Consider the following 72,089-nt stretch of genomic DNA (forward strand, 5'->3'; position numbering starts at 1 on the left):
ACACAGTGTCAAAAGGGCGCAGTGTTTCGGTAAACGGTCTGACAGTTATAGTCTCTGGACTTAACTACGCGCAGTCTGAAATTTTCTGACGAAAAGGTATTCGTCATCATTTTCTTCTAAAATAGATTATCGACTCAAGGAAGTTAAACATGGGGATGCAAATATGATATGAAAAACGAAAGATAGAAATACAGACTCAGTGGGTTGCCTCCCATTTAGCGCTTAGTTTAACGTCTTTAGCCCGACTTGCACGACGAATTCCCCATACACCAATAATCAGAAAAGTTGGGGATCCACCCATAGCACCTGTTTTACAAACTGTTCTAGATTTCTGCTATGTTATTCATGTTATTTGTGTTTCTCTTGAATGCTTAAACTGTTCTAGCATAATCTTAGTGCTTTAATACTTTGCTCTCACAGTGTATGTCAGGCATCCATTGTAGTTAGGATAACACTGTGCTGATTGTGTTGCATCTCATGCCTTAGAGACTGTTGTTAATCCCTTGACTAGTTGTGCTTAATTGGACAGTAGTGCTCAGGATTGATACTTTAGTTGCGATTGAACTATCCATTGGTGAAACACCTTAGGTAAGTGGCAGACTTGAATCTTACCCTTATCTGTCATAAGGACAAGAGTAGTATAATTAGCTGAATATATAGTGTGAGTTAGTGGTTGATTTGACAATCATAGTACCTTTATTTTCAGTGTTAACATCTTTGTTATTGCATCTTTATTTTGTTGTTATAATCTTCACCAACATCTTGTCGCATCGACACAACAAAACCCCTTTTTGTTACTTCTTATTGAATCAGTATAGGAAGACTTTAGACTCAACTCAACATCTCCCTAGTCTTTGTGGGATCGACTTGTATTTGCTCTGTCTACAATAGACGTTGTGTACTTGCAGTTAGACATAATCGTAGGACAGCGGTTAGAGCTGGTAAACGGGCGGGCCGGGGCTGGCTTGTTACGGGTTACACGGGTTCGGGTTAACACGGGCCAAAACCTGCGGGTCGATATCCTTACGGGTGGTCATTTCTTCAACCCGCGCTCGTAACGGGTAAAGCTTGCGGGTTCACGGGTTTTCCCAGCTTGTTTAATTAATGTTAAGGGAAAATTAGGCTAAGGCCCAACCCATGGATAACCCATAAAATGAGACCCCTAGGTAAAAGAGTTTTAAAACCAAGCTCCGAATTAAAAATAAATTTAATTAAAGTTGAAATAACCAGATTAACCTTCACTATAATTATCTAACCTAGATTTTCTCTCACACGTGCACAATTATTTTCATTTTAGGAGAGAGAAAACGGATCTCATCTGAAAAAATTTGCAGAGAATTTTTTTTCCAGATTCAACAAACGAAAACCAAAACACAGGTAGGTTTTCGATCAAATCTTCTTCTCCCTGTTTAATATTTTCTTCTTCTTCTTCTTCCTATTTAATCTTCTCGACGAATTTGTTGATTGATTTAATCTTTTCTTCTTCTTCTTCCCTGTTTAATCTTCCTCTTCTTCTTCCTGTTTAAATCTTCTAGCCGAAAAACCAGAAGAACAAACCTATAAGTAGTTTTGTGATATGTTTGCTGAGAAAAAAGAAGAAGAAGCGAAGAAAGGTCAGTTTTCTCTCTTCTCCTTTTCCTCTCTGGTTTTAGGTTTCGATTTCTTCTTTCACATGTTTCGTTTCATCATGATTGATGTTTTGATTTCATTTGTCTGTTGATTTTATGGTTGCTTTTGAAATTAGGGTTTCGCAACTAATTTTGACTTATTTAGGTTTCATGATTTAAAATCAACTAATTTATATTCTTACAATTTCCACTACAAATTCAGATTCAGGAGATAATCAAATGGCGAGAGGAAGAAGGAATCCACCTGAAGAAGATCCTGCATTAACAGGTATTATGATTCTTTCACTTCAAGATGTCATTTATTGTTGGGGTATATGTTTTTTGATGTTTCTTTTGTGATAAAGCCTGTGTAACTACATAAATATAACATGTGTAACTGCAGAAATAGAGTTACACAATAGAAATTGGGTAACTATAGAAATAGATCTTGTGTAACTATAACTTACACATTCAAAATCTCACCACTGACTGTATTGTGGTTTGCATACTGATTGTGTAACTTATAGTTACACATACAAATGAGCCTATGTAACTGTAAGTTACACCACATATTAAAAATCTCACCACTGACTTTCCTTAGGTTATGTTTAACTTGTGTAACTAATAGTTACACATAAAAGTTGGTTGTGTAAATTAAAGTTACACCTTCATAAGCATGTGTAAGTTAAAGTTACACCTTGTATAATGTCTAAGATTAAGTTGCACAACAAATTATAACATGATTTCAGTTTGTGTACTTGGCAGATACATATTCTTTGTACCATGATTTTGATTTTGCAATTAAAAAAAAGTGTATTTGATAAGTACACAACTTACTGATTCTTGTTGTTTTGTTGTGTAATGTGTACAGGAAAGTTAAGACACTCATTCAATGCAGTTCAAGATTTGGTGAAAGAAATAAAGCCAATAGGACTATCTGACAGAGCTAAAACGTATCTTAGGAAAGCGCCTTATGGTGATCTTGTAATGTTGTATTACAATGAATTTGATGTTGCTTCTCCAAAGAACATGAAACAAATAACAACTAACAAGCATGGGGTTGTGAAGCTTTTAAACTGCTTTGATAGAGATTGTGAGGCACCATGTGCATTTAAATTTGGAGAAAACTTTATAGAGTCTACACCAGCGAAGTTTGCTGGTATAACTGGAATGAAAAGGGTTGGAAGTATAAGAGGTCAAAAGTTGATAAAAAGGTTTAATTTAAAGAAGGTGGATGAAAACGTATTATACAACAAATATTTTTCTGATATCAAAGAAACACAACATTCAACGGCAGTGACCAAGAAGAAGATTACGGAGACAATAATAGAAGTTATGAAGAAGAAAAAGAGAAGAACAAAACTTGATGATAAGCATGTAGTTTGTTTGATAGGGTTTTATTTGTGTTGTGTACTTTTTTTTGGAGATAAAAATTCTAGCTCAGTAAATGTTAAATATCTTGCACTCGTCGAAACTCATGAAATTGTTCTCGAGGTCTCCTGGCCAGATTTGGTACACGAGCATTTGTTCTAGGAAATACTAAAAAATGCAGACTGTCCTTCAAACGTGAAGGGTTGTGTGCAATACATACTGGTAGGGATAATCTTTTTACTTGATTGTAGTTCAAGTAGTTTTACTACTGAGTTTTAGATATTTTTCGCTGATCGACTAATTAAATTGATTGATTGTTTATATGTTGCAGATCTTGTTTGTTGAGCACACACCAGCAGGATTGATACAAAAAGTTCAAAACATCAACAACAAAAAAATCCCGAGGGTTGACAGGTAGGACATGCAAGTGATATCAGATTTCATAGCTGGTGCAAACATGACAGAGTTTACCGTAAGTGTTTGCTATTACTTGCTTAATATTTTGTTTACTATTACTTGCAAAAGAGATTGTGTAGCTGATATTTACACATGCAAAATATCAGTTATATTTTGTATATGACATGTGTAACTTAAAGTTACACATATAAATGAGCTTGTGTAACCTTAAGTTATACTTGCAGATCTCACCACTAGATTGTGTAACTTTAAGTTACACATGCATTATTGCCATCTCTTTTTTACCTCTCCGTCTGTTAAATGCAGCCAACTGCTAGCTTTATGGAAGAGCTTTCACAGATTGAAAAGGAGCTTGGTATATAAACAGTGGAACCAACCAAGGGTGATCTGTAAAGGTGGCTACGACAGAGAACAATTGAGAACGGAAAACTAAAAGAGCAACTACAAGCAAACCAACAAGTATTTTATGCAGTGCATAAAATTGCCAGAGAAGGGATATCAGAAGGGAACCTTACAAGAACACCAGAATACAAGATTCATATTTTTAGTTGCGACATTATGAAAGCAATGGGTATTGAACCTTACGAAGTGACCCAGGAAGAGGCTATGCAACAAGAAGATGGTATGGAAGCACATGCAGCAACTGAGCATCAAGCAACTGGTGTCGATCCTACTAAAGAGTCCGAGGAACAGAGGGAGCAAGAAGAAAATGACGGGGAAACTTCATTCCAACATGAGTGTAAGTGGTTGTTCTTATTTCATTTTTTTAACAATTTAACATCATCATCATTCTAAATTAAAACATCTATTATATTATTTATACGTTGAATCCTTGTGAAATTCCATATATAAGTCTTGCACCTGGAAATACGCCAACAATTCTGCAAGCTCAAAAAACCAGAGAGAAGGTCAAAGCACCTTCCAGTACCAATGTTGTTGATGAGGCGCATATTGAAGCCGCAGAAGCTGGTGTTGTGGATGAGCTGCAGAAGAAAGCCGCGGGTGAAGAGAACAAACCGGCAGGTGGAGATGTAACTACAAATGTTGATGACTCGTTTCCAGAGAAACCCACGGATGAAGAGACACCTGCAACTTTTGATGACAGTTTGCAGATGACTGCTTCAACTCAGCCAACACAGTTTGATGAATCTTTGGTGGTAACTGCTACAACTCAGCAAACTCAGGGTGAAAATCCTGAGACCTACAGGTTGGTGCAATTAGGACCTAACCTAGGTGATATGATGGATGTTGAGGTAAATGAAGTAGTAGATGCGGTCGTCAGCGACATCAACCAAGGTGTAGAAAATTCTGATCATGGACCTGTAAAGATGGAGAATGCAGAACCTACCTCCACTGGTAACCCATCTTCCTTAAGTAATTTCTTATAAATTTTGTGTCCCTTACTGATTCCATGTTTCTTTGTTGTTTACAATACAAGTGTAACTTGAAGTTACATATTGTAGGGCTTGTGTAACTTTAAGTTACATGCAATACATGATTTATAATACAATTGTAACTTGAAGTTACATATTATTTAGGCTTGTGTAACTTTAAGTTACATACTTGGCCACCAAGTGTAGCTTTCTGTTATACATGTGAAACTTTTTTTGACTCTGCCTATTTTTGTTTGCACAGCTAAAACACAGGAAAACATTGGTAGTGATCCATTGAATTTTAGCCTTGGCATAGATAAAACTCCAAAACCTGTAGGAGAACTACTCAAGGAACTTTCGAATAGACTAAGAGAAAGCCAACCAGGATTCATACACCAACGCGTGCTGAGGAATAGAAAAATTCAAACACAAGATCTGAAACAGTTTGAAAGTAGGCAAAGAAGATTAAGAAGACTTCTAATTAAGAAACAATAGCCGCAGTCCAAGAAGTAGAAGAAGAAAGAATGGTCGCAGTTCCAGAAGTAGAAGAAGAAATAATGGCTGAGGTTGCTGGAGAAGATGATGGGACAATGAGAAAGAATGTGAAAGGTTCCCCAGTGATCGAAAGTCTGGATGGCGAGCAAAAGAAGAAAGTGCTTGAATATTTCAGTACTCATCCCACAACGTAAGTAGCTATAACCAAAACTCATGCTTGATTCTGTCATGGTATTTAAATGTAGATTTTAATATTGAACATTGTATTTTACTACTTAATTTTGTTATGTTTTTTAATTATTTTCTTCTTTCTAATGTAGAGACATTGCTTGGATGGAATTCAAAGACGATGGTAGACCGCTCTTTGATATAAGCGGAGAACTAATGCTCCAGCTTACCAAGAAAGAAGCCTACTTGGAGTCGGAATTCCTTGATTTCTACATTAGCAGGTTGAGGACAAAGATGAACTCAAACCCCAAATATGAGAAAGCGATATTCCTCTCCCCAAAAGCATATGTAAGTACTTCGAAAAATTTAAAATCTTCTTGCATTTATAATGTGTAATTGGTGTTGTAAGATTATTATAACATGCTCGGATTTTTCAATGTTGGCAAAGTGTGATATGTAACCTGAGGTTACATATGCATTTATAATGTGTAATCTGAAGTTACACATCCATTTATAATGCGTAATCTGAAGTTACACTTCCATATTTTTCAAGTGTAAAACCCGAGAACTTATGTGTAACTTCTGGTTACATAATCACTTGTGTATTTGTAACTTTTGGTTTAAAATGTGTGTTTGATATTCCAAATGGTTTTTGCAGAAATCTTACTTGGAAAATGACGGTGATTTCCAGAAATTTTGGATTCCTAGGCTTGTTAAGGACTATTACAAGCACAAGAACAATGCAGTCAGACTTTTTGCCCCAATGTGCAACACAAACACACACCACACACTGCTGGAGTATGACTTGATGAGCACTAATCCTTGGTCCCACATGAACTCGTCAGACGTTAAGAAACTCAGAGAAGAACACTTTATGCAAGCCAAGAAATATGCATTTGCAATAACTAGAGAACTGATACTCCGCTGTCCTCTTGGGTTGAATGAAAGAGCCATAAATCTCGCTTCGCCCAAACAAGGTTCATTTCCCGACTGTCTTTTATTTGTATGCACTTACATGAAGATCGGGATGAAGAATAAACCACTTGACAAAAAACCAACAACACATATGGTGAGATGGTTGGATGACAAGGTGAACCACATGAGAGGAAGCATGCTTTACAAAATTCTTTCAGATCCATCCAGAGATGTGTAAAGCAGTCATTTGGATTAAAAAAAACTTTATACTTGCAAATATGTTGTTGGCTTAGACCTGCAAATATGTTGTTAATTTCGCAAGTTACTAGATTTTACCAGTTCTTGAATTTGCAAACTTCTATACTTTTGGATTGAAATTCCTTGAATTTAAAACTTTTGTATTTTTGTTAACTACAAGCTATTATTAGACTTGCAAAAATATCTTGCTAGAACTTTTATGCCGTTTGCACATGTTTCAAAAGTATGCAACAGGTTAAGTAACTTAAAGTTACACATCAAATTAAGATGTGTAACTTGAAGTTACATATGTTAAAAAATAACTGTTAAGTAACACATAGTTACTTAACAGGTAAAGACAGGATAGCAGAATATATTAGGGTAAAATGCTGAAAAAAAAAAGTTAAGTAACTCATAGTTACACATACCATTAAGACAACCTAAATCAAAAAATGTAAAAATAACAATGTGTAAGTAATAGTTACACATCCATATTTCATAACTGTAAACCAAAGTTACACATGCATTTCCCCTATGTGTTCAGAAGGCACACACTGGGAATAGAAACACATTTCACCTGTGAACTCAAAAAATATAAAATCTGAATAAATGATCCTTGCACATAATCAACGTTGCAGAAAAATAAAAAAGTTTGGTCCATGCAAACCAAAATGAAGAAAACTAAAAAACAAATAATCCAAGACAAATAAGAAACCACACATAAAATCAATACTTACAATGGAGCTAGGATTCAAAGTGGCATTGTTAGGGATCTGTGGCTGGTAGCAAATTTGGTTGTGCGATCTGAACTTTGGTTCACTAGAAATAAGAAGGTATATGAGAAGAAAGTTCCTTGCTGGTTTTTTTCCAAAAACGAGTGTTCAATTTGATGCATGAATACTCAGTTAGAATGAAGAGTTTTATGTTCAATACGGTTGAAGATTTGAGGATATTGGATTTCTTTCGGGTTAAGCATAGGAAAGTAAAGATTTAAGATCCAAATGAGTGTTATTGGACGCCTCCTAATAACAATGAATTGCTGTTGTGTACTGATGGTGCCTCAAGAGGAAACCCGGGAGTGGCAGGGGCTGGTATTGTGGATAGAAATGCGAGTTCGGAAGTGGTAGGGGCTATGTGTATTGGCTTAGGAATTGCGACTAACTATATGGCTGAGTTATATGGTAGTTGGTCTTGAATGGGAAATTCAATGGGGTTATGATCGTTTGTTGATCAGATCAGACTCTTCTTCGGTGCTTAAGGCTTTGGAGGAGGATAATGTTCCATGGTTTGCTACAAAGATGGCTGAATGCTAAGGGTTTATATGGTGCTATTCGGTTTGAACACACTTTTCGTGAAGCAAATTTTGCTGCGGATGGAATGGCTAAGCGTGGTTGTTTGTTAGAAGAAGGAGTAGGTATTCACTTTGAAGGAAGACCAGATTTCTTAAGTTCAATTGAGTTTCCAAATGTAATTTACTATCGTTTTAAATAGTTTGTGTGAGTTTTTTGGGGTTTCTCTGACCTCTTTTCTCCTAAACTATCTTGTAAATATCGTTTATTGCAATCTAATTTTTTGACTTATCAAAAAAAAAAAACATAAAATCAATACTTGCAGAAATGAACTTCTTCAGCTTAAAGCTAAAGGGTGTGTACTTCGGAGGATTCTTACAACCTGTTTTGTTGTGACCTGCTTCCTTGCAATTGCTGCAACGAACTTTCCTCTTTACCTTCTTTTCATGTTTACTAATAATCATTTTTCCTGGGGGTCTACCTGGTTGTTTCTTTACAATATGAGGGTAGATGGTGTTGTCTTCATCAATATCAACAGGCCTGTTGTAGTTGGGAATCGGCTGGATGCACTGCATATAAGTCTTCCTAAAATATTCACTCGTAAAATACGGTGAAATGAAATCAATAGCCTCACGTTTAATCTTCCGTATGGCTTCAAGAGCATGAGCAAAAGGGAAACCGTATACGCGCCACCTTCAAAAAAACAAAAACAAGAATATAAATAGTCAACTATGAAAATGTGGGGGTACAACAACATATTTCGATTAGCAATATGTATGGACCAACACTATTATATTTTTAATAGAATCAACTAGACAGTCAGACTCAATCTTAATAAAAAATATATCAAAGAGTTAATATCTCTATCTCTAGATTTGATCTATACTCAAACCAATAGAAATCTGTGAGTCTTTATCAAATACAAGAGATATAAACTTGGATGGTACAAAAGACCAATATCCAAGGATCAATCAATTTCCAATCAACAACCAAAGGTTGGATTTCACAATTGATCGATACAACGCACAACCTGTGATATTTCAATTATATAAAAAAATAACACAGACACCAGAAATTTTGTTAACGAGGAAACCGCAAATGCAGAAAAACCCCGGGACCTAGTCCAGATTGAACACCACACTGTATTAAGCCGCTACAGACACTAGCCTACTACAAACTAACTTCGGTCTGGACTGTAGTTGAACCCTAATCAATCTCACACTGATTCAAGGTATAGTTGCGCTCCTTACGTCTCTGATCCCAGCAGGATACTACGCATTTGATTCCCTTAGCTGATCTCACCCACAACTAAGAGTTGCTACGACCTAAAGTCGAAGACTTTAATAAACAAATTTGTATCACATAGAAAAGTCTATGATGATAGATAAATATGACTCCCACAGATAAACCTATGATTTTTTGTTTCTTATTTTGATAAATCAAGGTGAACAAGAACTAATTGATAGCCCAGACTTAAATTCCCGAAGAACAACCTAGTATTATCAATCACCTCATAATAATCTAAATCGTATGCTAGCGAAACTAGATATTGCGGAATCACAAACGATGAGACGAAGATGTTTGTGATTTCTTTTTATCTTTCCCTATCGGAGATATAATCTCAAGTCAATTATTCGATTGAACTCGTACCATAGAAAATGGCAAGATCAGATCGCTCAACTACAAGAGAAGTAGTTTCGTCTGGCTTCACAATCCCAATGAATTCTTTCAGTCGTTAACCTATAGGTTCTCGAGAAGAAACCTAAGGTTAAAGGAGAATCGACTATAGAAAAACCAACTAGTATCACACATGAGGTGTAGGGATTAGTTTTTCCAGTTGCTAGATGTCTCCTTTATATAGTTTTCAAATCAGGGTTTGCAATCTAAGTTACCTTGATAACAAAGTATTCAATATTCACCGTTACATGAAAAACCTGATTCAACGAAGCTAATATCTTTCAACCGTTAGATCGAAACTTAGCTTGTCACACACAAATGAAATGTATTCATTTAGGTTTGAGTAACCGTACCTAAACGTGTACACTTAGTTGGTTCATAAATAGTTAACCAATGGTTAGCCATATGAGCACTTTCATATTAACCGTATTCATCTTTCTCATAACTAGTTCAAATGCCTCATAAGAACTAGTTGAAGAGTTGTTCAATTGCTTAGGTCTTTATTCATAGACACAATTGAAAAAAAATAGGTTTGATCCATTTGAATCAATTCATGAAAAATATACCCACAGTTTGCAAAGATTGCATTCCTTATAATTTATTGTTTTAAGTTCATGAACTACCGATTTGAGAAATAACCAGCCTGGGTGCGCGTATGCGTATGCGTACCTTAGCTACCGGATTTGAGTTTACAAGCTAAGCAGAAATTTTTGGTTCTAAAACTTCTGTGGGTAAGCGTACGGGTATGCGTACCTAAGGTGAATGGTTTACTAGTTTGCAAACTACAAACTTGGCAGAAATTCTTGGTTGGAAAACTTCCGCTAGTACGCGTACGGGTACGCGTACTCAACCTGTCTCCTTCACGAATACCGTGTGCACACATATACACACACTTGGTTTCCGGCACATGGATTTATACACTAATGTGCGAACACACTATATATGCTTATATCCATAGTTGGTAATCTCACCTCTACATTTCAATCATTGAAACATTCTTCTATAATGTTATAACAATCATTATTCACGACTATCGTCTTCAAAGCTATTTTGAAGATTGAAACGTCATCATGACTTTCCTCACGGGTAAAGATGAAATTGGTTAAAGCAAAATCTTAGCAATACATATTTCGAGAAAAAGATAGGCGAGTAAACTCGGCTCGAAATAGCAAATGTGTATGTATGAAAACTATCATACTTATACGACTATTATCTCAAGAGTAGGAGATAGAGTAGATTTTTGAGTGATGGATAAGTTCAAGTCTCCACATACCTTTTTAGTCGGATGAAGTTTCACTGGTTCCTCGAGTCGTCTTCGTAAGATGATCGCCATGGAGTCTGGAGCTCAATTACACTTAACTATCCTAGACCGAGACTTAGTCATAAGTAAACTAGAAATCAAGACATATAGTTTTGATCACTAATATTGACAAACATGCTTGAGATAGCAACGCATGCGAGTTCGACCGAGCAATGCTCTAACAATCTCCCCCTTTGTCAATTTTAGTGACAAAACTATGAATACATATGGATTACAAAATAGATAAAACTTTGTAGCTTCTCGTCCACATTCTTGATCTCCTTGGTGCTTCAACATTAATCGAAAACTTCGTCTTTTCCAAGTACTCCCATGATTCCATAGATGTTCAGTCCAACATCATTGTTTTTGAAGTTCCGTAGCCATAACAATGAGAAAACAAAAGCTCTCGATCATTGTTATACAGTGTCATAGTATTATTACACAACATCAAAGATCTTATATCACAAATTCGACAACAATACTATGGTGATATGTATCACTCCCCCTTAGTTAATACTTCGTCTCAACACGAAAACCACTCCCCCTTACATAATGATCCGAAAACCATATGTATTTGTAGTGTGAACTACATATTAATTCTCCTCCTTTTTGTCAATAAAATTGGCAAAGGTACGAAAACGGGATCCTAATGAAATTTTCATGGAGACACTTCAAGACCAAAGAAAAGTACATATCCACTTTGTTTAGATGTAATCATAAAGCCGAAGCTAAATGCATTCATCACGGAGTTTATAAAGATACAAGATAACTCATCAAATATTCCACAACCGCACTCCCCACAAAGATATGGAAATTAAACGCAAGTTCAAAAGAACTCTCCCCCATTTGATGTCATTCCCGAAAGAACAACAAGAGCGACCTTACTTTTACGAGAAAAGAAGGATTTCTTTGGACACCAAAAACCACAAAATTATTTTGTATCCAAAAATCTCAATTAAACTAACCACAAGAGAACCCATGATTAATTTAATCGGAATACACAACCAAAATAACCACAAACGAATCTATGATTATTCTAGTTGGAAATGCTCACACAAGAATACTTATGGAGCCGCACAATATATACATAAAATATGGATCAGGGAAGATCAATACTGCGGAATGTACAAGGATTCATTCTATTTTCCATCACTATTTGCACAATGACATATAATAGACATAGCCCTCGTAAACAAAAGATTTTAACCTATCTTCCATCAATAAATGACATAATAGGCTTAACTTTTGTTTGTCAAAAGTCCATCGATCTTGTATCAATACATGCATATCGACATATAAACGAGATAACTTTTGACATCGTATGTGACAATAATAGTTCACGGACTCAAACACATATATCCCATAATATATTGCAATATATAAAACCATAAAGATTAATACTGCAAAAATTATCTTCCCAAACAACTTTAGAATTTAAATAAATAAATCTAAAAACATGAAGATGAAACCGTTAGACATAGCTATGTGTACTCACAATAATGCTATTCCAAACCCAAATTATCCTTCTTAACCAAAAACAAGAATAAAATTCTTTTAAGAAGTTTTACTAGAGATTAAGATCTTTGAAAAATTCCTTGTCGTCCCCGAACTCCTTGTCGTCAACAGCCATTGGAACATATGGTTCATGGAGGAAGGAGTCAATACCAATAAACCTTCTTGGCTGATGATGTCGAACGAGGGCCTTCTGAATTTCCAATGATCTTAAAACGCAAGCCTTTATTTGCCGAATCTCTTTTGTTGCCAGCTTCAACTCTTCAAGAACATCAGAAAACTTCTGAGAGTTTGAAGGAACATCTCTTGGCTTCCTCACATTCCTTCTTTTTCTTTTTAAAATTGGAGACAATTGATATTTCTCTTTTTCCTTAGTGATTGATGGATTAACAATCATATTGATATCTTTCCCATCAGAAGACATGGTGCTTGAAGTATCCATGAAAGCACGGTTTTGTGAGAGAAGTTCACAATCAAACCTCAACAAGCAGTCTTAAGATGTAAAGAGTATCAGAGAAGGAAAAAGGAATGTAGGGTTTCGAAACCTTTAAATAGGTTCGTACACGTCCAACTCACAACCCTATAAAGAGTAGCATTGTCGATAATAACCCTCTTCTTTTGGCAAACTGGTCCCTTCTGCAATCAACAGTGATATGGAGGGATTCCAAAAAACCAAACAACACAAAGCTAAAAAACAAAACTAAAATAAATTTTTATTTTTAAATCCTGAGGTGTGCAAGATCTTGTCTCTTTTGAACAAGTACATGAGACTAGATGCACATGACAACACAATCCATACCGAGGTGTGCAAGATCTTGTCTCTCATGTGCTGTGGTAAACAACAATTTGTCCACCATGATCCTTTTCGTTGGAATTCATGGAGCCCCGCCTTTCCGTATGTTTAGACCATGTTTTCTTATCTAATGGCTTATATCTATCTTTGGAAACTAATATCTTCGAGGAAAATAAGATCTTACATACCTCAGTTGTTTTCTTCACGAGTTAAAGCTTGGTGGCTAGACGATCTGCTCTTTGTTGAAGCTTGTTGGCATATCTCATTTTGTGTTTGTATTTGAAACACTTTGAAAACTCATGACCCTTGAGAGAACAATAGGAGCATGTCAACGTATAAGATGGTTCAGGTGCCCGAGATGTGCAGGCTGCTAGGCACATAGTTGATCCTGAAACATTAAACAAAGGGGTCAAATGATTCTTCCATCTTGATTGGGTTCTGTTCTAAAAGATTATCAAGATTGATGTATGTATTGCTACAATTATCAAAATCAATATTTTCACATAGAAGAGCAACACTTGATTTTTTGTCTTCATCAGAATCATAATTGTCAGACATCTCATCAAGTGTCGCAGCAAGACCTTTGTTCCCAGTGTATTTTCTACGATTTGGGCATTCGTTTGCAAAATGACCAAAACCCTTACACTTAAAGCACTGAGGCATATCCTCGTCATCAGTTTCATCAGCTCCCTGTTTTTAGGAGGAATATGATTATGAGGTTTGATTGATGCCTTTGGCTTATCTCTGGAGAACCGTTTACTTCTCTTCAACAGAAGATCCCTAAACTGTCTTGTGATTATCGAGACCGATTTGTCAAGATCTTCATCTGATGAATCCGTCTTAGAGTGATCATCTTCAGAGATATACACATTTTTATTCTTATCAAGTAATTTTGTGTCTTTTAGTGCTTTGAACGCCACATCCTTGGATTTGGTCGAGTGTTCATGATCAAAGATCTTTAGCTTCCTAACCAGAGTATTCCTGGAGAGAGTATCAAGGTTATTTCCTTCAACGATGGCATGCTTCTTAGAATCACAATGTCCTTTTCAGGAATAGTTTTACCCAATGCAAAAGATGCATTAACAATTCCAGACACTTTGTGATTAAACTCATCAAATGAATCTTCATCTGCCATACGAAGGTTTTCCCAATCCAAATTAAGGTTTTGAATCCTAGCTTCTTTTTCGTTGGTATTACCTTCGAATACGGTTTCTAAGATATCCCACGCATCTTTAGACCTAGTGCAATTTGACACATGGTGCTGAAGATTTGGGGTAATGGCATGTATGATGGCATTCAAATCGTCGGAGTTTTGCTTTGCAACAAGTATCTCAGCAGCATCGTATTCGCCAATATTCTTTGGAACAGTAATGTTACCTATTGCAACAACGGGAGCATCATAGCCATTAAAAACATATACCCATAATTGAAAATCACGCGCTTGAAGAAAAGCTCGCATAGCAATTTTCCATCATAAGTAATTAGAGCCATCGAAGATTGGTGGTACGTTAATAGAGATAGCACCTCTGTCCATAGAGTCAGATCGCTACAAACACAGACTTGTAAGGTCTTTAAACGTGTTTGCCTGCTTTGATACCAATTGAAAATGCGGGGGGTACAACAACCTCATCCAATATTTCGAATATCAATCTGTGTGGACTAACTCTAATATACTTTTAAGAGAATCAACCAGACAGTCAGACTCAATCTTAATAAAAAATATATCAAGGAGTTAATATCTCTATCTCTCGATTTGATCTATACTCAAACAAATAGAAATCTGTGAGTCTTTATCAAATACAAGAGATATAAAATTGGATGGTACCAAAGACCAATATCCAAGGATCAATCAATTTCCAATCAACAACCAAAGGTTGGATTTCACAATTGATCGATACAACGCACAACCTGTGATATTTCAATTATATAACAAAATATAATGCGGAATAGAAATAACACAGACACCAGAAATTTTGTTAACGAGGAAACCGCAAATGCAGAAAAACCCCGGGACCTAGTCCATATTGAACACCACACTGTAGTAAGCCGCTACAAACACTAGCCTACTACAAACTAACTTCGGTTTGGACTGTTGTTGAAGCCTAATCAATCTCACACTGATTCAAGGTCTCTGATCCCAGCATGATACTACGCACTTGATTTCCTTAGCTGATCTCACCCACAACTAAGAGTTGCTACGACCTAAAGTCGAAGACTTTAATAAACAAATATGTATCACACGGAAAAGTCTATGATGATAGATAAATCTGTCTCCCACATAAAAATCTATGAGTTTTTGTCCCGTCTTTTGATAAATCAAGGTGAACAAGAACTAATTGATAACCCAGACTTATATTCCCGAAAAACATCCTAGTATTATCAATCACCTCGCAATAATCTAAATCGTATTGTAGCGAAACTAGATATTTCGGAATCACAAACGATGAGACGAAGATGTTTGTGATTTCTTTTTATCTTAACCTATCGGAGATATAATCTCAAGTCAATTATTCAATTGAATTCGTACGATATAAAATGGAAAGATCAGATCGCTCAACTACAAGAGAAGTAGTTTCGTATGGCTTCACAATCCCAATGAAGTCTTTCAGTCATTAACCTACAGGGTCTCGAGAAGAAACCTAAGGTAAAAGGAGAATCGACTCTAGCAAAACCAACTAGTATCATACAGGAGGTGTGGGGATTAGTTTTTCTAGTTGGCAAATGTCTTCTTTATATAGTTTTCAAATCAGGGTTTGCAATGTAAGTTACCTTGGTAACAAAGCATTCAATATTCACCGTTAGATGAAAAACCAGATTCAACCAAGCTAATATCTTTCAACCGTTAGATCGAAACTTAGCATGTCACACATAAATGAAACGCATTCATGTAGGTTTGAGTAACCGTACCTAAACGTGTACACTTAGTTGGTTCACAAATAATTAACCAAGGAAAGGTGCGGTTGGCTTGGCATGGTGGGGCTAAGGCAAGGTGCGGTTGGCTTGGCATGGTGGGGCCAAGGGTTTGGCATGCCATTGGCGCATGGTGCGGATAGCATGGTTGGGGCTAAGGAAAGGTGTGGTTGGCTTGGCATGGTGCGGATAGCATGGTTGGGGCTAAGGAAAGGTGTGGTTGGCTTGGCATGGTGGGGCTAAGGGTTTGGCATGCCATTGGCGCATGGTGCGGCTAGCATGGTTGGCATGCCTTGGCGCGGTAGACGTGGCTGGCATGGTTTTCTATTGGCACAGTGGTGCGGCTGGCATGTTTGGCATGCCTTGGCGCGGAGATGTGGCTGGCATAGTTTTTCATTGGCACGGTGGTGTGGCTGGCATGGTCGGCATGCCTTGGCGCGGAGACGTGGCTGGAATGGAATGCCATTGGCACAGTGGTGCGGCTGGCATGGTTGGCATGCCTTGGCACGGAGACGTGGCTGGCATGGCATGCCATTGGCATAGTAGTGCGGATGGCATGGTTGGCATGCCTTGGAGCGAAGACGTGGCTGGAATGGCATGCTATTGGCACAGTGGTGCGGCTGGCATGGTTGGAATGCCTTGACGCGAAGACGTGGCTGGCATGGCATGCCATTGGCACAGTGGTGTGGATGGCATGGTTGGCATGCCTTGGCGCGGTAGCATGAAAATTAGGGTTTGGCATAGATGATGTCAGTCAATGTTAAGGGTTCTGCCGTTGAACAAGATCCATGTAAAAAAAAAGGTACCCAAGTAATTCTTACGTAGGCATGCTGATCGATTCAATAAATGTGCTAATGGTCATAGTGACGTCATGTCAGATGTGCGGTTTTACGGTTTTAACCCTAAGCTAAAAACCACCATCAACATTAAGTCCCCTGCTTAGCTCGGAACAGGAGCTTTGTTGTGAGGTAAGCATAAGATGGTGACGGGCAAGGAAAAAATCGAAATGATAAGGCGTGGAAAGACGGTCAAGAAGGTCTGACTAACCTTTTTCGATAGGTAGGGAGAGTTCATGGTCCTCGTGTTTGGCGGCCTTGCATAGATCTTATTTGCGGTGTAGACCGTGAAGTGGTGAGATGAAAATCGTCGGCTTAGTCTGGTCGTGCCTCATCTTGGCTGAGTTAGGGAATACCGAGATGCTGGCTTGGCAAGTTCTTGGTATTGGTGCAACTTGGAAGGGGAGCCGCAGGCATTGCGTTGGCTTGGACTTGGTACGACGCGAGTGTGGGAATGGGCTTGGTCGATGGTTGTTCATGGACGTTGGTTGGGCGTGCACGTTGGCTCGGCGTGGACGTTGGCTCGGTACTGGCGTGGTGCGTACTCTTGGAACGGTGCTAACTCGGCATGGCATGGTATGGCGCAGACTGTTAGGGCACCGTGAGGCAAGGAATGACATGGATTATTGGGCACCAGATCGGCTTGGAATGAAGCCGTTAGTGTTGGATTGGTTTGGAATGGAGTTGCATGCGTTTTACTGGCTAGGAATGGAGCCGCAGGCATAGACTTGGCGCGGGCGCTGGCTCGGTGTGGCGTGTCCGTTGGCGTCATGTGGTTTGCCATTGCGGTCCCGGTTATCTCTTTTCGTTCGTGGCTAAAACGGGAAATCCCTTCCTTAATCAAATTCCAAAAGTGTCACACCTATGAAAGGGTTTGCTCTCCTTTTTTATTTTGTATCTTTGTTCTCACGTCCTTGGGCTAGCAACAGAGCGGTAAAGCGGGCAAGCATATTCTAGGTACGTACTCCAGCGCTTCTCTTTCGATCTCTTCTCTCTCTTTTTTTTGTATCGTCGCAAACCCTAGCCATAGGTGTACCTTTCATGAACTTGTAGAAATATTGTTCTTCTATGTTGGTGTAAACCCTAGACGTAGGCGTACCTTCCATAAATTTGTAGAAATAACTTAGAGTGAACACCGCGATAATGTTAGCCACCTCAATTATTATGCCAAGTAGGTATGCACGGGCAGGTGACCGACACTAATTCATGTCCAGCGAAAACCTAGTTTTTAGGGTTTCCTCCTTTTCCTAGGTGTGGCCGTGTGCATTGTCTCCACGGTGGGGGCGCGCCTTCTTAGCCGGGTGCGTACTTTCTGCTACAAGGTACGGCTTTGGTAAGAGGCGAGTTTTTCGTGGCGACGTAGGATTTGTTGGCCTCCATTTCTTCGGTAGTGCATGTTATAACTTGCGATTTAAAAACAAAGTTGGCTCGCGCCTGAAATGGATTCTTCATTGCCGACAAAATAGTTGTCGTGCCCCTTGTAGTAACTTCTCTTCGTTTTGTTTTTCAGTGTAGTCACTTCGATAGAGAAAGAAGCGTAGGAAACTTTGTTAGGATGTCACCTGAGGAAAGCCCTGCCGTACCAAAGGACGTTGGAAACTCCAAGCCAAACGTGGATGATGAATTCTTCACGATATTTTCTGCCAGGAGAAATCGTCCCAAGCATGTGCCAATTCTTCTGACTGGTCTAGAGAGTGAAGGAGGGGCTCGGTCGGTTCCGCTAGGGGACGTAATACGGTTTTTCCTTCAGAGGAAAGAGTATTCCGCTTCTCTCGTTGACTTTAAAACCCCCGTGAGTCCATTGCGTTCCTTTGAAAAGTGGATGCAATTCATGATAAGCCAAGACTGCGTAAGAGCTAGCTTGACCAAGGCACAAATCATTGATGCTGTCGCGGCTTCTGCAGCACTCCAAATTAGGAAAGATATCCCGGGTTTGGTTGCTTTCATCTCCAAATGGTGTCCAGATACCCATACGTCCATATGAAGGTGGGGTGAAATGACTATCTCCTTAGAAAGTGCGGTCGTTCTGCTGAATCTTCTAATAACAGGAAACCTCAATATCAAGTTGTCAGAAGATGAAGAAGAATCGCGTGCCGCCCTGGTTGCAAAGTCGAAAGGGTTCGTTCGGAAAGAAAACGATACAAGGTGTTTCTGCAGCTGGTGAGTATCTCAATGGTTTCCTGATGAGTTGGAACCGGATCAAAAGAATATATGCTTCATGTCGCTGCATTCTTGGCTCTTTGGTTATCCAGAGATATTTTCGATGATGGCTCTGGTAAGAAGGAGATAAGGCCAGAACTTATCAAATTTGCCATAAAATTAGCGAAAGGCGTCGTTCTCCCTATTGGCGGCTTGTTTCTCGGTTCTCTGTACACACACTTGGGTCATCTGGTTGCGTACATGCGCGCTTCAAATGGTTACATGAAAGTGGACTCGTATGTTCATGCCGCTTTCCTCCAGGCATGGTTATGGGAGCATTTCGAGAGATATGCTCCTAAACCGTTGGCCTCACTTCCCGAGTCTTGTGGTGGTTCGAGGATACTTCACTGGTCGAATAGGCGCCCAAAATCCGGTTCAAACCTGGTTGATTTCCTCGACAATTCGTACGCGGTCAACTTTCGTCTGTAGGCTCCGGTGCATGACTCCATAGTTCAGGTTAACACTTTTGCTCCTGCTCCGACATGTCTTTTCTCTCTGACGAAAAGAATATGAGTGCTGGAGAGGTTGTATTCATGCGAAGTTGTACGTCTGGTTATGTACCGTCTTTCTTTCGAGGATCGTGTCAGGCAGTCTCTTACAATATTGATCGAGCAGCTCGGCATATGGGTTTCTACCAAGGGGTCCCTCTTGTTCGTCAGCTGGTAGCTCCAGAGGACTCGTTACCATCCGTTCTTGATGCTAGTGTTCTCATGCCGGGTAAAAGTCTCCCCTTCCCATTTTCAGAAAGAAATCCTTCGACTACCTCCAAGTATAACGCATTCTGGCAGAGTGAGTTCCTTGTCATCCAGAAATTTGTGAAAGCTGCAGTGGAGAATACCCGTGGTAAGCCTACTCCTGCGATTTTGGAGAGGCATCCGTTGTCGAGGGATCCTTCTTTAACTAAATGAAAGTCGCCCAGTACGGGTACGGACAACCCCCAAGCGAGGGAGCGGCGATCAAAAAATCGTGCAGGTGGTTTTCCGTCGATTTCTGCAGATCCGGCGGCCCTCGTGACTTTCAATTCTCCCAACATCCGGGTAGGCATCACCTTCTCGCTAGCTTAACTGAATTGTGTAAATCTTTATTTTATTCCTGAACAACCATCTTGGCGCTTTATTAAGGGTCTCAGCAGTGTGAACGCCTTCGCCAAACTTGCAAGTAGTCATAAAACAACGCTTCTCGAGACGAAGGGCGGTGATGTTGAACCTATCCATGGTGAAGGGGAATCCGAGAAGGAAGAAAGTTCGGAGTCCAGTGGCGGCGAGAATAGTTCTTCCGACAGCAGTGCTGAATATTCTTTTAGTCAGTCTGAAAGCGAATCAGTGAGTTTCATACACGTTTTCCCTTCTTCCCTCTCTCTCTTCTTTCTGGAAAATATCTAATCCATGATATCACAGGGGGAGTCGTTTCTGAAGATGGTCCCGAGACAGAGACTTGCAGAGATACGGCTTTGTCTTCAATCGTGGCAGCTGCACCTGGTGACCTTGAAACAGAGGTTGATCGAAATGAAAGTATTGTCGCGACTCAGACAATGGAGAGTACTCCAGTGTCCGTTGGCGCAATTGTAGTTAGGAATCCCTTGCTGGTTGCTGATTCAGTTCCAGGTGCTACCTTTGCTCCTCCATTCCTGGTTCCTTATCCATATCATGTGCTGGTCGGTGGCTTCAGCGTGCCATCCAAACACGAGTCGTTATATACCAAGATATGAGAAAGGTATGGACACATCGCCACAACCAAAAGGGTCACTAGTCGTTTTGCGCTGGTCAAGCGTGTGGAGGAAGCTTTATCTTCGATCGACGACATGTGCAAGGTGACTGGCCATACCGTTCTTAGGACGTGGTCGCAAGCTGGAAGTTCCATCGTGATGTGTGCGTATACCATGGTTCAACGTTCCCTGGTTTGTTGAAGGTTTCTATGAGATCGAAAAGTTGCAGGCTACGGCGGTTGAAGGTCCTTCAGTGGATGAGGTCGCACAACAGGAGGCGGAGATCAAGAGGTTGTCCAGGGAGATGAAGCTGAAACGGGCGGCTCTCGAAAGTACGAAGGAGGCTTTCTCCAAGAAGAGCAGGCCGTTGTTGGGTGATTTTCCTTAGCGTTTTATTTTTCTGAACCTCCTTTCCTTAGTTTTTTTTTTTAATTGAAAGGCAAAAAAACGCCTAGTTTATGGTTCGACTTTTTCTGGTTTTTGGATTGATAGACAAGTGTTACCTATGAGGGTTTTGGATTATTACTTGGGATGAACTGTTTTAGGATGATGCCGTTTTTGGTTATGATTGTAACTGACACAAACATCCCAGGGAAGATATGGAACCGTGAACGTTGCGTGTCGGTAGATGACATGGGATGAAGCATAACATGGCTATCGGTTTTATCATTCCCGTGAAAACTTGAAATAGTAAACCATGTATTTTGTCTAGGCAATACCTACTCGGTTTTTTGGATCTACTAACGAAAAATGAGTCAGGTGCAAGTACGAGTTTTGTGGGAAGCACCGCGATTGTGGAAAGTACCCAGTCGCCCTTGAGTCACTTGATAATCGAGTCTCCGATCCCTGGGAAGATCGTTTGCTTTTAACCTCTGGGAAGTCCCCAGTCGCCCCTTGCGATGTCATGACTGGTAATCGGGTCGTCTGGTAACTGAGTCGTCAATCCCTGAGCGGATCGTATCGGGCCATCTGGTAGCTGAGTCGTCGATCCCTGAGCGGATCGTTTGCCGCTACCGTCCTGACGTCCTGGTCGAAGTATGAGATCGATGATTGAAAATTGACATTGTAACCGAAAGATCAATCTCCCACTGTGGTCACCAATTGTTTGAGAGTGAAAACGGTTTCTGCTGATTTTGGTAATTTCGGGTGTGTGGGTGAGAAACGAGTTTAAACCCTAAACAATGTACTGCAAGGGAGTACTTTAGATTCGAGAGATCAATCTGTACAAATCCGGCCTAAACCAAGAAATGGTTGTTCCACACTTGCTTCGGTCACAAAATGAAGGAGAAGGGTTGGTTTTGGGGAGGGAAGCGAAGAGAGTGTTGAGACCAGAAAGTTGATTCTGGAAGAGTAGTTGTTCCACGACTTGTATCAGAAAGTGGGAAGCTAACAGATGGAAAGCTAGCAAATGTTTTCTGAGTGTTGTATGCTCCTGACCTGAACTTGTTGTTTGGTGGAAATAGGTAATGTTTATTTATACAAGTCGAAGTGAAGCGTACTCTGGTCTCATTAAGAAATGGAAAACGGGTGAGTAAATGGGAGGAGGTGGTAACCGGTAACGCCTGGAATTGATGTTCCATAAAAGAAAGCGTTTCACCATTACTCCCTGTATTTACTAACCGCCTCATCCTTATGACACTATCTTATAACGGGCGTAGTGTACGTCGCACGCTGTAAACCGCCAAACCAATTTAACTGACCTATTTTTGATGATGAGAGAGAAACTCTGGCGCTCACTCTAGGGTTTTGAGTTTTCAAAAAAATTCACGTGAATTAAACTTTGTTTGATTCACAATTGAATCTGATCGTGTTTTATTTATTGGTGATTCAAGTGGGAATCGTTCTTTTGCGGATGCTTTCAAACAAAAGAAAACTTTGCAGTCTACAAAAGTTGATATTTCTTCTTTTCCAAACCCTAAGTTAATTGAGGGTGAACCTTCCCTGGATATTCCAACGGAATTTTTTCAAGAGGGTTGCGCTCCTTTACAACACAGCTTCACTGCTCGAATTGATCACACTGGTCTAAAGTTCAATGAGCTTAAGCAAAACCTAGAGAAACAATGGGGATATTCAGCCAAGTTTATACCTATGAAGAAAGATTTTTTCATTATTATGTGCAACTCCAAGGAGGATAAGGAGAAGATACGTAAAAAGAAGTGGTTCATTGATCAACATCTCTTCGGTTGATCGATTGGTACCCAAGCTTCAACCCTGATAAGCAAGCTACGTCCCATGCAACTGTTTGGGTGCAATTTTCGGGGCTGCCAGTCGAACATTGGACTGAAAAAACTTTATTATCTATGGGTAAAGTTCTGGGAACTCCTATTGTGGTTGATCAGAAAACCCTAGATTTGGATTTCGGTAATTATGCTGCTGTTTTGGTGGATATAAATTTTGGGAAACACATTCCTTCTAGAATTCGTCTTAATTCTGAAGGCAACAGGTTTTGGCAATACTTGTCAATTCCTAAATGTCCAAAGTTTTCTTTGCATTGCAACATTATTGGTCACAATGAAAAGGAATGTAAAAAGAAGCAATCTCCTAAGAATGCTTCAAACCAACCTGCTAACCAGACTACTGGTCAATCTGTTGAGCAATCTTCTTGGCAGAATGTACCAAAGAGGAAAAATGGTTGTGGCAAGAAAAACAATGCAGCAAACCAGGGTTCGCATGAGGGGAATGCTGGTGATGTGGAGAAAATCACTCAGCTTGAGGCGTCTGTTGATCGTTCTGAAGTTATTTATCGTGCAGCCACTGCTGAGCTTGAAAAAGCCAAGCAAGCTGCAATTGATGAATTAGCATTGGAGAAAGGAACTGTGTTAGAGGGAACCGGCGCCTTAGTATCCAAGTCAGACAACTCTGTTGAATTGGCAAGAACTAGACAGAATTTGACGGATAGGAATGTTGTCAACTCGTCTTCTACCCCTTTGCAGATAGTAGTGCATGAGACTTCGCACGATCCTGTGCATGAAGTGCATGCCAACACTACAAACACTCCTTTATATAATGTTATTTCTGAGACTGAGGTGGTTCTTTCACCTAACAGATTTGGTGTTCTCAGTGATGAATTTGGATTAACTGAAGAGGCTATTAATGCTGAAGTTTTACGTGAAGAGGAGAATTTGGGGGAACAGATGACACCGGAACAAGCTGCTTCTGGAGTTAAGGGTTCGAAATGGGGTAACTTGGATGTGGAGAAACGTCAGGCTAGGAGAATTCTAAAGCCCACAGACTCTCTAGATACGTCTTCCTCAACGGAGTTGGAATCCAACTCTGGTTCTGATTCTGAAGTTAATGCCTTAGGAATTAAGGTTAAGAAGGGTCGTTCACTAGGTATTGCTAAGAATGGTACTGCCAATGCAGGGAAAGGTTTGGCTTCTACAAACAAGTTAAATAACACTCAAAAATCAGGTTTTTAATGCGTGTACTCTTCTGGAACATTAATGGGGTTGCGAAGTTGGATGAATGTGTTAAATTACGTGAGTTAGTTAAAGATCATAAGCCTGAGGTTTTATGCATAGCTTAACCAAAGATTGCTTATTCTGATAATCTGTTGTTGAGGTTAAATTTGCCGGGTTTTAAAATTTCGGCTGTTCATAATTCTACAGTTGCTCGGGTTGGGAATTTATGGATTCTTTGGCTAGATGTTTTCAATGATCCGGAGATGATTAATTCTATTCGTCAAGCTATTACTATTAAGATTGATGGGGTTTTTATTTAATTTGTCCATGCTAGTTACATACAGGTGATACGCAGAGGACTTTGGCAGCAACTTAACTTGTTTGAAACTAGTCCTTGGCTAATTATTGGGGACTTCAACTGCGTTCTTCGTAATGATGAAAATAAAGGAGGTAATGAACCAAGGACTTCTTGTATTAATGAATTCTCGGACTGGATGGAGGACAATAATCTGTTTGAAGCTGATTCTTTGGGTAGTCGTCTTACTTGGTCTAATGGCCAATCCGGTATCCATAGAATTATAAGTAAATTGGATCGTGTTGTTATTAATGATGCATGGCTAACGAAGTATATGAATTGGCGGTTTAAATCTCTTCCTAGGGAAGTTTCTGACCATTCAGTTCTTATTGGTCATTCTTTTGTTACTCAAAGACCAAGGCGCGCTCCTTTTAGAATTTAAAAGATGTGGTTTACACATCCGGATTTTTTACGTATGGTTCAGGAAAGTTGGAGTGCACCAGTTACTGGCTCTCCTGATTTTATTTATCCTTTCAAGCTGATACGTTTAAAGGAAGCTATTAAGTTATGGAATCAATCTGTTTTTTGAAATGTTAATAATAGGTTGAAACAAGCTCAATTGCATATGGAGGTATCTTTGAGAAATTCTGATGAAGATCCTTCGGATGTGGAAAAATTCAATATGGTGAAGGATGCAACTATCAAGGTTCAAGATATTCGGATGCAGCAAAATATTATGTTAAAACAAAAGTCTCGTAATAAATGGTTGTTGGAGGGTTCTAGTAATTCTTCTTTTTTCCATAATAGCATTCAGACTAGGAGGAGTCACAATACTATTTCTGAGCTTGTTGCGGAGGATGGTACTATTATTTCTGAGGCTGTCCAACTTAGAGATCACGTAGTTTCATACTATGAATCTAAGTTTAATGGTGATGATTTTCCTATTGAGGATGCGCTGTTTAATTATGATCACACGTCCATTACTGCTGAGGAGAGTGTGCGTATGGATTTAGTGCCTTCTTTTGAATAAATCAAACAAGTTGTGTTTGATTTGGATGCGGATAGTCCTCCTAGACCTGATGGATTTTCGGGTTGCTTTTATAGGCATTGTTGGGATATAATTCATCAAGACTTGGTGAATGCCATTATTTATTGCTGGCAGTCTGGGGTTATTCCGAATGGAAATAATTCTAGCTTGATTATTCTTCTGGCCAAAGAAAGAGGTGCAAACACTCTTCGTAAGTTTAGACCAATTGGGTTGAGCAATTTTTTCTTCAAAATCTTAACTCAAATCTTGGCAACAAGGTTGGTACTGTTTTGGATAAATTGGTTTCTGAGGAACAAGTTGCTTTTATGAAGGGGAGAAATATTCATGAGAACACCATTTTGGCGTAGGAAATGGTTAATGAACTTCATATTAAGCGAAAGGATGGGAATTTGGGCCTTAAACTCGATATTTCTCAGGCGTTTGATACAGTTAGTTGGTTCTTTGTTTTGGAGGTTTTTCGGAGATATGGTTTCTCGGAAAATTGGTGTTCTTGGATTCTTCATATTCTTCAATATGCTCGTATTTGTATTTTATTCAATGGTAATCCAGAAGGTTATTTCAAGATCAATAGAGGTTTGCGTCAGGGCGATCCTCTTTCTCCTCTGATTTTTGTTTTGATTGAAGATGTCTTAAGTCGGAATATCACTAAACAGACAGGACAAATGTCTTATATGGTTTCGCGTAAAGGTATTTCACCAACCCATTTATTCTTTGCTGGCGATATTATGATCTTTTGCAAGGGTAATATGAAGAGTGTGAAAAATCTGGTGGATTTGTTGGGTTCTTATCAACGTTCTGCTGGCCAGACCGTGTGTAGACAAAAGAGCAAGATTTACTATGGAGGCGGGTCGCTCAATAGGAGAAGGACTATCACTGATTTTCTTGGTATGAGTTTAACCACTTTTCCAGATAGATATTTGGGAGTTCAAGTCATGCCGTGTGCTGTGCGTTATGGGCATATCAGTCCTATCATTGACAAAATTAAAGATCAACTCTCTATTTATAAAGGTAATATTTTATCCTTTCAAGATAAAGTTGTGCTTATTAAGTCTGTAATTGCAAGTTACTCCATTCATAATATGGCGGTTTATAAATGGCCGAGAAGGTTTATTCAACAATGTGAAAGGGTGATTAGGAATTTCCTTTGGTCTGGTGATTCGAATTTGTCAAGAGCCTTTGTGGTTGGTTTTGACAAGATGTGCAGTCCTTATAGTGAAGGGGGCCTTGGTCTTGTGAAGATGGAAGTTATGAATAAAGCTTTACTCATGAAGCTGTGGTGGAATATCAAAAATTCTTCTAAGAAATGGGCTCGTTTTCTTGAGGCCAAATTCACCACGAAGGAAGGGGCTATCAAAGATTATTATGTAAAATCCTCTATTTTTCCAGGGATCAAGTGGGTGCATAAGGAAGTTGATGCTAACTCTAAATATTTGTTAGGAGATGGTAGAGCTACTTCCCTATATTTCGACATTTGGTATGGGAATGAATGTATTGCAGATATTATTGGTGCTGATAGCTTGGACAGGTCTGCTAGGGTAAGTGATTTAATTCAAGATAGTGTTTAGGTTCTGCCGGACATTCATATGCAAACTTTGACGCAAGCTGGAATGGTTTATGATAACTTGCCTAGTTTGAGTAACGGACCTGACAGGAGGGTGCGGATGCCTGATTTGAAATGGAGATTTTCTGTCTCTTCAGCAAGGGAAATTGTTCGTACAAAATACCCAACTATGGATGGTGCGAAAGTAATTTGGAGAGGAGATGTTCATCCTTCATTAGCGGCGCAAAACTGGAAATTTATACGTGGTGCTTGTGCTACTCTAAACAAAGTACGGAGCAGGTTCAAAATTCAACTTCCTAACAGATGTTGTGTGTGTAAAAACACGGAGGAATCCCTTGATCATGTGTTGTGGTCGTGCGAACTTGCTGTCAGAATTTGGAATTGGGTTTCAAGCATTTTTGCTTTAAAACCTGATGCTAATCCCATCATTTCTTATAAGGCTGCGTCAGGTAAGAGTCAGATGGTGAAGGACCTTTGGTTGGTTGCGAATTTGGTGATCAGGGCTGAATTGTGGTATAATCGAAACAAAAATAACTTTTGAGAAGAAAGTTATAAGCTGGAACTTGTTTATGCAGCGTATTTTTAAGAAAATAAGTGACTATTCTTGTCGCTTGAAGGGAGATATGCATAATACAGTTGATGATGTCCGTGTGCTTGATTTCTTTCGAGTGTGACATAGGAAGGTGAAGCATGCTAAACCAATAGCTTGTTTCTGGTCTCCTCCGGATTCAACTGAATTGCTCATTTGTTGTGATGGTGCGTCGCAAGGTAACCCCGGTTCAGTTGGAGCAGGTGTGATCGCAAGAGATGCAAATTGTGGTGTAGTTGGTGCTATGAGTGTCGGTCTTGGCTTTGTTTCTAACTACTTGGCGGAGTTATATGCTATTCTTTTGGGTCTTGAATGGGATGTGCAATGGGGTTACTCTAAAATCCTTGTTCGTACAGATTCGGCTAGTGTTGTCCGGGATTTAGAAGATTTTTCTTTGCCATGGTTTGCGCAACAGAGGTGGATGGCAGTTCGGAGTATGTTTGATTCAATTAGGTTTGTTCACACCTATCGTAAAGCAAACTTTTCTGCAGATAAGTTGGCGAAACATGGTTGTCTTTTGGCTAAGGGAGTGAGAATTACCTATGTTGGAAGACCTGTTTTTTTGAGAACAATTGAGTTACCAAATGTATCTTATTTTCATTTTAAATAGTTTTTTTGAGTTTTTGGGGTTGTTGTGACCTCTTTTCTCAAAAGCTATCTTGTAAATATCTTTTTTCATCTATATAATTTTTGGATTTAACAAAAAGAAAAAGCCAAACCAATATCCAATGAGCATCCCCCAGTTTGTGACATGCGTTGATGTCTCGAGTGTTTTCATGGAAAACATGTAGCACGTTGTTGTTGTCTGGCAAGTTGAGCTTGGGAGACTTGCCGGCTCGATGGTGACCTTCGACGGTCGAGATTTTGTATCTTAAGAGGAAAGGTAACCGTTGATTATTGCAACCCTTCGTTTGGTAACAAGTGGCATGAAAGCATGATCTGTATGGATTTTAATATGGCCTAGTTTAGGCGCGTCCAAAAGTTAGGGTTATGGCTTTGTTTAGGCGCGACCAAACTAGGGCCAAAGGTTGTCATGCGTTAGATGAAAGAGTGGTCGTTGATTGTTGCAGGCCTTCGTTTTGGTAGCCGCATAGGGAAGGCCGAAATAGTATGGCGCGACAAGGTGGTTGGCATGTCATTGGCACATGTGGCATGGCATGCCTTGGCGCGGTTTGGCGTGGCCAAAACTAGGGTTTTGGGCCAAAGGTTACCATCCGTTGTTTGGCGACCTTGGACGGCTAGGATTTGCATCTAGGATTGAAGGGTGGTCGTTGATCGTCGCACTCCTTCGTTTTGGTAGCCGCATAGGGAAGGCCGGCATGGTATGGCGCGGCAAGGTGGTTAGCATGCCATTGGCACATGTGGCATGCCGGCATGCCTTGGAACGGTTTGCGCGTGGCAAAAACTAGGGTTTTGGCGTTGGGACAAAGGTTACCATGCGTTGGTTAGCGACCTTGGACGGCTAAGATTTGCATCTAAGATGGAAGGGTGGCCGTTGATCGTCGCACGCCTTCGTTTTGGTATCCGCATAGGGAAGGCCGGCATGGTATGGCGCGGCAAGGTGGTTGGCATGCCATTGGCACATGTGGCATGTCTTGCCTTGGCGTGGCCAAAACTAGGGTTTTGGGCCTAAGGTTACCATGCATTGTTTGGCGACCTTGGACGGTTAGGATTCGCATCTAGGATTGAAGGGTGGTCTTTGATCGTCGCACGCCTTCGTTTTGGTAGCCGCATAGGGAAGGCCGGCATGGTGGGGCCAAGGAAAATGGTGCAGACGGCTTGGCATAGTAGGGCCAAGGGTTTGGCACGGACGGCTTGGCATGGTGGGGCCAAGACAAGGTGCGGTTGGCTTGGCATTGTGGGGCCAAGGCAAGGTGCGGTTGGCTTGGCATGGTGGGGCTAATGGTTTGGCATGCCATTGGCGCATGGTGCGGCTAGCATGGTTGGGGCCAAAGCAAGGTACGGTTGGCTTGGCATGGTGGGGCCAAGGGTTTGTCATGCCATTGGCGCATGTTGCAGCTAGCATGGTTGGCATGCCTTGGCGCGGTAGACGTGGCTAGCATGGTTTGCTATTGGCACAGTGGTGCGGCTAGAATGTTTGGCATGCCTTGGCGTGGAGATGTGGCTGGCATGGTTTGCCATTGGCACGGTGGTGCGGATGGCATGGTCGGCATGCCTTGGCGCGAAGATGTTGATGGCATGGCATGTCATTGGCACAGTGGTGCGGCTGGCATGGTATGGCGCGGCAAGGTGGTTAGCATGCCATTGGCACATGTGGCATGCCGGCATGCCTTGGCACGGTTTGCGCGTGGCAAAAACTAGGGTTTTGGCGTTGGGACAAAGGTTACCATGCGTTGGTTAGCGACCTTGGACGGCTAAGATTTGCATCTAAGATGGAAGGGTGGCCGTTTATCGTCGCACGCCTTCGTTTTGGTATCCGCATAGGGAAGGCCGGCATGGGTATGGCGCGGCAAGGTGGTTGGCATGCCATTGGCACATGTGGCATGGCCGGCATGCCTTGGCGCGGTTTGGGCGTGGCCAAAACTAGGGTTTTGGCGTTGGGCCAAAGGTTACCATGCGTTGGTTGGCGACCGTGGACGGCTAAGATTTGCATCTAAGATGGAAGGGTGGCCGTTGATCATCGCACGCCTTCGTTTTGGTAGCCCCATAGGGAAGGCCGGCATGGTATGGCGCGGCAAGGTGGTTTGCATGCCATTGGCACATGTGGCATGGCATGCCTTGGCATGGTTTGGCGTGGCCAAAACTAGGGTTTTGGGCCAAAGGTTACCATGCGTTGTTTGGCGACCTTGGACGACTAGGATTTGCATCTAGGATTGAAGGGTGGTCGCCGATCGTCGCACGCCTTCGTTTCGGTAGCCGCATAGGGAAGGCCGGCATGTTGGGGCCAAGACAAATGGCACGGACGGCTTGGCATAGTGGGGCCAAGGGTTTGACACGGACGGCTTGGCATGGTAGGGCCAAGGCAAGGTGCGATTGGCTTGGAATGGTGGGGCCAAGGCAAGGTGCGGTTGGCTTGGCATGGTGGGGCTAAGGGTTTGACATGCCATTGGCGCATGGTGCGGCTAGCATGGTTGGGGACAAGGCAAGGTGTGGTTGGCTTGGCATGGTGGGGCCAAGGGTTTGGCATGCCATTGGCGCATGGTGCGTCTAGCATGGTTGGCATGCCTTGGCGCGAAGACGTGGCTGGCATGGCATGCCATTGGCACATTGGTACGGCTGGCATGGTTGGCATGCCTTGGCACGAAGACGTGGCTGGCATGGTATACCATTAGCACAGTGGTGCGGCTGGCATGGTTGGCATGCCTTGGCGCGAAGACGTGCATGGCATTGCATGCCATTGGCACAGTGGTGCGGCTGGCATGGTTGGCATGCCTTGGCGCGGTAGACGTGGCTGGCATGGTTTTCTATTGGCACAGTGGTGCGGCTGGCATGTTTGGCATGCCTTGGCGCGGAGATGTGGCTGGCATGGTTTGCCATTGACACGGTGGTGCGGCTGGCATGGTCGGCATGCCTTGGCGCGAAGATGTGGATGGCATGGCATGCCATTGGCACAGTAATGCGGCGCGCATGGTTGGCATGCCTTGGCGCTGAGACGTGGCTGGCATGGCATGCCATTGGCTCAGTGGTGCGGCTGGCATGGTTGGCATGCCTTGGCGCGGTAGCATGAGAATTAGGGTTTGGCATAGATGATGTCAGTCAATGTTAAGGGTTCTGCCGTGAACATGGCCCATGTAAAAAAAAGATACCCCAGTAATTCTTACGTAAGCATGCTGATCGATTCAATAAATGTGCTAATGGTCATAGTGACGATTTTAACCCTAAGCTAAAAACCACCATCAACACTAGCTGCCGGATTTGAGTTTACAAACTCAGCAGAAATTTTCGGTTCGAAAACTTTTGTCGGTACGCGTACGGGTATGCGTACCTAAGGTGAATGGTTTACTAGTTTGCAAACTACAAACTCAGCAGAAATTTTCGGTTGGAAAACTTCCGTTGGTACGCGTACTCAACCTGTCTCCTTCACCAATACCGTATGCACACATATACACACACTTGGTTTTCGGCACATGGATTTATACACTAATGTGCGAACACACTATATATGCTTATATCCATAGTTGGTAATCTCAACTCTACATTTCAATCATTGAAACATTCTTCTATAATGTTATAAAAATCATTATTCACGACTATCGTCATCAAAGCTATTTTCAAGATTGAAACGTCATCATGACTTTCGGCACGGGTAAAGATGAAATTGGTTAAAGAAAAATCTTACCAACACATATTTCGAGAAAAAGATAGGCGAGTAAACTCGGCTCGAAATAGCAAATGTGTATGTATGAAAATTATCATACTTATACGACTATTGTCTCAAGAGTAGGAGATAGAGTAGACTTTTGAGAAATAGATAAGTTCAAGTCTCCACATAACTTTTTAGCCGGATGATGTTCCACTGGGGCCTAGAGTCGTCTTCGTAAGATGATCGCCATGGAGTCTGGAGCTCAAATACACTTAACTATCCTAGACCGAGACTTAGTCATAAGTAATCTAGAAATCAAGACATATAGTTTTGATCACTAATATTGACAAACATGCTTGAGATAGAAACGCATGCGAGTTCGACCGAGCAATGCTCTAACAATCTCCCCCTTTGTCAATTTTAGTGACAAAACAATCAACACATATGGATTACAAAATAGATAAAACTTTGTAGCTTCTCGTCCACATGCTTGATCTCCTTGGTGCTTCAACATTACTCGAAAACTTCTTCTTTTCCAAGTACTCCCATGATTCCATAGATGTTCAGTCCAGCATCATAGTTGTTAAAGTTCTGTAGCCATAACAATGAGAAAACAAAAGCTCTCGATCATTGTTATACAGGGTCATAGTATTATTACACAACATCAAAGATCTTATATCACAACTTCAACAACAATACTATGGTGATATGTATCACTCCCCCTTAGTCAATATTTCGTCTCAACACGAAAACCACTCCCCCTTACATAATGATATGAAAACCATATGTATTTGTAGTGTGAACTCATATTAATTCTCCCCCTTTTTGTCAATAAAATTGGCAAAGGTACGAAAACGGGATCCTAATGAAATTTTCATGGAGACACTTCAAGACCAAAGAAAAGTACATATTAACTTTGTTTAGATGCAATCATAAAGCCGAAGCTAAATGCATTCATCACGGAGTTAATAAAGATATAAGATAACTCTTCAAATATTCCACAGCCGCACTCCCCACAAAGATATGGAAATTAAGCGCAAGTTCAAAAGAACTCTCCCCCATTTGATGTCATTCCCGAAAGAACAACAAGAGCGACCTTACTTTTACGAGAAAAAAAGGATTTCTTAGGACACCAAAAACCACAAAATGATTTTGTATCCAAAAATCTCAATTAAACTAACCACAAGAGAACCCATGATTAATTTAATCGGAATACACAACCAAAATAACCACAAACGAATCTATGATTAGTCTAGTTGGAAATGCTCACACAAGAATACTTATGGAGCCGCACAGTATATACATAAAATATGGATCAGGGAAGATCAGTACTACGGAATGTACAAGGATTCATTCTATTTTCCATCACTATTTGCACAATGACATATAATAGACATAGTCCTCGTAAACAAAAGATTTTAACCTATCTTCCATCAATAAATGACATAATAGGCTTAACTTTTGTTTGTCAAAATTTTATCGATCTTGTATCAATACATGCATATCGACATATAAACGAGATAACTTTTGACATCGTATGGGACAATAATAGTTCACGGACGCAAACACACATATCCCATAACATATTGCAATATATAAAACCATAAAGATCAATACTGCAAAAATCATCTTCCCAAACAACTTTAGAATTTAAATAAATAAATCTAAAAACATGAAGATGAAACCGTTGGACATAGCTATGTGTACTCACAATAATGGCTACTCCAAACCCTAGTTATCCTTCTTAACCAAAAACAAGAATAAAATTATTTTAAGAAGTTTTACTAGACATTAAGATCTTTCAAAAATTCCTTGTCGTCCCCGAACTCCTTGTCGTCAACAGCCATTGGAACATATGGTTGATGGAAGAAGGAGTCAATACCAATAAACCTTCTTGGTTGATGATGTCGAACGAGGGCCTTCTGAATTTTCAATGATCTTAAAACGCAAGACTTTATTTGTTGAATCTCTTTTCTTGTCAGCTTCAACTCTTCAAGAACATCAGAAAACTTCTGAGAGTTTGAAGGAACAACTCTTGGCTTCCTCACATTCCTTCTTTTTCTTTTTAAAGTTGGAGACAATTGAGCTTTCTCTTTTTCCTTAGTGATTGATGGCTTGACAATCATATTGATATCTTTCCCATCAGAAGACATGGTGCTTGGAGTATCCATGAAAGCATGGTTTTGTGAGAGGAGTTCACAATCAAACCTCAACAAGCAGTCTTAAGATGTAAAGAGTATCAGAGAAGAAAAAAGGAATGTAGGGTTTGGAAACCTTTAAATAGGTTCGTACACGTCCAACTCACAATCCTAAAAAGAGTAGAATTGTCGATAATAACCCTCTTCTTTTGGCAAACTGGTCCCTTCTGCAATCAACAGTGATATGGAGGAATTCCAAAAAACCAAACAACACAAAGCTAAAAAAACAAAACTAAAACAAATTTATTTTTTAAAGCCTGAGGTGTGCAAGATCTTGTCTCTTTTGAACAGGTACATGAGACAAGATGCACATGACAACACAATCAAGTTGTGCTGTGGTGAACAACAATTTTTCCACCATGATCCTTTTGGTTGGAATTCATGGAGCCCTGCCTTTCCGTATGTTTAGACCATGTTTTCTTCTCTAATGGCCTATATCTATCTTTGGAAACTAATTTGTTCGAGGAAGATAAGATCTTACATACCTCAGATGTTTTCTTCGCGAGTTTAAGCTTGGTGGCTAGACGATCTGCTCTTTGTTGAAGCTTGTTGACATATCTCATCTTGTGTTTGTATTTAGAACACTTTGAAAACTCATGACCCTTGAGAGAACAATAAGAGCATGTCAACGTATAATATGGTTCAGGTAGCCGAGATGTGCAGGCTGCTAGGCACATAGTTGATCCTGAAACATTAAACATAAAGTTTCCAACAGAGGGGTCAAATGATTCTTCCATCTTGATTGGGTTCTCTTCTATAAGATTATCATGATTGATGTGTGTATTGATACAATTATCAAAATCAATATTTTCACATAGAAGGGAAACACTTGATTTATTGTCTTCATCAGAATCATAATTGTCAGACATCTCATCAAGTGTCGCAGCAAGACCTTTGTTCCCAGTGTATTTTCTACGATTTGGGCATTCGTTTGCAAAATAACCAAAACCCTTACACTTAAAGCACTGAGGCATATCCTCGTCATCAGTTTCATCAGCGTCCCTGTTTTTAGGATGAATACGATTATGAGGTTTGATTGATTCCTTTGGATTATCTCTGAAGAAACATTTACTTCTCTTCAACAGAAGATCCATAAACTGTCTTGTGATCATCGAGATTGATTTGTCAAGATCTTCATGTGATGAATACGTCTCAGAGTGATCATCTTTAGAGATATACACATTTTTACTCTTATCAAGTAATTTTGTGTCTTTTAGTGCATTGAACGCCACATCCTTGGATTTGGACGAGTGTTCATGATCAAAGATCTTTAGCTTCCCAACCAGAGTATTTCTGGAGAGAGTATCAAGGTTATTTCCTTCAACGATGGCATGCTTCTGAGAATCGTATCTAGATGGCAGTGATCTGAGAATTTTCATCACAATGTCCTTTTCAAGTATAGTCTTACCCAATGCAAAAGATGCATTAACAATTTCAGACACTTTGTGATTAAACTCATCAAATGAATCTTCATCTGCCATACGAAGGTTTTCCCAATCGGAATTAAGGTTTTGAAGCCTAGCTTCTTTTTCACTGGTATTACATTCGAATACGGTTTCTAAGATATCCTACGCATCTTTAGACCTAGTGCAATTTGACACATGGTGCTGAAGATTTGGGGTAATGGCATGTACGATGGCATTCAAACCGTCGGAGTTTTGCTTTGCAGCAAGTATCTGAGCAGCATCGTAATCGCCAATATTCTTTGGAACAGTAGTGTTACATATTGCCACAACGGGAGCATCATAGCCATTAACAACATATACTCATGATTGAAAATCACGCGCTTGAAGAAAATCTCGCATAGCAATTTTCCACCATAAGTAATTAGATTCATCGAAGACTGGTGGTACGTTAATAGAGATAGCACCTCTGTCCATAGAGTCGGATCGCTACAAACACAGAATTGTAAGGTCTTTAAACGTGTTTGCCTGCTCTGATACCAATTGAAAATGCGGGGGTACAACAACCTCAAACAATATTTCGATTAGCAATCTGTATGGACTAAATCTAATATACTTTTAAGAGAATCAACTAGACAGTCAGACTCAATCTTAATAAAAAAGTATATCAAGAAGTTAATATCTCTATCTCTCGATTTGATCTATACTCAAACAAATAGAAATTTGTGAGTCTTTATCAAATACAAGAGATGTAAACTTGGATGGTACCAAAGACCAATATCCAAGGATCAATTAATTTCTAATCAACAAACAAAGGTTGGATTTCACAATTGATCGATACAACGCACAACTTGTGATATTTCTACTATATAACAAAATATAATGTGGAATAGAAATAACACAGACACCAGAAATTTTGTTAACGAGGAAACCGCAAATGCAGAAAAACCCTGGGACCTAGTCCAGATTGAACACCACACTGTATTAAGCCACTACAGACACTAGCCTACTACAAACTATCTTCGGTCTGGATTGTAGTTGAACCCTAATCAATATGAAACTGATTCAAGGTATCTGATCCCAGCAGGATACTACGCACTTGATTCCCTTAGCTGATCTCGCCCACAACTAAGAGTTGCTACGACCCAAAGTCGGAGACTTTAATAAACAAATCTGTATCGCATAGAAAATTCTATGATGATAGATAAATTTGTCTCCCACAGATAAACCTATGAGTTTTTGTTCCGTCTTTTGTTAAATCAAGGTGAACATGAACTAATTGATAACCCAGACTTATATTCCCGAAGAACAGCCTAGTATTATCAACCACCTCGCAATAATCTAAATCATATGGTACCGAAACTAGATATTGCGGAATCACAAACGATGGGACGAATATGTTTGTGATTTATTTTTGTCTTGCCCTATCGGAGATATAATCTCAAGTCAATTATTCAATCGAACTCGTACGATAGAAAGTGGCAAGATCAGATTGCTCAACTACAAGAAGTAGTTTCGTCTGGATTCACAATCCCAATGAAGTCTTTCAGTCGTTAACCTACAGGGTCTCGAGAAGAAACCTAAGGTTAAAGGAGAATCGACTCTATCAAACCAACTAGTATCACACAGGAGGTGTGGGGATTAGTTATTCCAGTTGCTAGATGTCTTCTTTATATAGTTTTCAAATCAGGGTTTGCAATCTAAGTTACCTTCGTAACAAAGCATTCAATATTCACCGTTAGATGAAAAACCTGATTCAACCAAGCTAATATCTTCCAACCGTTAGATCGAAACTTAGCTTGTCACACTCAAAATGAAATGTATTCATTAGGTTTGAGTAATCGTACCTAAACGTGTACACTTAGTTGGTTCACAAGTAGTTAACCAATGGTTATCCATATGGGCACTTTCATATTAACCGTATTCATCTTTCTCATAACTAGTTCAAATGACTCATAAGAACTAGTTGAAGAGTTGTTCAATTGCTTAGGTCTTTATTCATAGACACAATTGAAACAAAATCGGTTTGATCCATTTGAATCAATTCATGAACAATATACCCATGGTTTGCAAAGATTGCATTCCTTATAATTTATTGTTTTAAGTTCATGAACTATCAATTTGAGAAATAACCAGCCTGGGTACGCGTACGGGTATGCGTACCTTAGCTACCAGATTTGAGTTTACAAACTCAGCAGAAATTTTTGGTTCAAAAACTTTCGTGGGTACGCGTACGGGTATGCGTACCTAAGGTGACTGGTTTACTAGTTTGCAAACTACAAACTCAGCAGAAATTTTCGGTTGGAAAACTTGCGCTGGTACGCGTACGAGTACGCGTATTCAACCTGTCTCCTTGACCAATACCGTATGCACATATATACACACACTTGGTTTCCGACACATGAATTTATACACTAATGTGAAAACACACTATATATGCTTATATCCATAGTTGGTAATCTCAACTCTACATTTCAATCATTGAAACATTCTTCTATAATGTTATAACAATCGTTATTCACGACTATCGTCATTAAAGCTATTTTAAAGATTGAAACGTCATCATGACTTTCGTCACGGGTAAAGATGAAATTGGTTAAAGCAAAAGCTTACCAACACATATTTCGAGAAAAAGATAGGCGAGTAAACTCGGCTCGAAATAGCAAATGTGTATGTACGAAAACAATCATACTTACACGACTATTGTCTCAAGAGTAGGACATAGAGTAGACTTTTGAGTGATAGATAAGTTCAAGTCTCCACATACCTTTTTAGTCGGATGAAGTTCCACTGGTTCCTCGAGTCGTCTTCGTAAGATGATCGCCATGGATTCTGGAGCTTAACTACACTTAATTATCCTAGACCGAGACTTAATCATAAGTAAACTAGAAATCAAGACATATAGTTTTGATCACTAATATTGACAAACATGCTTGAGATAGCAACGCATGCGTGTTCGACCGAGCAATGCTCTAACAATCTAGTTACATAAGCAAATCATAAAACACACAATAATCAGCTAGTAACACATGCATATACAGGATGTGTATCTTCCAGTTATGGCATGCAAAATAAGATGTGTAACTAGTAGTTACATATCCATATATCTAGTGTAACTAGAAGTTACACATCCTGTAAACTTTTATAAAAATTAACATACAAAAAGGAAAAAAAAGGCATAAGAAACAAAACCTTTGACAGGTGCAAGTCTGGTACTCGAGGTCCACCATGTGAGTGTTTTCGCTAAAAACTTCAAACACGGTAGGACTAGCCACCAATAATTCCCAATCCAAACCTTCACCTTGAAGAGCCTCAAGGTTTTCCTCATACTCTGGGGTTAATGGAGTCATCATATTAGCGCCAATTTCACGACGGTCTGCCATCATTACCATTATTTTCCTCCTAATATGAAAAGGAAAAATACTTATGAATATAAAAAGTGACAAAACAAGAAATAAAAGACAAAAAAAAAACACTCTATTAACCTGATCAAGAAGAGCAGATGCAGGAATCTTCTTGTGAACCAGAATCCAGTTATTGAGCGCTTCTGCTAGATTACTAGATGTGCGTCCATACCGAGAACCTTTGAAATAGGTATTCGCATATAATTCAAGTGGGATGGTCTCGATGTAATCAGCCACCCAATCGCAGTTCAAATCTCTAATTTTCTGTATGGCCTTAGCATGGTTTTCAGGTGAGAGTGCGTATGTCGCTCTTGGAAAAGGTCCAGCACAAGCGTGTACCTAGGATCTGAGCCATTGATGGGCAGATTAGTCTTCAAATGATAGTAGCAGAAGTTGTGGAACGAATCTGGATAGACAAGTGGAACACCCTGTAAGAGTCCTTAATGGCGATCCGAAAGGAAGGTTATTGGCCTCCCATCATTAACAACTTCAGTCAAATTCCTTAAAAACCACTCCCAATTGTTGAATTCTCAGAATCGACTAGTGCCACAGCAAGTGGGAAAAATCCTACAAAAAAAGTGTGCAGAATTGAAAAATTAATAAGTTTCACAAAAACAGAAAACAATGTGTAAATACAACTTACACATCCTAACACAAATGTATACCTTAAAGTTACATATGCTATTCCCTTTGTTACACACTGAGTAAACCAATGTGTAACTGAGATTTACACATGTGTAACTCTCAGTTATTTGTCAACTAAAGTTGTTCAAAAAAAAAAACATAAAAATACATACCTTTACCACCATTGATCCCAGTAGATGCCATCAAGCAACCTCTGAATCTACCAGTAAGGAAAGTAGCATCCAGGTATACCATTGGCCGACAAAACCGATACCCTTTGATGCATGCATCAAACACGATGAAAATCCGTTGGAACTGTTTCTTTGCATAATCAAATTCAAACTTTATAACACTACCAGGGTTGGTTTCCCTTATAACATCAATATACCATACCAAGTGCAAGTATGACTTCACATCGTCACCATAAATGGTCTCATAAAATTTTTCCCTACCATTATAGGCCTAATAATACTCCATGGTAATCCCATAGTTGGTCTGGAAATCAGCTGAAATTTTCTTAGGCTTCTTGTGAGGATTTTTTCGAACTTCTTCCTCAATCAAACTAGACGTGAAGCTGGTGGAGTATTTTTGATTCAAGTTGCGCCCACCAGCACCACAAATGTGCTCAGGGTTATAAAACCTGACCTGAAGAAGTTCATACAAATATAAACAAATCAACCAAAAACAATATGGTGCAAAAAACATCATGTGTAACCCAAAGTTACACATACTGTAACAAAACATAACATATGCTAAGAATAAGATGACAGAACACATAAAACCTACTTGAAACATTTTGTTCCTTTCATCAATAGAAGTTGCATGAAATTTCCAGCCGCATTCTTTTACTGCACACTTAGCCGTGAACCTAGAACGCTCATTGTGTGTTACAACCATGTTGAAACGAGTGTGAAGACGATACTTGGTGTATGCAATCCTGACTTAACCAACTGGCATTAGACCAGTTGGCCAGGGGTTGGACTCCCAACCTATAGGTTGCGGGTTCAATTCTCGCTGCTGATCGATCAAAAAAAGTAAGCAATCCTGACTTGCTTAACTCCTTCAACAAACACATGACCAATCTCACCAAGGACTTTGGGACAACCATCCGATAACAAAGGTTTTGCAGGCTTGCTTTTATCTTCCAAATACATTGCAACAGAACGATTGTTTCTTGATGAAGACGTACTAGAACCATTAGAAATAGAAGAATCTGCCCTAGAGCTAGATGAAGAGGTTACATGAGTAACATTTTGCAAGAAAATATCAATATTGGTATTCTTTTTGCTATGTGAGATGGATGCAAGAGACTGAAGCGAATAATCATAGTCAACCGGAAATTCTTTCCCACCTTCTCGGAAGAAGAAACAAATACCAAGTGGAGTAAATTGCTTCCATTCCTTGCAAACTTGTTCCTTAAACTCATCAAGCTTAGTTTCAACGTTAACATGGATGGTAATGAAATCTAAAAAGTAGCGAACAACAACAATGCAACTAACAGCATCCATGACAACCTGGAACCTACAAACATACAATAAAAATATTAAAATAAAAAAACGAACACAATTCACTCGGGGGCGTTCCCCCCTTTTGAGAAGTATATTCTATGCGGCATGCTAAATAATACAATGAGCAATCAACAAACTCAACAATAGAAATATGAGTAAAAGATACAAATGATACAATTGTTTACAAATAAACATGCTACAGGACATATATATGTAACTTCAAGTTACACATGCTTAAAATACAACAAGATATATATATATATATATATATATGTGTAAACTAAAGTTACACATGCTGTAACTAAAAAACATCATCTCTATATCAATTGTTTTCTTTCTGAAACAAAATTGTTGTTCTTCTGAAACAAAATTGTATCTGCATCCTCCTTACTTACACATGCTTAAAATACAACAGGATATATATGTGTAACCTCAAGTTACACATACTGTAACAAAAAAAAACATCTCTACATCAATTTGAAGTTGTTCTTCTGAAACAAAATTGTTTCTTCATACTCCTTTCAGTATCAACAAAAAGTAAACAACAAATTCTCAGATCGGACATGCAAGAATAACAAATAATTAAAAAAAAATTGAAAAAAGATTTGAAATCAAACCAAAATAAAATTCTTACCTAGATTTGTTGTTTTCTTTCTTCTGAAATAATGTTTTTTCAATTCCTCTTCTCAGTATCAACCAATCTTGTTGTAAGTATTAACCAAATCATGCTCAGTATCAACCAAATTAAAAAGTGAAAAAACTAGATCCAAATCATAAAATTCGAAATCAATGGAATTGAAAACTAGATCGATAACACACCTATGTTGATTTCTCTATTCCAACTTGTCTTCTTCCTCTTCTCAGACTCAACAAAATCGAAAGAAAACAAAAATCGAAAATCAGTAGAAGATCGAAATCAAACAATCGATCAGAAAAAACTAATGAAACAAACTTATTTGATACAAACAAAAAAGATAAATTGATACAAACCTATTTGTTGTTCTGAAATCAAGTCGTTTTATAAATGCATTGTCTCAATCTCATCAGATCTGAAATCCAGTTAATAACATCAACAAATTGAGAAAAATAATAACGAATCCTTCTTCTTCCTCTCGTCTTCAACACAACAGCAAACTAACGAATCCTTGGTCTTCAATGCAACGATTCGTGTAAAGAAAAAAATCTATGTTTCTGAAGAAAAAATTAACGAGAGAAGAGAGAAGAGAGAGCTAAAAAACTGATTTGATTTTCTGTTTCTGTTATAAAACGACTATAAATACTGGAGGTTAATTTTGGTATTTTTAAATTTATTTAAAAAGGTGCTGACGTAAGCAATCCGGAAGAATTGAAAACCTGGCCCCAAAAATAAAATTTCCGAGCCTAGAAATATTAAAAAGTGAAAGTATGGAGTTGATAGTGAAGGATCCATTTAGCGGGGCTTCTATATATTGAACCCATATAGTAGGGGGTTCTAGTATTTTTCACTAATTTTAAACTTAAAAACTTAATTAAGTTAATTTGTGGTCTCGTTTAAGCTTTGAGCATCTTCAATCTCTATTCAACACAAAAATCAAACATAAATCATTCAATTTCAACACAAAAATCAAACACAGATGACAGACCCTTTACAAATCTAACAGATATCCTCATAAGCACCATTCAATCAAACCACCACAACTAATTTTACAGCTTGATTACCAGGGGGAACATGATTTTCAAACCATCAAATGACTTGAAATATTGAACTCATATGTTTGCTGAAATAAACAAGTTTGTATGTCATCAAATCAACAACAGGGCTCGTCAAGCCAATCTATCCTAAATGTAACTCAAAAATCAAAGTCACCGACATTGGAAAAGCAAGATGTAGATTACATACCAACAACCCATTCTAGATATCTTCTTTGCACAATGATTTTCATAGGGAGACTGGGGACAAAGTTTTTCTTTGGTTCTACCAAGCCATGTTCTTCTTCCTACCAAATAATAATAAGCAACTATTTGTTCCTTGTTTTTGTATTACATCTTTGAACTTGAATAACTGAAATAACCATACCATAAAATTAATTGCAAATATAGGTAAAAAATTACAGGTCTTGCGCATCCAAATAATAGCAATTACGAGACCACGAGCTCCTTAAGGTACAAATTATGATTAATTAAGAAACAAGCAATGCCATCTTCAAATTTGAGCAATTTCAGTCCATTCTCAACCCCAAATTCAAAACCCTAAATTTATTAACAACAATAGCATCTATAATTCTCAGAAACCCTAATCTCTTCATGAATCGATCAAACCATGAATTCTTGATTCAAAACAGTTCAAACCCCTTAAATAATATAAACCCATCTCCAATTTTATCATAGAACTTCATTTTCTCTGATTTATCTACCTTCTTCAGTTCATCTCGATTTCATCAGAATCAACCAAAATCGCCTTTTCTTCATTGCTTGATTTCACCTGACAGTGCAATTAAATTAAGACCCTAACTCTCTGTGTGGAGAAGAAGAAGAGGAAGGAGAAAGAGGTGGTGAATCTAGTGATTGCTTGGTCCTGATGGTTGCCGCGACCGCTGATTTCAATTAACTGGGTAATTAAATTAAAACCCTAACTCTCTGTATGGAGAATAAGAAGAATGGAATAAAAAGAAGAAGAAGGAAGAGAAAGAGGTGGTGATTGTGGTGGCTTTGATGGCTGCCACTGTGAATGAAGAAGAAGGCCACAATTTTTATATTTTTAGGGTTATGAAATGGGTAAAATTCTATATATATGACTCACACGGGTATACGGGTGTAACCCGCGGGTCTATGGGTCGGGACGGGTTAACCCGTTCTCCAACAATCCAACATTTCTCCAACCCGCGTCCGGCTTGTTTAGGACCCAATCGGGACGGGCGCGAGTTTTTCAGGGTTGTAACTCATATATACAAGCAATATACTAAAAATCAGGTTGTAAATTTGCTATGTATATGTTGTTTTTAGCTTTCTTAGAATACCGTAAAACCATTTGTATATTTCCATCAGTAAACATTCATATAGGAAGTTGCAAATATTTGTTTTGTTTAGCTGTTCTTTGTTAATAGCTGTTATTTCATCCTGCAAGGCTTGAGTTATCACATCTCAGCAGCTCCACAATATCCATCTTGAAATCTCTTTGAACTCCCCGTTGTGCTGACTGAATCTTGGGAAGTGATGAATGTTACATAGTTGTTGTTGTGGTTTAAGAAGTTTTTCTTTCACTTGTGTTCGCATAACTCAGATTTTTCAATTTTCTTTCATATTCTGTAGGTTAAGCATATGTAGAAATCTTCATATAGTTGGTTAGTGAACTACCAGTTAGAATTTTCATCAATTTGTATTCTATTCAGCATCTCTGCATCTCATATTTGCACTTTCTCATTTCCCATTTGAAGCCCGTTTATAATTGCAGTTTGTGTCAGCTTCACCCTTTTTAGAGGGATAATTCAAAAATCAATGTCATTGTAAATTCTTCCAAGTTGTTTATAGTCAGTTTTGATATCCCCTGTCATTGCATTTCCTGCAAAGTTCTGAGTACTGACAAGTTCAGTTGAGCCACCAGGTACATGATCTTATGTTGTACAAGTCAAGGAGGATAGGAAAAAGGAGCAGCACAATCTGTGGTAGTGACTAAACACGGTTTTATACCGGCGGTTTGTTCTTCACCTCCTTTTTACACTTGGTGTTTATGTGATTGACATACCATCCTGCTTACCGAACTAGTTGATACCTGACCATTATAAAACCTCTTCAACTGATGGTATTGTTGTGCATATTCCTGTGACATCTGAGTAACATTCTGTCATGCTAAAATTGTTAATTTCTGGGGAACATTGTGCTTGTGTGCATATATAAATCTGCATCCATTTTTCTTCTCTGGTTTATGCATATGGTGTTTGTTTCTCCCTGCAACATAAGGTATTATTCAACATGACCCTGTGATTTTAAGTAACCCGTTTGCTAGTTAAACTGTTATATCATTGTGTGTAACTTAATCTCCCCAAAACTCGCATCTTTATACTTTTGTCCCTGAATCTGACTTCCATTCATCTAAGCTTTATCTCCCCGATCTACTCATTGTTACTTTTCATAGCTTTATATCAGAGTGAGTCTGTGTGCATAATTATTAAAGTTAGACTTTGGTTTACATAAGTATTTGCTCCATGTTTCGGAAATTGTTTGGTTGTCTAATTGTTTTAACATGATTAATGTGCTATCTAGGCTATGATTGTGACCTTTAGAGACCAAACAAATCGACTAGTTAGAATCCATCGAGAAGACATAGTCGCCATACCCAGTTCTGAAGTAGATAGTCCTGACCAATCTGACACAATGGGAGAAGAATTAAACCAGGACCATAGTATCAAGGAGTACATGTACCTGTTGATAGTGGTTTTTAGCTTAGGGTTAAAATCATAAAACCTCACATCTGACATGACGTCACTATGACCATTAGCACATTTATTGAATCGATCAACATAGCATGCCTACGTAAGAATTACCGGGGTACCATTTTTCTACATGGGTCATGTTCCACGGCATAACCCTTAACATTGACTGACATCATCTATGCCAAACCCTAATTCTCATGCTACCGCACCAAGGCATGCCAATCATGCCAGCCGCACCACTGTGCCAATGACATGCCATGCCAGCCACGTCTCCGCGCCAAGGCATGCCAACCATGCCAGCCGCACCACTGTGCCAATGACATGCCATGCCATCAACATCTTCGCGCCAAGGCATGCCGACCATGCCATCCGCACCACCGTGCCAATGGCAAACCATGCCAGCCACATCTCCACGCCAAGGCATGCCAAACATTCCAGCCGCACCACTGTGCCAATAGCAAACCATGCTAGCCACGTCTACCGCGCCAAGGCATGCCAACCATGCTAGCTGCAACATGCGCCAATGGCATGACAAACCCTTGGCCCCACCATGCCAAGCCAACCGTACCTTGCTTTGGCCCCAACCATGCTAGCCGCACCATGCGCCAATGGCATACCAAACCATTAGCCCCACCATGCCAAGCCAACCGCACCTTGCCTTGGCCCCACAATGCCAAGCCAACCGCACCTTGTCTTGGCCCCACCATGCCAAGCCGTCCGTGCCAAACCCTTGGCCCTAATATGCCAAGCCGTCTGCACCATTTTCCTTGGCCCCACCATGCCGACCTTCCCTATGCGGATACCAAAACGAAGGCGTGCGACGATCAAAGACCACCCTTCAATCCTAGATGCGAATCCTAACCGTCCAAGGTCGCCAAACAATGCATGGTAACCTTAGGCCCAAAACCCTAGTTTTGGCCACGCCAAGGCAAGACATGCCACATGTACCAATGGCATGCCAACCACCTTGCCGCGCCATACCATGCCGGCCTTCCCTATGCGGCTACCAAAACGAAGGCGTGCGACGATCAACGACCACCCTTCCATCTTAGATGCAAATCTTAGCCGTCCAAGGTCGCCAAACAACACATGGTAACCTTTGGCCCAAAACCCTAGTTTTGGCCACACCAAACCGCGCCAAGGCATGCCAACCTCCTTGCCGCGCCATACCATTCCGGCCTTCCCTATGCGGCTACCAAAACGAAGGCCTGCAACAATCAACGACTACTCTTTCATCTAAGGTGCAGATCTTATCCGTCCAAGGTTACCAGCTAACGCATGGCAACCTTTGGCCCTAGTTTGGTCGCGCCTAAACAAAGCCAAAACCCTAACTTTTGGCCGCGCCTAAACTAGGCCATATTAAAAGCCATACTGATCATGCTTTCATGTCACTGGCTACCAAAAGAAGGGTTGCAATAATCAACGGCTACCTTTCCTCTTAAGATACAAAATCTCGACGGTCGAAGGTCACCACCGAGCCGGCAAGTCTCCCAAGCTCAACTTGCCAGACAACAACAACGTGCTACATGTTTTTCATGAAAACACTCGAGACATCAACGCATGTCACAAACTGGGGGATGCTCATTGGGTATTGGTTTGGCGGTTTACAGCGTGCGGCGTACACTACGCCCGTTATAAGAAAGTGTCATAAGGATGAGGCGGTTAGTAAATACAGGGAGTAATGGTGAAACTCTTTCTTTTATGGAACTTCAATTCCAGGCGTTACCGGTTACCACCTCCTCCCATTTACTCACCCGTTTTCCATTTCTTAATGAGACCAGAGTACGTTTCACTTCAACTTGTATAAATAGGCATTACCTATTTCCACCGAACAACAAGTTCAGGTCAAGAGCATACAACACTCAGAAAACATTCGCTAGCTTTCCATCTGTTATCTTCCCACTTTCTGATACAAGTCAGGAAACAACTACTCTTCCAGAATCAACTATTCTGGTCTCAACACTCTCTTCGCTTCCCTCCCCAAAACCAACCCTTCTCCTTCACTTTGTGACCGAAGCAAGTCTTGAACGGCCATTTCTTGGTTTAGGCCAGATTTGTACAGATTGATCTCTTGAATCTAAAGTACTCCCTTGCAGTACATTGTTTAGGGTTTAAACTCGTTTCTCACCCACACACCCGAAATTACCAAAATCAGCAGAAACCGTTTTCACCCTCAAACAATTGGCGACCATAGTAGGATATTGACTCTTTCGGTTACAATGTCAATTTTCAATCATCGATCTCATACTTCGACCCAGACGTCAGGACGGTAGCGGCAAATGATCCGCTCAGGGATCGACGACTCAACCTCCAGACGGCCCGATACGATCCGCTCAGGGATCGACGACCCAGTTACCAGACGACCCGATTACCAGTCATGACACCGCAAGGGGCGACTGGGGACTTCCCAGAGGTTAAAAGCAAACGATATGCCCAGGGATCGACGACTCGATTATCAAGTGACTCAGGGACGACTGGGGACTTTCCACAATCGCGGTGCTTCCCACAAAACTCGGACTTGCACCTGACTCATTTTTCGTTAGCAGATCCAAAAAACCGAGTAAGTCTTGCCTAAAAAAAATACATGGTTTGCTATTTCAAGTTTTCATGTCATCTACCGACACGCAACGTTCACGGTTCCATATCTTCCTGGGATGTTTGTGTCAGTTACAATCAAAACCAAAAACGGCATCATCCTAAAACAGTTCATTCTGAATAATAATCCAAAACCCTCATAGGTAACACTTGTCTACCAATCCAAAAACCAGAAAAAGCCGAACCATAAACTAGGTGTTTCTTTGCCTTTCAAATAAATAAAAACTAAGGAAATGAGGTTCAGAAAAAATAAAACGCTAAGGAAAATCACTCAACAATGGACTGCTCTTCTTAGAGAAAGCGTCCTTCGTACTTTCGAGAGCCGCCCGTTTCAGCTTCAGCTCCCTGGACAACCTCTTGATCTCTGCCTCCTGTTGTGCGACATCATCCACTGAAGGACTTTCAACCGTCGTAGCCTGTAAATTTTCGATCTCAGAGAAACCTTCAACAAACCAGGGAACGTTGAACCCATGGTCTACGCACACATCACGATGGAACTTCCATCTTGCGACCACGTCCTTAGAAACGGTATGGACAGTCACCTTGCACATGTCGTCGATCGAAGATAAAGCTTCCTCCACATGCTTGACCAGCGCAAACCGACTAGTGACCCTTTTGGTTGTGGCGATGTGTCCATACCTTTCCCATATCATGGTATATAACGTCTCGTATTTGGTTGGCACGCTGAAGCCACTAACCAGCACATGATATGGATAAGGAACCAGGAATGGAGGAGCAAAGGTAGCACCCGGAACTGAATCAGCAACCAGCAAGGGATTCCTAACTACAATTGCGCCAGCGGACACTGGAGTACTCTCCATTGTCTGAGTCGCGACAACACTTTCATCTCGATCAACCTCTATTTCAAGGTCACCAGGTGTAGCTTCCACGACTGAACACAAAGTCGTATCTCCAAAAGTCTCTATCTCGGGACCATCTTCAGAAACGACTTCCCCCTATGATATCACGGATTAGATATTTTCCAAAAAGAAGAGAGAGAGGGAAGAAGGAAAAACGTGTAGGAAACTCACTGATTCGCTTTCAGACCGACAAAAAGAAGATTCAACACTATTCTCGCCGCCACTGGATTCCGAACTTTCTTCCTTCTCGGATTCCCCTTCACCATGGATAGGTTCAGCATCACCGCCCCTCGTCTCGAGAAGCGTTGTTTTCTGACTACTTGCAAGTTTGGCGAAGGCGCTCACACTGCTGAGACCCTGAACAAAGCACCAAGACGGATGTTCAAGAATGAAATAAAGATTTACACAATTCAGTTAAGCCAGCGAGAAGGTGATGCCTACCCGGATATTGGGAGAATTGAAAGTCACGAGGGCCGCCGGATCTGCCCAAATCGAACGAAAGCCACCTGCACGATTCTTTGATCGCCGCTCCCTCGCTTGGGGGTTGTCCGTACCGGGATTGGGCGACTTGCGTTTAGTTAAAGAAGGATCCCTCAGCAACGGATGTTTTGCCAAAATCGCAGGAGTAGGCTTACCACGAGTATTCTCCACTGCAGCTTTCATAAATTTCTGGATGACAAGGAACTCACTCTGCTAGAATGCGTTATACTTGGAGGTAGTCGAAGGATTTCTTTCGGAAAACGGAAGGGGAGACTTTTACCCGGCATGAGAACATTAGCATCAAGAACGGCTGGTAACGAGTCCTCTGGAGCTACCGGCTGACGAACAAGAGGGACCCCTTGGTCGAAACCCATATGCTGAGCTGCTCGATCAATATTGTAAGAGACTGCCTGACACGATCCTCGAAAGAAAGACGGTACATAACCATACGTACAACTTCGCATGAATACAACCTCTCCAGCACTCATATTTTTTTCATCAGAGAGCAAAGACATGTTCGGAGCAGGAGCAAAAGTGTTAACCTGAACTATGGAGTCATGCACCGGAGCCCACGGATGAAAGTTGACCGCGTACGAATTGTCGAGGAAATCAACCAGGTTTGAAACGGCTTTTGGGAGCCTATTCGACCAGCGAAGTATCCTCGAACCACCACAAGACTCGGGAAGTGAGTCCAACGGTTTAGGAGCGTGTCTCTCGAAATGCTCCCATAACCATGCCTGGAGGAAAGCGGAATGAACATACGAGTCCACTTTCATGTAACCATTTAAAGCGCGCATGTCCGCAACCAGATGATCCAAGTGTGTGTACTGAGAACCGAGAAAAAAGACGCCAATAGGGAGAACGACGTCTTTCGCTAATTTTATGGCAAATTTGATAAATTCTGGCCTTATCTCCTTCTTACCAGAGCCATCATCGAAAATATCTCTGGATAACCAAAGAGCCAAGAATGCAGCGACATGAAACATAATATTCTTTTGATCCGGTTCCAACTCATCAGGAAACCATTGAGATACCCACCAGCTGTTGAAACACCTTGTCTGGTTTTCTTTACGAACGAACCCTTTCGACTTTGCAACTAGAGCGGCACGCGATTCTTCTTCATCTTATGACAACTTGATATTGAGGTTTCCTATTATAGGAAGATTCAGCAGAACGGCCGCACTTTCTAAGGAGATAGTCATTTCACCCCACCTGCATATGGTCGTATGGGTATCTGGACACCATCTGGAGATGAAAGCAACCAAACCCGGGATATCTTTCCTAATTTGGAGTGTTTCAGAAGCCGCGACAGCATCAATGATTAGTGCCTTGGTCAAGCTAGCTCTTACGCAGTCTTGGCCTATCATGAATTGCATCCACTCGTCAAAGGAACACAATGGACTCACGGGGGTTTTAAAGTCAACGGTAGAAGCGGAATACTCTTTCCTCTGAAGAAAAAACCGTATTACGTCTCCTGGCAGAACCGACCGAGCCCCTCCTTCACTCTCTAGACCGGTCAGAAGAATCGTCACATGCTTGGGACGATTTCTCCTGGCAAAAAATATCGTGAAGAATTCATCATCCACGTTTGGCTTGGAGTTGCCAACGTCCTTTGGTACGACATGGCTTTCCTCAGGTGACATCCTAACAAAATTTCCTACGCTGCTTTCGCTATCCAAGTGACTACACTGAAAAACAAACGAAGAGAAGTTACTACAAGGGGCACGAAAGCTATTTTGTCGGCAATGAAGAATCCATTTCAGGCGCGAGCCAACTTTGTTTTTAAATCGCAAGTCATAGCATGCACTACCGAAGAAATGGAGGCCAGCAAACCCTACGTCGCCACGAAAAACTCGCCTCTTACCAAAGCCGTAGCTTGTAGCAGAAAGTACGCACCCGGCTAAGAAGGCCCTCCCCCACCGTGGAGACAATCCACACGGCCACACCTAGGAAAAAGAGGAAACCCTAAAAACTAGGTTTTCGATGGACAGGAATTGGTGTCAGTCACCTGCCCGTGCATACCTACTTGGCATAATAATTGAGATGGCTAACATTATCGCGGTGTTCACTCTAAGATATTTCTACAAATTTATGGAAGGTACGCCTACGGCTAGGGTTTACACCAACACTGAAGAACAATATTTCTACAAGTTCATGAAAGGTACACCTATGGCTAGGGTTTGCCACGATACAAAAAAAAAGAGAAGAGACCGAAAGAGAAGCGCTGGAGTACGTACCTGAAATATGCTTGTCCGCTTTACCGTTCTGCTGCTAGCCCAAGGACGTGAGAACAAAGATACAAAATAAAAAAATGAGAGCAAACCCTTTCATAGGTGTGACACTTTTGGAATTTGATTAAGGAAGGGATTTCCCGTTTTAGCCACGAACGAAAAGAGACAACCGGGCCCGCAATGGCAAACCACATTACGCCAACGGACACACCACACCAAGCCAGCGCCCGCGCCAAGTCTATGCCTGCGGCTCCATTCATATCCAAAACAACGCATGCAACTCCATTCCAAGCCAATCCAACACTAACAGCTTCATTCCAAGCCGATCTGGTGCCCAATAATCCACGTCATGCCTTGCCTCACGGTGCCCTAACAGTCCGCGCCATACCATGCCATGCCGAGTCAGCACCGTGCCAAGATTCCGCACCACGCCAGTACCGAGCTAACGTCCACGCCGAGCCAACGTGCACGCCCAGCCAACGTCCATGCACAGCCATCGACCAAGCCTATTCCCACACTCGCGCCGTACCAAGTCCAAGCCAACGCAATGCCTGCGGCTCCCCTTCCAAGCTGCACCAACACCAAGAACTCGCCAAGCGAGCATCTCGGTATTCCCTAACTCAGCCAAGATGAGGCACGACCAGACTAAGCCGACGATTTTCATCTCACCACTTCATGGTATACACCGCAAATAGGATCTATGCAAGCCGCCAAACACGAGGACCATGAAGTCTCCCTACCTCTCGAAAAATGTTAGTCGGACCTTCTTGACCGTCTTTCCACGCCTTATCATTTCGATTTTTTCCTTGCCCGTCACCATCTTATGCTTACCTCGCAACAAAGCTCATGTTCCGAGCTAAGCATGGGACTTAATGTTGATGGTGGTTTTTAGCTTAGGGTTAAAATCGTAAAACCGCACATCTGACATGACGTCACTATGACCATTAGCACATTTATTGAATCGATCAGCATGCCTACGTAAGAATTATTGGGGTACCTTTTTTTTTACATGGGTCATGTTACACGGCAGAACCATTAACATTGACTGAATCATCTATGTCAAACCCTAATTCTCATGCTACAACGCCAAGGCATACCAACCATGCCAGCCACGTCTCCGTGCCAAGGCATGCCAACCATGCCAGCCGCACCACTGTGCCAATGACATGCCATGCCAGCCACATCTTCGCGCCAAGGCATGCCGACCATGCCAGCCGCACCACCGTGTCAATGGCAAACTATGCCAGCCACATCTCCACGCCAAGGCATGCCAAACATGCCAGCCGCACCACTGTGTTGGCAAACCATGCTATCCACGCCTACCGCGCCAAGGCATGCCAACCATGCTAGCCGCAACTTGCGCCAATGGCATGCCAAACCCTTGGCCCCACCATGCCAAGCCAACCGCACCTTGCCTTGGCCCCACCATGCCAAGCCGTTTGTGCCAAACCATTGGCCCCACTATGCCAAGCCGTCCGCGCCATTTGCCTTGGCCCCACCATGCCGGCCTTCCCTATGCGGCTACCAAAACGAAGGTGTGCGACGATCAACGGCCACCCTTCAATCCTAGATGCGAATCCTAGCCGTCCAAGGTCGCCAAACAACGCATGGTAACCTTTGGCCCAAAACCCTAGTTTTGGCCACGGAAAACCACGCCAAGGCATGCCATGCCACATGTGCCAATGGCATGCCAACCACCTTGTCGCGCCATACCATGCCGGCCTTCCCTATGCGACTACCAAAACGAAGGCGTGCGACGATCAACGGCCACCCTTCCATCTTAGATGCAAATCTTAGCCGTCCAAGGTCGCTAACCAACGCATGGTAACCTTTGTCCCAACGCCAAAACCCTAGTTTTGGCCACGCACAAACCGCGCCAAGGCATGCCGGCATGCCACATGTTCCAATGGCATGCTAACCACCTTGCCGCGCCATACCATGTCGGCCTTCCCTATGCGGCTACCAAAACGAAGGAGTGCGACGATCAACGACCACCCTTCAATCCTAGATGCAAATCCTAGCCGTCCAAGGTCGCCAAACAATGCATGGTAACCTTTGGCCCAAAACCCTAGTTTTGGCCACGCCAAACCGCGCCAAGGCATGTCGGCCATGCTACATGTGCCAATGACATGCCAACCACCTTGCCGCGCCATACTATTTCGGCCTTCCCTATGCGGCTACCAAAACGAAGGCCTGCAACAATCAACGACACTCTTTCATCTAACGCATGGCAACCTTTGGCCCTAGTTTGGTCGCGCCTAAACAAAGCCATAACCCTAACTTTTGGACGCGCCTAAACTAGGCCATATTAAAAGCCATACAGATCATACTTTCATGCCACTTGTTACCAAACGAAGGGTTGAAATAATCAACGGTTACCTTTCCTCTTAAGATACAAAATCTCGACCGTCGAAGGTCACCACCGAGCCAGAAAGTCTTCCAAGCTCAACTTGCCAGACAACAACAACGTGCTACATGTTTTTCATGAAAACACTCGAGACATAAACGCATGTCACAAACTAGGGGATGCTCATTGGGTATTGGTTTGGCGGTTTACAACGTGCGGCGTACACTACGCCCGTTATAAGAAAGTGTCATAAGGATGAGGCGGTTAGTAAATACAGGGAGTAATGGTGAAACTCTTTCTTTTATGGAACATCAATTCCAGGGGTTACCGGTTACTACCTCCTCCCATTTACTCACCCGTTTTCCATTTCTTAATGAGACCAGAGTACGTTTCACTTCGACTTGTATAAATAGGCATTACCTATTTCTACCGAACAACAAGTTCAGGTCAGGAGCATACAACACTCAGAAAACATTCGCTAGCTTTCCATCTGTTAGCTTCCCTCTTTCTGATACAAGTCGTGAAACAACTACTCTTCTAGAATCAACTATTCTGGTCTCTCAACACTCTCTTCGTTTCCCTCCCCAAAACCAACCTTTCTCCTTCACTTTGTGACTGAATCAAGTCTGGAACGACCATTTCTTGGTTTAGGCCGGATTTGTACCGATTGATCTCTCGAATCTAAAGTACTCCCTTGCAGTACATTGTTTAGGGTTTAAACTCGTTTCTCACCCACACACCCGAAATTACCAAAATCAGCAGAAACCGTTTTCACCCTCAAACAGTACCCAACTAGGGCAAGCCAACCCTCTTGCATCATTCTACCAGCTGATGCTGGCCAGTTTGAACTGAAAGCAAGCACAATTCATATGTTGCCTGTGTTTAGAGGGGTTGATGCTGAAAACCCTTACCACCATGTAGGAGATTTCGAAGATATCTATGGGACTCTGCGGTTTAACCAAATGCCAGAAGAGTCCCTCAAATTGAGACTATTCCCTTTCTTTTTGAAAGAAAACGCCAAGTCCTGGATACATGCCTTACAACCACAGTCCATTAGAACATGGGATGATCTTACAAAAGAATTTTTCAAAAAGTTTTTCCCTAACCATAAGACTACGACCATTCGTCAAAGTCTGAATAGTTTTGTGCAATTAGAAGGTGAGACCTTGGCCAAATATCTGGAGAGATTTAATGAATTATTGCTCCAATATCCTCACCATGGTTTTGATGGAGACTTGTGCAAATTTTATATGAAAGCCTGGATGTCAGAACCCGAACCACAGTTGAGTCAATGTGCAATGGTGCATTTATTGACAAAAGTGCTAATGAGGCTTGGACTTTCTTAATCGAAGTCGCTGAAAAGACTCATAAATGGGAGTCCATTCATGAGCCTACAAATACTTCCCATGTAGCTAATGTCCATAGAATTGAGTCTGAGTTTGAAGGAAATGCAAAAATGGCATCCTTGGCTACGAGAGAAGAAGCGCTAGAGCTGCAGAAGAATGTGAAAACTACTGCCCCTAATTTTTGTGACCAAATTAAAACATCCACTTATGTCGTATGCCACAGTTCAGGCCACCTAGTGGATAGTTGTCCAGACCTACATGCATTTCAAGAGTCTAAACTTGAGCAGGCTAATGCTTTGTATCATAAGAAAGAAAACAATCCTTATTCTCAGACCTACAACCCAGGGTGGAGGAATCACCCTAACTTTTCATGGTCTAAAGGTCCCGTACAAGGGGGTATAACTGGTAATAACCAAGGGTATTCGTACCCTAGAAACCCCCAAGTACAAACACACACACAGTACCATGTAGACAAAAGACCTAGCTTTGATGATGGTGTAAACCAAATGAATCAAAATCTTTTGTAATATCAGAAGTTAAATGACCAGAGAATTGCGAGTTTAGAACTCATATTGGGTCAAATATGTAATGCACTAAATGAGTGAGAAAAGGGTAAACTCCCTAGTCAACCTCAACAAATTCAGAAAAGTGCATTTCAGGCAAGCACGTCAGCTTGAAATGAGTCCTCGCATAATCAAGTGAATTTTTCCACCACTCTTTTTAGTGTAAGGTTGTTGATAACAATATAGATGCACCAAAGTAGAGTGAGTCTAAATCAGACTCACCAGTGAACACAACACCACATAAAACATCTAATGTATAAAAGGAATCTGAGCATGATAGTGACTCTAAGAATTCCACTAATGTTAATGCTTTTTTACCATCTTTTGTGCCTGTTGCTCCATTCCCACAAAGGTTGGTGCAGCAAAAAGGGAGTAACCAGTACAATGAGATGTTGGAAATTTTTAAGAGAGTCAATATAAATATTCCTTTTCTCGAAGAAATCAAACAGACACCTACTTATGCTAAATTCTTGAAAGATCTATGCACACAAAAACGGAAACATCATGTGCAAAAGCGTGCCTTTCTCACTGAGCAGGCGAGTTCAATTATTCAAAACAAGACCCCATATAAGTTTAAAGACCTAGGTAGTCCAACTATCACATGCACCATAGGTCACCATACAATAGATAGGGCTTTGTTAGACTTAGGTGCTAGTGTGAACTTACTGCCATATTCTATATATATGCAGTTAGGTCTTGGGGATCTGAAACCCACCCATGTTACGCTGCAATTAGCGGACAGATCTGTAAAAATCCCTCATGGTATTGTTGAAGATGTGTTAATCAAGGTTGATAAGTTTTATTTCCATGTGGACTTCATTGTTCTAGACACTCAACCTGTCCAAAACCCATACTGTCACATTCCTGTCATTTTAGGACGTCCTTTTCTGGCAACGTCCAATGTTATCATAAATTATCGTAATGGAGTGTTGAACTTGTCATTTGGAAACATGACTATGGAATTAAATGTTTTTCGGGTTAGCTAACAACCTATGGATTTTGATGATAATGAACTGCATGAGGTTAATATGATTGAGAGTCTGATCCAAGACTCATTGTCTAATATCTTATCTGTGGACCATGTGCAAGCATGTTTAGATAACTTTGACTTAGAACTCTTTGATTCTGAGTACATTAGTGAGGTTCACTTTTTGCTTGAATCTGTGTCGCCTATGGACATTGCTAAATGGAAGACTGCGGTGGAACCACTTCCACTTTCTGATTCCAAATCTGCCCCATCTCTTGTCGAACCACCTAAGCTTGATTTGAAAACTTTGCCTGATACTTTGAAATATGCTTTCTTAGGTTCTTCTGATACTTTTCATGTGATTATCGCATCATGTTTATACACGAAACAGGAAAGTAAACTTTTAGAAGTGCTTAAAGAACATAAAGAGGCCTTAGGTTGGACTATCTCAGACCTTAAAGGTATAAGTCCCACAATATGCATGCATCACCTAAATCTTGAAGAAAATACTAAACCATCTAGGGAAATGCAAAAGAGACTTAACCCCAACATGAGAGGTGTTGTTAAATGTGAGATTCTGAAATTATTTGATACGGGTATCATATACCCAATTCCAGATAGCAATGGGTCAGTCCCATTCAAGTTGTCCCTAAAAAGTCTAGTGTTATTGTTGTCCAAAATGAAATGAATGAGCTATTCCATACTCGTGTGACCACGGGTGGCGAGTTTGTATTGATTATAGGAAGTTGAACACAGTAACAAAGAAGGACCATTTTCCTCTTCCCTTCATTGACCAAATGTTAGAGAGATTATCGAGGCAGAGTCACTATTGTTTCTTAGATGGCTATTCGGGTTATAACCAGATTCATATAGCACCCGAAGATCAACCAAAGACCACATTTACCTGTCCTTATGGTACATTTGCTTATCGTCGTATGCCTTTTGGGTTGTGTAATGCACCCGCTACTTTTCAACGTTGCATGATGAGCATTTTTTCGATATGGTACATAATATTCTTGAAATTTTCATGGATGATTTTTCTGTCTTTGGGTCTTCTTTTGATGAATGTTTGCATTATCTTACTCTTGTGCTGATTCGATGTAAAGAAAATAATTTGGTTTTGAATTGGGAAAAATGTCATTTCATGGTTAACTCAGGCATCGTTCTAGGGCATATCATTTCTGAAAAAGGCATAGAAGTAGACAAAGACAAAGTTGATCTCATTCAACACTTGCCTCAACCTCGCTCTGTGAGGGAGATAAGATCATTCTTGGGACATGCCGGTTTTTACCAGCGATTCATCAAAGACTTTAGTAAAATTTCAATACCCTTGTGTAGTCTTCTTGCAAAATATGTTGCATTTGTCTTTGATGACGCTTGTAAGGAAGCATGGGAGCAATTGAAATATCTTATCACATCTGCCCCTATAGTCAGACCACCTGATTGGACCTTACCATTTGAAATTATGTGTGATGCGTCTGACTATGCTGTAGGAGCTTTTTTAGGATAGCGAGTAGACAAATTTCCTTATGTGATATACTATGCTAGTAAAACACTTAATGATGCTCAACTAAACTATTCAACAACTGATAAAGAATTACTAGTTGTTGTGTTTGCATTGGATAAGTTTCGATCTTATTTGATAGGGTCTAAAGTCGTAATATACTCTGACCATGCTGCATTGAAATATCTTTTTTCTAAAAAAGACGCTAAAGCTCGTCTAATTCGATGGATACTCTTATTACAAGAGTTCAATCTCAAAATTCGGGATAAGAAAGGGTCTGAAAATGTTGTTGATGATCACTTGTCTAGGTTGAATGTTGAATTTATAGATGAATCCTTGTTTACTAGAGAATCATTCCCTGACGAACAATTGATGCTTGTCTCTGAAATGCCTTGGTTTGCTGATATTGTTAACTACCTTGCTACTGGTAGAATGCCCTTGCATTGGTCTATACAAGACCGTTCTAATTCTTGGCTGAAGTGAAATGTTTCTTTTGGGATGACCCATACTTGTTTAAATATTGCCCTGACCAACTCATTAGGAGATGTGTCCCCAATTCTGAAAAAAAAAAGATGTCTTTCTGTCATGACCATGCATGTGGAGGCCATTTTAGTGCCAATGAAACTGCTGCAAAGATCTTGCAGAGTGGTTTCTATTGACCATCATTGTTTAAAGATACTCATGCATATTGTGTAGCTTGTGATCGGTGCCAGAATTTAGGAAGTATCTCAAGAGAAACATGATGCCCTTACAACCTATTTTGATTGTTGAATTATTTGATGTATGGGGTATTGATTTCATGGGTCCATTTCCTAACTCTGAAGGTAAGTTATCCATTCTTGTTATTGTTGATTATGTCTCTAAGTGGGTAGAAGCCATTTCCTCCAACACAAATGACCATAAAGTAGTTCTTTCTTTTCTTAAAGAAAACATTTTCTCTCGTTTTGAAACACCTAGAGCAATAACCAGTGATGGTGGTACTCATTTTTGTAATAGACCTTTTGAATCACTTATGCGCAAGTATGAAATTACTCATAAGGTAGCAACACCATACCATCCTCAGACCAGTGGCCAAGTAAAAGTTTCTAATAGGGAAATTAAGCATATTCTTGAAAAGACTGTTAATCATACTAGGAAAGATTGGTCCTTACGTTTAAATTATGCTTTATGGGCCTACAGAAATGCATATAAAACTCCTATTGGCATGTCCCCTTATAGACTTGTGTATGGTAAATCTTGTCATCTACCTGTAGAGTTAGAACATCGAGCATATTGGGTTGTTAAGAAATTGAACTTTGATCTTGATAAGGCTGGTACCCAAAGGAAACTTTAACTCAAGGAGTTAGAAGAACTAAGAAATGATGCATATGATAGTGCCAAAATGTACAAAAATAGAATGAAAGTGTTTCATGACAAGTGCATTTTGCGCAAATCTTTCACACCTGGTCAAAAAGTCTTTGTACAACACTCGTTTGCATCTTTTTCCAGTAAAATTACGTTCTCGATGGTCATGTCCATTCTTGGTACGTACTGGTTTTCCTCATGGAGCTGTGGAAATTAAAAATACAACAAACAAGAACATCTTCAAGGTCAATGGTCAGAGATTGAAACCATTTATGGAGCCTCTTCCACCAGAAGTTGAGACCACTGACTTGGAAGACCCCGTCTATGTGGACTAAACTGGTTCACATGTGTGCATACATATGGATTGAAAGTCCATTCTCTTTCCATTTTCTTTTTCTTTTTGCATAATTTTTATGTGTGCTAACCAAATTTTTTGTCTTATCACTCTTGTTATTTGCTTTCAAAGCATTCATCCATTCCTGGTTTAGCACCATCCTTTTTGCATCTGGTAATCTCTTTCCTTTAAATCTACTCTGCACTATTCTCCTGGTATGTTATTATAAATTTGCTGATATGTTGAAACATTGAGGACAATGTTCGCTTTAGGTTTCAGGGAGTATTTTGCATATAGAGTTTTTAGTCTTTTCCATTTATTAAAAAAAAATAAAAAAAAATAAATCAATAAAAATGTTTGTAAATATTTGCATAAAACCTCCAACTTGTAGAGATATTAGGGTCACTAGCTTGCTCCTAGCTATGTTTACATAGAGAGTCTGACTGAAATAAATAAAATTGGAAGAACTGGAGAACACAATCGGTTTTCTTAGTTGTTAGAGCGTTAAAGTTGGCGAAAATGCGGGGGTACAACAACCACACCCAATAATTCGTTAGGCAATCTGAGAGGACTTACTCCAATATACTTTCTAGAGAATCAACTAGACATTCAGACTCAATCTAGAGAGTATATACAAGAGTTTATATCTCTATCTCTCAATTCAATCTACAATCAGTAAATAGAAATTTGCGAGCCCGATTGATTATAAGAGGAGTAAACTTGAACGGTACCAAAGACCAATGTTCAAGGATCAATCAATCTCAATCAACAACCAAAGGTTGGATTTCCTAATTGATCGATACAACGCACAACCTGTGATATTTCAATTATATAACAAAATATAATGCGGAAAAGAAATAACACAGACACCAGAATTTTGTGAACGAGGAAAACAGCAACTGCAGAAAAATCTCGGGACCTAGTCCAGCTTTGAACACCACACTGTATTAAGCCACTATAGACACTATCCTACTACCAATGAACTTCGGACTGGACAATAGTTGAACCCTAATCAATCTCACACTGATTTAAGGTACAGTTGTGTTCCTTACGTCTCTGATCCCACCAGGATACTACGCACTTGATTCCTTTAGATGATCTCACCCACAACCAAGAGTTGTTACGACCCAAAGTCGAAGACTTGATAAACAAATTTGTCTCACACAGAAAAGTCTATAAAATGAATAAATCTGTCTCCCACAGAAATACCCAAGAGTTTTTGTTCCGTCTTTTGATAAATCAAGGAGAACAGGAACCAATTGATAAACCGGTCTTATATTCCCGAAGAACAACCTAGTATTATCAATCACCTCACAATAATCTTAATCGACTAGCGAAACAAGATATTGTGGAATCACAAACGATGATATGAAGTTATTTGTGATTACTTTTTATCTTGCCTATCGAAGATATTAATCTCGAGTCAATTATTCCAATTGTACTCAACACGATAGAAACAACAAGTTCATATCACACAACTACAGAGAAGATAGTTGGGTCTGGCTTCACAATCCCAATGAAGTCTTCAAGTCGTTAACCTACAGGGTCTCGAGAGAAACCTAAGATTAAAGTAGAATCGGCTCTAGTTATCCAACTAGTAACACACAAAAGTGTGGGGATTAGGTTTCCCAGTTGCTAGAGTTCTCCTTTATATAGTTTTCCAATCAGGGTTTGCAATCTAAGTTACCTTGGTAACAAAGATTCAATATTCACCGTTAGATGAAAAACCTGATTCAATAAAGCTAATATCTTTTAACTGTTAGATCGAACTTAGCTTGTTACACACAAATGAAATGTACCCTCATTTAGGTTTATGTAACCGTACCTAAACGTGTATACCATGTCGGTTCAATAATAGTTAACTGAGGTTAGCCATATGAATACTCTCATATCAACCTTGTTCATCTTAACCATAACTAGTTCAAATGATTCAAATGAAACTAGTTAAAGAGTTGTTCAATTGCTATACTCTCATAGAATTATACAAGAACACAATTGAAGCAAAATCCGTTTGATTCACTCGAATCAATTTATGAACATTATAGCCACGGTTTGCAAAGATTACATTCCTTATTTTATAAATGTTTAAGTTCATGAACATAACCGATTTTAGAACTTCAACCTTCAAGTATGCAAATGGGTACGCATACTTGAAATACCCGGACCAAAATTGGTTTTCACCAGTACGCAAACGGGAACACGAACCTCCAATTCCAGCAGAAATATTTGGACATGAACCTTACGCCAGTACACAAACGGGTGCGCATACTTAGGTTCCCGTATTTCTCAAGCCAATAGGTACGCGTACGGGTACGCATACTATAGTTCCCGGACATGGATTACATATGCGCAAGAGTACACAACATGACATATCCAATAATGGTTCAGAGTTCTAAACTCTTATTTCAATCATTGAAACTTTCTTAGAGGATGAAAATAGTTGTTTTCACACACTATTAGCATCAAAGCAATTTTCAAGATATTGAAATAATCATAACGAAGCATTCCAAGTTTACATCAAATGATTGTATCACACAAACCATGTAAGATGTTGCTCGTAAATTTTCACATGATCATCTTTTGACTTGCGTCAAGAATATAAGATGAACTTGGTCGAAGCGAAAGCTTGCCAACACATATTTCGATAAATATGTAAGCGAGTTAAACTCAACTCGAAATCTCAAATGTGTATAATAGAAAACTATATCGTAACACGACTTATGTCTCAATATAGGAGATAGAGTATAAATAGACTTTCCAAGTGAAAGATGAGTTTCAGTCTCCACATACCTTTTGTCGATGAATTCTCACAATCTCTCCTTAGTAGTTCTTCGTCTTCAAATGATGAACGTCGTGAAGTCTAAGGCTCAACTATATGATCTATGTCCTAGTCCGAGACATCTATAAGTAGACTAGAAATCAAGACTTATAGTTTTGATCACTTACATTGACAAACATGTTTGAGATAGCAACGCATGCGAGTTCGAATGATCAGTGCTCTAACAATCTCCCTCTTTGTCAATTTTAGTGACAAAACTATCAATACATATGGATTACAAAATAAATAAAACTTTGTAGCTTCTCATTCAAATGATTGATCTCCTTGGCATCTTCAACACGACTTGAAATCTTCGTCACTTCCAGGTACTCCATGATTCTAAACGTGTTCAACTCAGCATCATAGTTGTTGAAGATCCATAGCGATAAAAATGAGAAAACAAATGCTCTCAATCATTGTTATACACTATCATAGTATTATTACACAACATCAAAGTTCAATTGTATCACAACTTTGACAATAATACTATGGTGATATGTATCACTCCCCCTTAGTCAATACTTCATCTGAACATGAAAACAACTCCCCCTTGATCCGTAAACCATGTATATTTGTAGTATGAAACTACACATTAATTCTCCCCCTTTTTGTCAATATAAATTGGCAAAGGTACGAAAACTAGTGGGATCCTCATGAAATTTTCATAGAGATACTTCATGACCAAAAGAGAATAACATACCAACTTATTTAGATGCAATCATATAGCCGAAGCTAAATGCATTCATCAATGAGTTTATAAAGATACAAGATAACCCCTACAATATTACACAGCCGCACTCCCCCCAAAGATTTGGAAATTAAGCACAAGTTCAAAAATAACTCTCCCCCATAAAATGTCATTCCTGAAAGAACAACAAGAGCGACATTACTTTTACGAGAAAAGAAGGATTTCTTTGGACATAATCAAGTCACATGAGAACATAAATTTGTATCCAAAAATCACAATTGAATTAGCCACGAAAATTATCAATTCAATTGGCCATGCTCAACATAAGAGAACTTACGAAGCAACACAGTATATGCACAAAGATGTGGATCAGGGAAAGACCAATAATGCGGAATAAACAAAGATTCATTCTATTTTTTATCACTATTTGCACAACGACATATAATAGACTTAATCTTTGTAAACAAAAGTTCATCCTATCATCCGATAATATTTGCATAAAGACATAATAGGCTTAACTTTTGTTTGTCAAAAGTTCATTCTATCTTTTATCAATACTTTCATACCGACATATAATAGAGATAACTTTTGAAAAAATATGGGATAGTCAAGGTTCATGGACGTAAACAACATATCCCATAACAATTTACAATATATGAAACCATAAAGGTTAATACTGCAAAATCATCTTCCAAATAAACTTCAGAATTTAAATAAATAAATCTAAAACATTGCAAGATGAAAATGTTGGAAATAGATATGTGTACTCACAATAATTGATATTCCAAATTTCTAATTATCCTTCTTAAAACACAAGAACAAATTCTCGTAAGAAGTTTCCTAGACAAAATCAAGACAAACTCGTAATGCACATACAAGATGATTTGTCCTTACAAGGTAGAATCAATCTTTTTCGCACGGATTTACACTAATAATAGCTATCAAAGGCGTATAAAAAGATTTTCTTAACAAAGAAGAACATACAAAGTCAGTAACGACCATGCACCATAGTTCGCATAAGATGATTGTGAAATTTAAGAATCCCGTAGCAATGCGTACTACTTCCCATTCTTTAACTTCCTTCTTTGTGATTCACCAACAACATTCTTGTAAAAATATACAAATGAGCTAAGAAGAGTAGTACTCCAAGAATCCAAGTGCCCAAGTCCAAGAGAAGAGGAACAAGTGCGACGAAACGGAGCAAACCACTCAAAAACAAGAGACGGGACAAAGACCAATATTAACTCATTAAAATTCAATACTTCTCATCTCCATTTTGAAGAGAATTCAAATAGGAAGAGAATTCAAAAAGAATGAGGTCATTCCGAGTTCGGACGAAGAAGTTACGGCCAAAACAAGTTTACCGAATATCGACGTCTACATAACAGTATGCATACGGGTTTGCAAACGAATTTTCATGACCTGGAGCAGTATGCAAAAGGGTATGCATACTAAAATCCCTGGATTTTGATTTTCAATGATGGTATGCATACCTGGTATGTGTACCATGAAGTCCAAACATCCCGTACTACTATATTCAAACCTAAACATTTAAGAACCTTAAACGCAGATCAAGTTAGGTAGAAATGAATGATAAGAAAGGTACATGGATCATTATAAGTACTCTAAGAAAATAAAAACACAAATCTTTCTCAAGTGTATAGACATACCTTTTTAGAAGAATCCAATCGAATTCTACAGCCTTATCGAACATAATATGTGCGCCCCAATTCTTGCGCTTCCCTCACCGTATACATAGCAGGGCATTTCTTAGTGAGGATGATCTTCCAACACAAACAAGTTGTGTTGAGGTGAAAAATGTATTGCTCACCATGGCACCAAGAAAGAGTTCATTTCCAACTACTCTTACATCTTACAGTATTGAGAAAAACCCAAGGGACTGTTTTTACAAGTTTTTCAAAGAACATAAAAAGAGCACAAGATAATTTTTGTTCATGATGTCTTTTATTCAATTGGTTGTTCCAACTCTATTCCAATGTATTTATTTGGGGTTTAGAAGTATTTGAGCACCATTATTGCATACTTGATATTTTCTCCCCAAATTTGAATTCTATGGGATGCAATCTAGTTGCTCGACTGTTAAAGAGTCGGTAGTTTTCAAAATATACATTGCAAATAAAATCACATGTATTCCAATTTTTTTGTGGAAGAACTCACAAAAGGTGATATGAGTCAGAAAATTTCCATTTCTCTACTTCATCGATGATACTAACGAAATAGTATATGTTGAAGTATGACAATAAGAGAACTACCTTTTCTACTCAACCTAAAGTAAGTGGTTGCCATGTATAGTGAGATTCTCTTGGCCTGTTGAGATAAAGAAATTTCTCAAATTAAGCTAAATGTAGCAAAATTGAAAATGGAAAGAACCCCGAAGTAATAAGGGTTATACGTATTGACTCATATAAAGCATGTGAAAAGGGACATATATATCATGAGAAAAAGATGTATTCCCCCCCCCCAGCAGTAATGACACCAAAGTACATGTATCAATTGAACATGGGATGAAGCTAAGATGTAATTATAGCTCTCACCAAAGAGTCGAGAATGAATCTTCTTACCGGTATTATTACAAGCAATGTAATGCAGGTATCATAGTAGTAACCAATTTTCACATCAACATTAATGGCAACAAGAACTTTACTGGGCCAATTGACTATCTTATTCAGTTGAACTAGATCCAATATCTGCACCTATGGAATGAAAACACGAGACATAAATTCTCTAAAGCACTTGAGATATATTGGGTGAAACATAATATATATTCAGTCTAAAGTACTCGAGTTGAATCCCACTTTTATTACGTAATAAGGCCACACCACTTATTAAAACTCTCAAGACCCAAATGTCTAACTCATAATTGTTTTTATTCCACTAGCTTAAGGAATTTAAACTAGTTGTTGAATTATTTCCTTATAATATGACTACGAGGATTGGATCATCGAGCGCAACACTGCTCAAATTGTTCTCAAGATAGAACAAATACGTCACAAAATCTCTATATGTACCGAGAGATAATCACACCTTGTTAAATTCCAAAGAAACCCATGCAAATGGATATCATGTGGAACCTGAATGTTATGATAATGTAATTGATTGCATCTTTTATAGTCACTAATGTATTTGGAAGGAAACATACTTTAGAGAGACTAATGAGTCAATTTAGTGAAATGTAAATCATTATAGTATTAATTTGGATTATTGAATCCATATTGACTCCGACGATGAAATGTTGGAATTGGATCATACAGATCGACTTTGACATAACCATAAAGGCACTTTGGTTGTGACATGATGTTTCGTTTTGAAAGGACTCATACGTACATCTTTGTGTTTGAGTGGACAAGACAACGGGAAAAAGATTGACAGAATGCGAAGTAACGGCATATCTCTCAATAAGTGTTTTCTAAAGTACCAGATGCACAACCCCCTCCTCCCTCCCATTATGCTTTTAAGTTAGAGAGCATATCACTCATTTTACAAAGTCTTCAGTAAAACAGGATCAAGACCATCCTAAGATGCAAATGGTATAAACAATCCATATTACAAAGATAACAAGTTGAAATTTAGAAAAAATATTCATGCAGGATGCGGACCATTAAAGTGACATATGGCTTTGGTGAATGTTTTGACGTTTTGGACTAGTATATCTCCCAAGAAATTTGCGTTAACTCCTAGCACATATTACACAATACAAAGTGCAAAGGTTCACCACCCTTATTAATGCGATAGAATTTACATCAAAAGGACTTGATGAATATTGCATGTTTAATAGGATCAATATAGAGCATCTTATACCCAATGGTCTCGCAGAGGCTACCATGAAAGGTTACAGATGGTGCCTAAGGAATAGGTTATGCGTACCAACCTATATTTTGTTGCTTTGGGGATATGCAATATTACACGCATCTTACTTAATTCGTTTTTAGAACCCAATATTAGTCAACCTTTTCCGCGTACCAGTTGGTAACTGGATTTAAGCCTGACATTCGTGTTCTTACGCATTTTTGGTTGCACTATATATGTGCCATTATGACTCCACGTCGTACTATGATGGGTCTTCAAAACAATTAGTAGTTATGTTGGAAATGAGTTCCCAACAATTATGCGCATTTTAAAACTTTTGGTAGGAGATCTCGTACCGCTAGATTTGCGGGTTATTACTTTAATGAGACAGCTTTCCCATCGTTAGGGGGAGATAAGAAAAAGTATTTTCTAAGGGAACGACATGAATTGTCGTGGTGTGTTCCCACTGTGTCTCATATTGATTCTTGTACTCCACAAATGTAAATGAGAAGTGATAAAGAATATTCGATTTTCAGAATGTACACTGATGTTGCTAAAGTGATAAGATCACACATACTAGCTGCAAACCTACCTGCAAAGTTACAAATCCTCAATACGGGATATACACCATAGACTAAGGTGTTGCAACTACACTCAGTGGAAGTGTGGTTGAGGTCGTGGCTCCATAAAGGAAGTTGGAGAGACCACTTGGTTCGATCAATCCTCACCTAGAAAGGAAGTAGGTGAGTAAGGCACAACTTATTTATATCATCAGAAATCATCTCATAAGATTATCTCTGAATATGTCCATGAATCAAACTGGAGGACGCTCCGAAGTTTTAAATGATTCTAGAGAACAATGAAATCTTGACGGATAATGAGAATGCATATGAGTCAATGGAAGGATCATGCATGCACAATGATGATATCATCCATAAATAGTTGCTCCAGAATTAGAGCACAATGAGATCGAACCATGTTTTATTTTTATTAATTTCAAATAAATAGCATATTTGGCCTACGCAATCCAGGTAGAACTTAGTTCTTTGACAAATATACGGGTATTTGGTGTGGTAGTGCTAACCAACCTAGTGTAAAGCCTATGAGACATATGTGGTTATTTGTCACAAAGTGTAGTGAGAAGAATGAGGTCTTAAAGTATAAAGAGTCACCTTGTGGCGCGAGGTTTCTCACAAACCCCTGGATCGCTTACTCTTTTGAACATCATAATATTCAGTTAATTAGTTTGCTTGGTAGTTCAAAAGAACTTGAAACATAGTAGATGTGGTTATATCTTTGGAGATTTAGACTCAAAGATATTTGCAAAAGTGCATGATGGCCTTTTGCTTCCCAAGTTGAATGACTCTAAACCACGGAGTGTGTTTGCAGTTACACTGGAATACTCACTTATTGATTTAAACAATCAGGCGGATGTGGTATACCCGTCTAAGTGACTATTTGATTGGGAAGGGATAAACAAGTAAGGTTTCGTGCCATGCATATTAAATAAGTACCTGATTCAGAATTATAGCTATCCATGTCGACGGTATGGACATGATAAGTACTCTTAATGGAATAGGAGATCTTACAAGCTATTTAAAATATGAATTTGAGATGAAAATCCTGGGAAATCTCGATCTTATCTATGTTCTAAACTAGAAGACCGAGCTTGTGGTATATTATATTCCACCAGTTTGCATATGTCCATTGTCAGGCAATTTAACAAGGACGTGCATGCTGCTAGCACTCCCATGATTAGTCGAGTTTCAAATGTACATAAATGACAAATTCGTCTAAAGGAAGATGACGAAGTTGGGTCGGGAGATGAACTTTCCTTATCTAAGTATAATAGACGCATTATTTTACTTAATATAATGTACTCGACCAAATGTAACATCCTCAATGAACTTGTTAGCTAGATATAGCTCAGCGCCAACGCAACGTCATTGGAATGGTATAGTGAATGTAATCATGTACTTAAAAGTAACCATTGACATAAATTTGTTTTATCCATGCAAAGACATAAAAAGGAATGCTAACGAAAGTGCAATCCAAAGGTTGTTGATTATAAAGGAACAATAATCTCTTCTCCAACGAAAGTAATCAGGGGGAGATACGGTAGACTATTTACTAGGTCATTACCGATATTCAGTTTCGAAAAGTACATGACTAGGTCTGGAACAACTCTGAAAGTAATCAGGGGAGATGTCGACATCAGGGGGAGGATCCAAGGATATGATGTCGACATAATTTACTTCGAAATTGAAGTTATGTTGTACTCTTTTTCCCTTCGATCGAGAATCGTTTTTCCCGAAGGGTTTTGTTACTCGACAAGGTTTTTAGCGAGACAATACTAAATGCATCAAGCATGTTGAACGTTGAAGGCATAGAGATCGTGTTGATATTATTGAAAATATCTGAATCAAATAAATGAAACACGATAGTCCGTTCAGCAATGTAACTTCCGGAATCAACAACATGGTTCTATAAACATCCAAGTCACCGAAGTAAAGTGTGATAAACTCCTTTTGACCGCATTAGACTAATGAAAATTGTCTGACATCAGGGGGAGCATCTAATGGTGTGTTGAACTCTTTTCCTTCACCGAGGTTACTTTTTCCCACAGGGTTTTGTTGCTCGGCAAGGTTTTTAATGAGACAACAACAAACACCGGGAAGTAATTTCCCAACTAAGGCTATTTTCTTTCCCACAAGGATTTTCTTCCTTAGGAGTTTTGAAGCAACTAGTCAACTTCAACGGAACAAAGTGATCATCTGCAACAGATCACCTTTACTTGCATATGTCACGTTGTACTCTTTTCCCTTCATCAAGGTTTTATCCCACTGGGTTTTCCTTATCAAGGTTTTAATGAGGCAACATATTCGAGTCCAAATATGTTATAAGTTTGCTTAATATTGTACTCTTTTTCTTTAGTTTAGGTTTTTTCCCTCTGGGTTTCCCTGGTGGAGTTTTAACGAGGCAATTAATTTAAACTCATCGGTCTGTGAAGATCGTATTGCATGTGATGAACTACATGTAAATTAAGAGACAACATGTGAAGTACTACATGTGAAGTTTTAGTAAGGCAGTTGATTTCGGCACAAGTCATCAAGGAGAGAACGACATTTGAAGAACTACATTCAAAGCACTATATGTGAAGCACTATGTATAAAGTTTTGTTGTTGAACAACACAAGGGGGAGTGTTAAAGGGCCCATGCCCATGGATGCGTGGTTCAAAACAGGAGTCTTTTGGTTTTCCCTTCTCCATGTATACAAAGATATGATATTCATGTAACCACATAAATCTTATCAATGGAATCTCTCTCTTTCTCTACCTCTTTCTTTACCTCTTTCTCTTTTTATATTATATTCTATTATAAAATTATTGTAGTTTATTTTCTTAGTTTTGTTTGATAAACACCATGGTAAAGAAGAAGAATTTTAGAAGAAATTCCAAGCAACAAGGGAATTGAAGAAAAGAATCAGAAATTATCAAGGTTCTACGAAGTTCAGAAGTTCATCATGAACGGTTGAAGACCGAAGATTGAAGACGTTTTTATGGATACTGTGAGAGTGGTGTTGATTGCCAATCGGATGTGAAGGTAAGTGAGTACTTCCATCCTTGCTAATGATTGATTTCCTTTCTTAGAGATCATCAGAAAAAGATTCTTTTTTTCAACGATTCTGTGGAGTCTCTAGAAATTATTTCGGAAGGTTTTCCTTCCCACCATTCAACGTGTACGGGATTTCTCTTTTTATTCCTGCCTGCACACATGAGAGACTAAAAAAGCGGTCTTTTTTTGAGTCCAATTATCATAAAACCCTATTGGTGAGGCAGAAGTCGAGGCTTGTGATCACTCTCGAACCCGAATTTTATCATACGATATGGTTATTTCTCGCTTAACTCTTAAGGATGAGGATGCGTTCTTCGGTAGTTCTAACTTCTTATTACTAACATGCAGAAACTCTATGTCCTCATAGCTCCTTGGATGCTTAGGACTCTGATACGCTCTAAAGTTGGAGAAGGTTTTGCGGGTACACCTCTGGTAAACCCTCACGAGACTACAACTCGTCCACTAGGGACACCTAGGGGTTTAAAGGATTAGTGCATTCGCTAAATGCATTCGAGAGACCAGCGACAGTAATATAGTTAGGATTTCTTAATTTCTGTTTCACTTGAGGACAAGTAAAATTCAGGTTTGGGGGTATTTGATGAGTGCCAAATATTGCATATTTCTGCACCTTTTTATTGTCAATTATCTCATCTTTTGCGCCTTAAAATCATATATTATCCCAGATTCTATATTTTCATTGTTTTCAAGAATAAATACTTTTACTTATCAACTTTGTGTTTTTAGGTATAAATAAAGCTTGGATGAATGGAAAAACCATTAGAGCGGAGAAGTGGTGAAAATGGAAGAGAGACAATAAAGACTCATGCTGGAAGGCAGTGAAGAATGTCTTTTGCACCTCATCCGCGGGTGAAGAATATCGTTTGCACAACCCAAAACTAGAAGTGGGCTTGAAGTATTAATTTTGAAGAAGACATGGGCTTGGAAGAAGTGAAAGAACCCAAACCCATATAAGTTCCCGAGACATCAGATTTGATGCAGTTGCTCAACATCCAACAACTCTTCCCTAGGTACATCAACATTTGATGCATCCGTCATACACTCTAGCCACCCCTATTTCTCTC

The 72,089-nt window shown here is 39.8% G+C and overlaps 2 protein-coding genes across 2 annotated transcripts; both read left to right on the forward strand.

Moving 5' to 3' along the window:
- The first annotated feature begins 24,222 nt into the window (after positions 1-24,222).
- Positions 24,223-25,530, forward strand: LOC113295629. Its single transcript, XM_026543961.1, has 3 exons — positions 24,223-24,312; positions 24,550-24,830; positions 25,104-25,530. Exons 1-3 carry the CDS (start codon positions 24,223-24,225, stop codon positions 25,528-25,530), a joined length of 798 nt encoding a protein of 265 aa, XP_026399746.1.
- A 1,625-nt stretch (positions 25,531-27,155) lies between these two features.
- On the forward strand, positions 27,156-34,931 carry LOC113295630. The gene is made up of 3 exons (XM_026543962.1): positions 27,156-27,622; positions 27,789-28,132; positions 34,807-34,931. The coding sequence occupies exons 1-3, from the start codon at positions 27,156-27,158 to the stop codon at positions 34,929-34,931; spliced, it is 936 nt and encodes a 311-aa protein (XP_026399747.1).
- The last annotated feature ends 37,158 nt before the right edge of the window (positions 34,932-72,089 follow it).

Source organism: Papaver somniferum, chromosome 7, assembly GCF_003573695.1.
Source record: "Papaver somniferum cultivar HN1 chromosome 7, ASM357369v1, whole genome shotgun sequence".
Taxonomy (NCBI): Eukaryota; Viridiplantae; Streptophyta; class Magnoliopsida; order Ranunculales; family Papaveraceae; genus Papaver; species Papaver somniferum.

Coding starts and splice junctions, on each gene's coding strand:
- LOC113295629 (XM_026543961.1), top strand. CDS start 24,223: ATGCGTGTACTCTTCTGGAACATTAATGGGGTTGCGAAGTTGGATGAA. Junction 24,313..24,549: donor TTAAAGATCATAAGCCTGAG/GTTTTATGCATA, acceptor AGTTACATACAG/GTGATACGCAGAGGACTTTG. Junction 24,831..25,103: donor AATGATGCATGGCTAACGAA/GTATATGAATTG, acceptor TGTTAATAATAG/GTTGAAACAAGCTCAATTGC.
- LOC113295630 (XM_026543962.1), top strand. CDS start 27,156: ATGGTTTATGATAACTTGCCTAGTTTGAGTAACGGACCTGACAGGAGG. Junction 27,623..27,788: donor GTGATCAGGGCTGAATTGTG/GTATAATCGAAA, acceptor AGTGTGACATAG/GAAGGTGAAGCATGCTAAAC. Junction 28,133..34,806: donor GAGGTGGATGGCAGTTCGGA/GTATGTTTGATT, acceptor AATATGGTTCAG/GTAGCCGAGATGTGCAGGCT.